A 72,089-nucleotide genomic window follows, 5' to 3' on the forward strand; every position below is an offset into this window, starting at 1 on the left:
AGGGAAAGAGTGGATTCCAGCTGGACACATCCGTTGGTTTCATTGATTTCTCATCCCATGGAGAGAAGCATGGACAGAGGGCCAGAGCAAGATTCTCTAAAATATACTGAGGGCAGTGATGCACTGCAACACTGTGTTTTTTCCCAGCAAAATTTTTTTTTCAGGAAGATTCAACCCCAAAGGCTAAGATAGATAGGTATCTTTATCTATATATGTAACATTTACTTCTACCATTCTTTTTTAAACACAAATAATGGAATATCATGTAGTGGTGGTGTAGTGTACCTTAGTTTGTTTAAACCTTCTATATATACCTATGTCATTTCCAGTACTTTGTAATTTCAAACAATAAATGGTTGTACAGAAGTAGTTTTATGTGTGTCAACACATGCGTAGGTTAAATTCCTAGAGCAGGGCTTAACAACTTTGGCACCACTGAAATTTTGGGCTGGATGATTCTATGTTGTGAGAGGCTGTCCTGTGCATCACAGGATGTTTAGCAGCATTCTTTGCTTCTACCCACCAGATGCTAGTAGTGTTGCACCTCATCCTCCTGTTGTGATCATCGGAATTATCTCTCATCCTTGCCAAATGTCTCGAGAGTACATTACACTTTTTAATTCTTAAGGATTAAAAACAGTTCTCTCTACAGAGTAAAACTGGGTTCTCAATCTTATTGCCTCATGTCCTTGAAATGTGAGGCTTTGTTTTCACCCTTCCTAATTGTTTGATAATTTTATGCTGTCTCCTGCTGCTGCTAAGTTGCTTCAGTCGTGTCCGACTCTGTGCGAACCCAGAGACGGCAGCCCACCAGGCTCCGCCATCCCTGGGATTCTCCAGGCAAGAACACTGGAGTGGGTTGCCATTTCCTTCTCCAGTGCATGAAGGTGAAAGTCATGTCCTTGAAATGTGAGGCTTTCTGTTTTCACCCTTCCTAATTGATATTTTTATGCTGCTGCGTCGCTTCAGTCATGTCTGACTCTTCACGACCCCATGGACTGCAGCCTACAAGGCTCCTCCGTCCATGGGATTTCCAGGCAAGAGTACTGGAGCGGGTTGCCATTGCCTTTTCTGGATATTTTTATGAAAAAACTTTTATGAGAGATTTTTTGCTGTATAATTAGTTTTTCCTCAAGGTGACTAATCTTTAAGGCTATCCCCATTTAAAAAGTCATCAAAACTGATAACCTGTATCTTCTTCACTGATACTCCGATTTCTTTGCTTCTTTTCAGCCAAACTCTTCAAGGGTTGAAGTTGTTTTATACTCAATTTCATTTCCTCACCTCACCATTCAGTCCTTAATTGAACTTACCTATTCTGGTTTCTGGGCTTCACCAGTGGCTCAGCAGTAGAAAATCTGCCTGCAATGCAGGAGACTCGGATTTGCTCCCTGGGTTGGGAAGATTCCCTGGAGGAGGGCACAGTAACCCACTCCAATATTTTTGCCTGGAAAATCCCATGGACAGAGGATCCTGGTGGGCTACAGTCCATAGGGTCACAAAAAGTCGGACACAACTGAAACGACTGAGCATGCACGCATGTGCATACACATGCGTATTCTGGTTTCCATCACTCAGTCCTCACCAAAAAGCTCTGTTAAACTCACTAAAGATCTCTATGTAGATAATGCCCACAAACATTTTTCAACCTGTTTTACTTGATTAAAATAGACATTTTTGTCTGAACTTCCTTCTTTTCAATCATCTCATGATGATTCCTGCTTTATCCTTCAGATGTCACTACAATTATCATTTATGTAGAGGAGCCTTCCTTGACTTCCTTCCATATCCCTTGGAATGTACCAGAAAACTTAATTCCCTTTAGTTTAAATGATAAGAGAACTCATTGGCTCATGTGAATAGAAAGTCTGAAGATAAGATGAACCTGTGTTGATTTGATTGACTTGAGTATCAATGAGAATTTGATTTCCTTCCTCTTGATTCTACTTTCTGCTCTGCCTCATCTATCCTCAGGCTGAATCCTTACCTTTATATTTATTTGTATGGGTTTTGATTAATAATTGTCTCCACATGAAGATAAAAAATTTTCATGAGTCTGAGGAGCTATGTTTTTCTCACCATTGCATCTCCGGTAGCTAGGATCTCATTCTTCTGAGATGGTCGTGGCACAAGAGCATGTATGGGTATGAGTGTGTTTGTGTAGGATAATGGTAGTCCTTTGGTTATGTGAAATTGGAAGGGAGTCAGGCATGTCTCTGTATAGACTTTTAACCCGCCCTCAAATTCTCAGCCCTGATCCTTTTCTTTTTTTTTGGTGGAGATGATTTGTGCTCTTCTGCCTCATCACCTCTGTGGGTCATCTAGATTGTGACTTCCTCTGTTTTGCTACATTTACCACTGCTTTTCTATTTGCTTGTCAAGCAACCAACATTTGTTAAAATCTCATCTCTGCTATTGTCTTTTGTTTGTCCTTTGGACTCTTTTAAAAAAATTACTTAACTGTGTTATTCATTTTTCATGTTTAACCAAGGTATTGTCATGCTTTTATGGTTTTTTAATTTTTTAATGTTTAACATTTTTTAATGTTTAGTTTTCTAATTCACTTGAAACCTTTTGTATATATCAAATAGGATGTTAATTTAAAATTTTCAAATGGGAGAGTCAACTGTCAACATCATTTACAGATGAAATTATTTGAAATGCTATTTAAATTATATTCTTTATTAAATTCACAGACATATATCTGGATTTGAGTCTGCATTCACTTTTTCCATTGTTTTATTTGGCCAACTCTAGTACGACAATTAATTGCTGTATGTAGGTTTAGTTTGTTTTGATTTTTGATTTGTGTGGTGGCCATATACATGCACCATTCTGATTTCCTTAAAGATACTGTACTCTGGAGAACAGTTATTCGATAGCAAGTGACCCCTTTGGGTGACTTGTCCTTTCTTGTCCACAGAACTCCTCTAATGGACAACTTTGGCTTGGGGTAAAATCTAGTTGTAATATGCCTGGGGACTGCTTTGCCTGATAAGGGAGGAGATTATACACCAAAGGAACTGAAATAGTAAACTAACATGTACTAACAGGAACCAGAGTACACTTGGGATTGAATTTTGAGGGTTCTTGATCAAGGGGACTGGAGGCTAAGACTGGATAATCAAGATTTCACTGACTTTGGGACAGAAGATTTAATCCTGGTCAGGACCCCAGGGGATGGGGCAAACTCACTGCTGGTGTAGCTCTTTGAAACCTGGAAAAATTGAGAGAAGTGGAAATGAGCTCATATCATAACAGCAGCGGACTGCTATTTATTTTGGCAGGTATTTGTGGCCTGTTTTATAACAATTTAAAGTGTGTTTTAGATAATCATCTGCAAATGTTTTTTCTCTTCCACCTGTTTTTAATCTTACCACACTGATTAGGACCTCAGAACACTGATGGTGTGTTATGTTCATCATTCATCGTTCAACACTGATGAGTCAAATAGTGGTGATTCTTGTTTTGTTCCTGACTTTAATGGCAACATCTTCAGTGTTTGTATACATGTTCTTCATTGCTGATAGATACCACTTACCAAGTTGAGGACAAATACTAATATTCTAAATTCTCTAGGAAATGTACATTGAATCTTATAAAATTGCCTCTGTTGCATCTGGTTATCATATGGTTTTTCTCTATAATTCACTATAGAGATTATATGCCTACCCATCCTTGCATTCCTGTAGACTATTTGGTCCTAATAGCTATTGCCAATATTTTATTAAAATAATTTATCTGTTTTCACAGATGATAATGGCCTACACATTTTAGTGTTTTTAAAAATATCGTCTCTTCTGAGTCCTTGGCAATTGCATTAAATTTTATGACCACAATATCAAAACTATAGCCGACTGTGTTTTGGTTTTCATGAAACAATGGGTATTCTTTAATGTTTCTCAGTATATGCAGAATCAAGTTCAGAGTCCTAAGTCTACTATCCTAAACCCCTCTACAATCTGGCCTCTACTTACTGCCTTCTTCATCCACTGATAAAACTGTTCCATTCCACAGGCAGGCTTTCCCTTTATAATCATTCTTAAAAGCCCAACTCAAATATCACCTTTCCCTAATGATGTCCTATTCAAATTCCACTTCTTAGAAATTTTCACTTTTTCTTCCGATTAGAATTAACCTATTTTTTCCCCTATCTTTTTATGACTTTTAAAAACCTTTACTAGACTGCTCATCAATCAGCTTTTCATAAATTACTGACTCTATATGTAAATCTCAGAAGGAAACAAACTATTCCATAACTTAGTACTGTGCTCATAATAGGTAGTTTTAATTACCTTTAATTTTGTAAATTTCAGAATTTAATTTGAAACCTGTTGCAGTGATTTGAGATATGCTTGAGATGGTAAAACTAAGATTGTTTTAAAACATTATCTCTGCAAAAGTCATTTATGCCTCAGTTGCTTTTTCGGATGTTCAGGTGAATATCCAACCAATATGTTGGTTGGTGATTTCATGCTCATTTTTAATAAATCAAACACTTTTTTCTTTAAAACTATTTACCCCTCCAGGTTTACTATTCATATCATAGATCTGCCTGTCTTCACAACCCTCAGCTGAAATCTGCCTTTTTTCTTTTCTCACCTGTATCCCCTACTATCTGAGTTAATCTAAGTCTATCCATTTTCTTTTTATTGTTTGTTCTGCAGTATCTTGGGTATAGGCTCAGTCCATTTTTTCTGTACGTTTTCCTCTCCCAGAAATGAGCCCTTAAGGATTCCTTGACTGACTTGCTTGCACCAGGTTTAGGGTTATCAGATTTAGCAAACAAAAATACATAAAACCCAGTAAAATGTGAATTTCAAATAGACGAGGAATAATTTTTTTTAAATGTAAGTATATCCCAAATATTGTAGAGGCCATACCATACTGAACATTTGTTTACCTGTAATTTCAGTTTCACTTGGCATTCTGTTATTTTATCTGGCAATCCTGATCAGGTTTGACACCTTTCTCAAGTTAAGCCTGTCCTTTTCTCCTCCAGAAGTTGAACTCAGAGACAAGTAACTTCCTGTGGACAGCCATCTTTTGCCCCATGCTATGAAAATATATTGACTTAGAAGAAAAAAGCTGTTCTATGGAAAGAAGCACAAATGAGAGGTCATGAGACTCCACAGGCAGTGGGGAGCTGTCTCAGTTCCTAATAATTACCTGACCGTCCTGATTCCACTCCACCATAGGGATTATGACTTACTTTCTGTGAAATAAACTCATGGCCCTGTGATAAAATTCCCTCTCAGTTTTAGCTTAATTTAGATTGGTTCTGACCCTTGATGCCAAGATAAGATTCTCTTTTTCATTTTTGCTGCCTACCACTCTAGTCTCTCATGAGCCTTAAATTTTGTAAAGGTCATTTAAACTTAAACGACCTTCGTATCTTTCCTCTTCTTACAAGTAAGCAAACATTCTTTCCAGATTAAATGCTTTGAAAATTATCACCTTGTGCTGATTATATCTCCTCCTGTTTTATATTCTTTTATAAAATTTGCTAATTTTGGTGAAGAACAGGCCCAAGACTAAGGAGTAAAAGGACTATGTGAAATTGGTTCCTAGAATAGAAAGGCTGCTGTGTATTCTACACATAGCACACTCATAAAGTTGTTAGTCCCTTTATCCAGAATCTTCTTTCCAAAATTGCTGTGTATCTTCCTCCACTTCATTTAGGTCTCTGCTCAAATGTTACCTATTCAGAGATGCTATTCTGGATCATTTTATCTACAATAGTACCATTTTCTTTTAATTAAAAAAAATCACCCTATCCCCCTTACCCAGTTTTTCTTTAAAGAACTTACCACTATCTGACTTGTATAGTTATTGTTTCCATCCACTAGAATGTGAGCATTGGAACTTTGTTTTGTTTACTGATATACCTCCTGTATACATTCTAGAACTTGGCACATAGTAAGTATTGAATAAATGAATGCTATGCTTGGCTGAACTGAAGTAAGAAAGATAATGATGTTAGATCCAGAAACTCAAGATATTCTATAAGAGAAGAAAAAAAATGACTGTATTTAAAAAACTGTGATTTATGGGCAGGGAAGTGTTAGTAACAAAGATTATAAAGGAACAAGTCTTGTGAGTACCTATACTGCATTACTACCAAAGATGGGTAGTCAGTTTGAGTCATTATAAATTAGAGATCTTAGTATATAATAGCCCCCCTATAAGAACTTAATGCAAAGCAGGGAAAACTACCAAGATATGAATGAAGACAAAAATAAAAAAAGTTCAGATATCACGTGTATGACCTTGGTTTAAGTGGAAATGGAACCCTTTGGTGGTTTGTAGTTAGTGACCTGTATTTTCACTTTGTGGCACTGCTGCTGCTACAGCTAAGTCACTTCAGTCATCCGACTCTGTGCGAGCCCATAGATGGCAGCCCACCAGGCTCCTCCGTCCCTGGGATTCTCCAGGCAAGAATACTGGAGTGGGGTGCCATTTCCTTCTGCAACACATGCATGCATGCTAGGTCGCTTCAGTCATGTCTGACTCTATGCGACCCTATGGACAGCGGCCCACCAGGCTCCTCTGTCCACAGGATTGTCTAGGCAAGAATACTGGAGTGGGTTGCCATTTCCTTCTCCATCAGTCTCTAGAGGTTAAGAACTAGTTTTATTTTTCCAAATTATTAGCAGCTGGGAGTCTTATATGTATAAATGATTTACTTTTAATAATAAATATGTATTGATTTATAATGTAAATAATAATACAGGTAACTAGGAATTTAAAAAATGGAACACGTAAAATGAGCATTTTCATACAAATCATTAGAATATATTTATATTATATATAAATCTACACATTAGAAGATGCTACTGAAATTTTGCTCTATAGAATATAGAATATCACTCTAGAATTCTTAAAAAAAAATCACCGGGAAGAATTAGATGATGACTGTGAAACAGATTCTCCCATTACAATACTACTTCTGTCATTTAAAGTTTTCACAACAGTTGTAGCTGGAGACTGGAGCACTTTACGAGAAAGCCTCATTCTTCCATCAGCTGGATCACGTCCAAAGTATTTCACCTGTTTTAAAGAAACAAATATACTTTAAATATACTGGCGTGCTGCAGTCCATGGGTTGCAAAGAGTTGGAGATGACTGAGTGACTGAACAACATACTTTATAAGTTATAGCACATTGACTGATACCCAAATTAAAAGATACTTGGTCCAAAAAGACAATGATTAAAGTTTTCACTTGTTCACTGAAACCATACCTCAGTGCTAATTGGAGGTATATGCTAATAAATACTTGGTTAAGTAGTGATTATATATATATATATATATTTTAAGTAGTGATTATAAAAAGAGAAAAGAGACGGATATTTAGTTGCCCAATTATAATCTTCTGTTAGACTTATCTGTGCCTTTTTGTTTGTCCCTATTATGGAAGAACAGTAAAAACCATGGTGAATGAATCTAGACAAGAGCTTCTTGACCCTAACTGTGCTACAATCTATTTAGGATTATGCTTAGGTCACTCAGACTAACACTCAAAGGACCACCTATCATGCTGAAGGTTACTCGGCTTGACCTTAGACACCGAAGGTCAGGGGGAGATGTGCTAAGTTTTAAGTTCCTTCTGATGCTAAAAAAAAAAAAATCTTATACAGAGAGATTATGTTGTAGTTTTTACTTTTCCCTGGAGGCTTTGTGGATAATGGAATGACAGATTGGGAATAAACTTATGTCTAGTTTTTACTCAGGTCATAGGTATTAGGTACTACTGGAACAGAATGTAGTGTAGCCAAAAAAAAACAAAAAAAAAACAAAACAAAAAAACCCGAAAAACAGACTGGCAACCACTTCTTTCATCTATTCATAAGGACTATTACAAAGGTCAATTTTGTTATCAAAATTCCAGAACTGACATCATGGCTTTCATCAAACTTAAAAACTTTCAGCCTCAACCAGTATACACCGAAGCAATTCAAGTCTTAACTCCTCAAAGTTACTTATCATGTTTCTCATGTCCTGTCTCTGAATCACTGATTCTACATATCCATCACTGAGTTGCTCATGTATTTTTAAAAGCTTTAAAGGGGGACTATTGTCCTAACTAACCTGTAAGCTCTTTGAGGGTAAGAATTGTATCTAAATCCCTAATGAGTCTGTTTTAAGGAAGAAGTTAAAAAAGAAGACAGCATATAAATAACATAAACCACAAATGTAGATTTGATTCTTTCAGCTTATTTGATTAAACAAATAATTGAAACTTAAAGTATAATTTACAACTTTAAGGCTAAAAGGATGAATACAAGTACCTGAATTTCTTGGCCAACTTCTAATCCTAAAGCACTGGGATGTTTAATCTGAAAGACAACATGTTAATCTATTAGTTGTCATGCATAACTACCTACTATCTATGGTAGTACACATTTTTTTCCAAGTGGAAAATAGCTTTATTGGTTTAATCTATGAATCTAGGGGCAAGGTATATAAATATTTGGTCTATTATTTTTTCAATTTTTCTCTAGGTTTAAAAATTTTCAAAATAAAATGCTGAGGAAAAATAAATTGCAGTCTTACAATGATTATATATTCATGTACTCTTATCTTTTCAGAACAATGTCCTATATGTGATGGGACTCGTAGGTCCAAAGGTACTTGTACCTTTACTAGACACTCCAAAAATTTGCCCTAATTTACATTCCTGTAAGTCCATTTTTATCTTTACACTCTGATGTACACTGGGAATTTTCAACTATCTGAAAAGCTGAAAAATGGGAACTTGGCTTTACTTGCATTTAAAAAAATTGCTATTGACACTGAATATCTTGGTCAGCTTAAAAAACAATTTTTCCATGTTCTTTGCTCATTTTTCCTATTGATACTCATCTTTCTTACTGGTCTATACAAACCCTCAATATATGAAGCCTCTGTCATATGTTAAAGTGTTTTTTTCCCCTTAAATTGTTGCTTGTCTTTCAAACTTACTATAATTTTGCCAAAATTTTAAAAAATGATGGGGTCAAATGTTATCACTTTATTTACATTTTTGGCTTTGATATCATGCTGAAAAAGACTCTTCCAGTTCCAAGATTAATAAAATATCTGTATTTTCATCTAGTGTTCTGCCTCAACCCTTACCCTTCCGGATGTCCAGATTTTCTTTTTCTGCCCTCACTGCCTTAAACATTTTTTTCTTTTTTTACATTTAACTCCTTGATCCAAATAGGACTTTGGTATAAAAAGAGGAAAGATCTTGTTTTATGAAAACAGGCTATTCCAATATGATTTATTGAATAATCTTTGTTTCTCAACTAAAAATGCAACTTTTAGTATGTATTATATTCTTATGCACATCACTGGGTTTATTTCTGATTTTTGATGTCCATTTCTGGGCCAGTAATCCATTGTTTTATCCTGTATTGCTTTATATAATATTTTAATATTTGGTAAAACACCTATTATTTCTCTGCCCCATAGTATTCTCGAGTGGTTTCATATTCTTAAGTCTTCCAAATATAGAACTATAATAAAGATTAAGGACATCCTAAGAATTATCTTTCCATGACTGGCTAGTCAGGAAAATTGGGAAAACAGGGCTATAGCTAGATGTTTTTAGAAATTGCTATGTGTTAACTCTAGAACTGTTCCACCTCAAAACATTCAAGAATGTTTCTATTCATAGCATCATCGAAGGAGAAACATTATCTGGTAAACAGTGTAAACCCTTTTGTCAAGCAGTATTTCTGTCTTGTTTGTTTTGTCTTTGTATTTAGTCTAGTAGTGGACAAAGTGTACAGTCCTTATCAACCTAGGTAATTTCACTATGGTTATTTTAAGGCAGTTAAAAAAATAATCAAATCTGCCTTTCTTGTTTTTACCTTTCGTTGATCAAGTTGTGTGTTGTGGAGTAGTACTGCAGTCATATTTGGATAGAGTTTAACCATTACTCCAGTGTCTCTATAGTAAGGAAATAAGCCTGATTAGAATAATAAGGAACTTTATTATCTACAGATAATTAAACTGTGGTTATGTTTTCACAGGAGAACAAAGTAAAAAAACACATAAAAACCACTCTCTAGTACATGTTTTTTATAACTATAAAAAGTATGATTATCTAAGTGGGATACTTATTTTTCTAACAGAAAATACATATTGTATTTAAATACTTACGGATCAAAGGACAGAGAAAAGATAAAGGAAAAATAGGTAGGGAAAAGCTTTTGGAATATATATTCTTTTATATTTCTCTTCATAATATTTTCCAAAAGCTTTTGAATGGCCTTAAATATTTTAAAGTAAGTGTAGAATTATCAGCAACCTGTTAAGTAGTGATTTAAGGAAGTGAAGTGAAGCGAGTCAAAGTTGCTCAGTCGTGTCTGACTCTTTCCGACCCCATGGACTATATAGTCCATGGAATTCTCCAGGCCAGAATACTGGAGTAGCCTTTCCCTTCTCCAGGGGATCTTCCCAATCCAGGGATTGAGCCCAGGTCTCCCACATTGCAGGCAAATTCTTTACCAGCTGAACCACAAGGGAAGCCCAAGAATACTGGAGTGGGTGGCCTATGCCTTCTCCAGTGGATCTTCCCAGCCCAGGAATTCAACTGGGGTCTCCTGCATTGCAGGTGGATTCTTTACCAACTGAGCTATCAGGGAAGCCCAAATTTAAGGAAGCGGGTTAGATAAAATGGGATACCTATTTTATTAAAAAAGATATCTTTTTTCCTTTACCCTACTAAAATAAGCCAGCAATTTCTTAGTTTTCACTTGTGATATTAAACAAACTATTCCACTGTCTTTTATAATTCATTTCAATTAGTTCAAACATTATGTTGTATTTGATAATTTCTTTTTTCTTTTTCTTATTAAGTAAATTTTCTTTCTTTTGGTGGGGAGGTGGGAGGGAGGGGATGTGGGATCATAGTTGCCTGACCAGGGATCGAACCCACACCCCCTGCAGTGAAAGCCTGTGGTCTTAACCACTGGACCACAAGGGAAGTCCCAAAAAGGTAATTTTCTGCTTCAGAAAATTCAGTCTTTTTAGCTTAAAAAAATGAGTTGAGGTTGAAACTGGCATTTAAAAAATTGTACTACTTAGGCATTTAATACTAACTTTAAAACAAGTCAACAAGAAACTACCAAAAAGAAAAAAAGTACAAAGAGAAAGGAAATATGTTTAATGGAAGATTAAAAGAGTGGGAACTTTGGTTAAAGAAAGCAATTCAGTCAGAAAAATCTATTAGTATAATAATCATCACAGAACCATGTTCATGAGAATCTACAAACTGGTGTAGAAAATAAATTTTATCTTAAGAATAATGATTATATGGTAATTGACACATAATCTAAACACCTTATACTTGCAAAATAAATAATGCAAATGTGAAGTTAATATGAGGTTATAATATAAAATCTTACACAAAAAGTAGCACAGCATTTTAGTTGATATTACCTGATTTCAGTTATTGTGGCGGTGTACACTGCTCCAAATTCTAATTGCTGCTCTTGCTGTAAGTACAAAATAAACCATAAGATTCATAAAGAAAACAGTAACAAAAGGTAGAAAAAAAAAGTAACTATCAAAAGCTCAATACTTACATCATCTTTGCAGATATCAGTAATGAAGTCTCTTGCTTCATGCATGGCACTAGGTGTTGGTGCAAAGATAGAAAATGTTTCTTCATCTACCTGGCTGATAGTGACTCCTTTTAAAAAGATAATTTATTACATATTGAAGTTAACTTGCTCATTCCAGTGGAGAAAAGACTTAACACTGTGCCAGGCCCTGGGGATACAATAGTGAACCAGTGTCCCTACTTTCTTGGTGGGAGAAAACATTTAAGTTCTAATTTTGGTTCTGTGCTTTTAATTCCTCACCATTTCTTCTTTTTCCCTCTTTTTAGAGTGGTCGTCGGATGGATGAGGGATGAAATCATGTCATTTCTCAATCTTGAGAACTGCCTAAGGTTACTTGACTTCTTATGCTCCTTCTATAACCTCAAAGCTGGTAAGTGACTAGGTATCCCAAAACATTGATTCCAGAAAAAAAAGCAAAGTAAAGCATACTACTTCTACACATATTCTCTAAAGAAATAAAAGAGTCTAAATAAATAAGACTAAGTGAAAAATAGAACTCATAATAAGAAAAATTAAAGAAAACTCTTCTAACGTAAAAAGTAGTTTTTCTAAATGTCTGATTTTTAAATGTTGAGGAACGGATTAATTCTAAGTCACCCTTCTTGAATATAATTAAAGATGATCGTTTACTAATTAAGAGGCATACACAGAAATAAAGACATGTCAATGTTACATCCTTTTCTCATCTCACTGAAATGTCAACGTTACATTTCTCAAACATATTTTTGGAGAAACACAGTAGAGATGTAATGGCAAACCTATATGACCTAAATAAAAAATCCCAAACATCATACAACTCTTACCTGTTTCAGCCTGAAGTTTTTTTAAATGATATCCACCTGGTCCAACAAATTTTGCTCGTTTTGATAACGGAACCTGAACAGTTTCTGAAACGCAGCATAGACAAAAATAGAAATAATTCACATTCATTCATTCATGAATATATATATATGTATGTATTTATGAACCTAGAAATGTACTGGTCAGTCAAGACTTGGATAAGACACACGTAGAAATATTTTAGTATGAAACAGAAAAACAGTTTACTATGTGACTAAAAAAGTTCTTATGTTTCAGATTATCCCCTCAAATTTAAAGTATTTTAACTATAAAAGCATTTAAATTGTTTTGTTTTGTGTATGAATTAAAAAAGTTTTACATAGTAGTGTACTTCCATATAATAATGTTTACCTTATCAAATCAATAATTTTAATGTATTACCTACAACAGGTCCATTTTCTTTTCTAGATGCTCGAGGTTTTGAAATAGTTTTGTTCATTATCTGTAATATCTCCTTTTTTGCCACTAGAAGAAATAAAAACATAATAATCAAAGTTCTTTGCATCTCAATTACCTTAAAAATTCTATTTGTATTCCCCTCTCCATAAATCCTATCTTGGGGAGTCAATTTGTAAAAATTGAATTTTCACTGGTCATCCACTTTGGTGATAGTCATGTACCTAGTAACTTAATACTTCTTGACTTAGGTTATTACGTTAAATTTCATTTTCTAAAGCAGTATTTTAGAATAAGCCTATTTTAAATAATACACCTAATGGGAATTATAATTCACATTTAACACATAGTGATGAAAGAAGAATCAGGCATACTGGCTTGGTGTACCTGAGGCTTGCTGAATGGCTTCCATTACAATTTTTATTGGTATTCCAGGTAATTTGATGTCAGCCTAATATGGAAAAGTCAAAAAATTATATAAATATTGATTTCTGATATAATTAAGTATTTAAAAATAAAATAGGTTCTAAAATACCTGCAATGCAGTTATTCCTTTAGAAGTGCCAGCTATTTTGAAATCCATGTCACCATGGTAATCTTCAATCCCCTTAAACAATTTAAAAAATTAAGATATAGTAATAGTTTTAAACAAAAGTGAAATTCACCCATAGTCACTGTAGAGGAATTTTTAAAAATAGCTTTATAAGTAAACTATGCCCTTTAGAACATATATATTTCATATATTAATAAAATAAACTCATGTATTAAATACAAAAAAATATGGTGTTTTAAGTTACATATATTTCATCAGAAAATCAGTTTATCTTTAGATAATGTCCCATAAATGTATAAGGACTAATTTATAATCATCCTAAAGTGAGCTAATATGAATACTCATACTGTAATATTTGTTTTTAACTCACATCCTATAAAATCCAAGGCAGATATGCAGGAGGAAAGAACGAACACAGACTTCTATTTTTCTAGCACTAGCATTCTTCTAAGCACTTTGTTTACAAAGTGTGTATAATCTTCACCATTAAACATTTGAAAATGTGAATATACTTGCCAGAATATCTGTCAGCAAACGATAGTCTTCTATTTCACCTTTGTCAGGATTGTTTTTGGTGACCAATCCTATTGCCACACCTGCCACAGCAGATGAAATTGGAACTCCTGTAATTGAGAAAAAGAACTTGTGTACAATGTGTATGTACCAGCCGAACATAGGTTATTCATCGTTCTGTTGACCTTTATTTTAATATAACTGGATGGTGTTCTATATTGACAATTGTCCGACTCTTTGCGACCCTATGGACTATACAGTTCATGGAATTCTTCAGGCCAGAATACTGAGTGGGTACCCTTTCCCTTCTCCAGGGGATCTTCCCAACCCAGGGATCAAACCCAGGTCTCCCACATTGCAGGCAGATCCTTTACCAGCTGAGCTGCCATGGAAGCCTTAGTAAATCATCTGCCTGCCTCATTTCTTCTTAAATATATAATAAAAGTCCTTTAACATAATTCTTTGTTCTCAACAAAAACTTCTCTAATAATGGCAAACTTAACTTTTAAACTAATCCATTTCTTTGTGCTTTGCTTTTGGAGCTTTCTTTTTCTTTTGGAAAAATAATCATGTATTTGATAAATCTTTTTAGCCTGAGTCCTTCAGTCCACTTCCCCATGACAGCACCATTAGGTTTTGTGGATCCTCCCAAAAATTATACCCAAGGAATCTAAATGTGAGTCTAATCTTTTCTTTATCTTATTCTTTCGAATAGCTGCAGAGCACTCCCTGTATGTGTTTATAAGAAGTGGGGTTACTGAGTTGAAGCGGGTGTGGATTTACATTTCTTACAATGTCAAACTGTCTTCCACAGTTTGTAGTAGTTTATACTTTTACCAGCAGTATATGATGCTCCCTGCTACTCTACATTCTTGTTAATTTTTGTTAAATCTTTTGACCTTTGCCATCTGAATGATAAAGATGGTAACTTACTCTTTTTAACTTGATTTCTGTTTTTATGAGTGAAGTTGAACTTTTAAAAAATGTTTTTAAACCATTTATATTTCTTTTTCTGTGAACTGGCTCTTCATGGCCTTCAGCCATTTTCTTACATGGTTAGTCTTTTGTTACTGATTTGTAAGAGTTTTTAATATGGACAGATCTTTGTTAAATATATAGTCTGTTACAGTAAATAAAATACAAATATGAAATACATGATAAAATATTATTTTCTAGTCTGTTGATTTTCTTGTGTTTTTTCCTGTATAGGATTTTCTATGTAATCATAGTTCCTGGATTTTGCTTAGAAAGGTTCTTTTTTTTTAAAATTTTTTTTGGCTTCACTTCATGGCTTGTGGGATCTTAGTTCCACAACCAGGGGTTGAATCCAGGCCACTGTAGTGAAAGCACTGAGTGGCCACTGGATGGCCAGGGAATTCCCTAGAAAGGCTTAATTTTTTTCTGTCCAAGAGTTTCATAAAATCTTAATTTTTTAAAAGGAAATTTAAAGTTTTGATCACTTGAAACTTATTTGGCATAAAGGAATGCGGTAGGGACCTCATTTCATATTCTTTATGCCCACAGTTTTAACTATCACCTATAATGTTGATGACTTAAAATCTATCCCTCCTACCTAGTTCTCTCTGATAAACCTAGATCTGTACAACCCATATGCCTGCTGGATATCGCCAGCTAAATGTCCCTAATATATCTTAAATATGTAAATAAATAGAAAAATTTAAATTTCAAAATTTAATCACCCTTGATAAATCCCTTTTCTCCTGCATTCCCTGTCTTGATTGAAAGCAATGACATATTAGAATCAACACTTCCTTTCTCTCTTCCTTCATCTTAATCAAGTCACAAAAATCTGATTAGAGGTTCATCCTCTAAATATTTTTTGTAGAAAATCTGTCCTTTCCTCCAAATACTGAAATATCCATTGCTACTTCTTTAGTCCAAGTCCACACTATTTCTTCCCCTGGCAAGAGTTTCCCTGTCCAGTTTTCAGATTTTTAGCGCCCCTACCCCTACCCCAGCTCCTATTCTCTCCCATGTCATCGCCTAGGTCTATCATGTAAGCTAGGAATAACTACCCCCCCAAAGAATAGCAGATTCACATCATGCTACTTTTCTCTATAAAATCCTTCAAGTTCCCCATTACTTGCTTTCAGGAATTTTTTATGTAAGTTCTGTGGTCAAAAAAATTTGGGAAATATCCTGTTCCTAGAGATTCAATATTCATATTAACCTATTTAAGCTTATTTAAACCATATTAAACAAACTTGTTTAATCCCATGTAAACATATTTTTTTCCATAGTATATAATAATCAACATCCTGTGGTACTCTTTTTCACGGAATACTAAGTTGGGAAAATTTCAAACTCCTTAGTATAATAATGATCTTTGAAATATGGTCCCAGTGTATTACATCATCACACCTTTCAAATATATTTCAGAAACACACTATACTGTTTCATAACTTTGCACATGCTCCTTTCACATGAAAGATGGGCCTTATTGCTAATATGCCTGGTCAACAACCATTCAACCTTTAAATTCAAATGAAATGTAGCTGTCTCTATGAAGCCAATTATGTTCAACCTAGTTCTTCATCCATATTGTACATATTTGTGCCTTGTACATATTTGTATTATCTCTTTGATTTGTTAGTATCTTTATGTTTTTGTTCCTGTAAACTTCTAAAAAACTGGGTACCCCTGTAGAGTCTGATGTAAGACACTGCAAGCACTCATATATTTGAATTGAATACCATTTGTTGGCTCTTCCCACAGAATCTGACATTCATTCTTGTCAATTTCTTTTTCTATTTGGCTCCTTATTTTTTAATGTTAACTTTTTTTTAAGAGATCAAAACTGTCATTTAACACATTAGTCACATACTACTTTTTATCAGTATCTTTTTTATTGGCAGACCAGTGTTCTTAGTCAATTCAATGACATTTTTAGTCAGTTTTTAAGGACAAGGTTTAGGATGGAGCATCTTCAAGCTCCACTTCAGAACTCTCTCCAACCTACTGATCAGATTCTAGTCCCGGCTGCTCACCCTTCAAGTAGTTATAAATGGTATACTTATCACCCATTATCAATTTCTGCATCCTTTTCTGCCAAGGTCACAAACTGCTGAGCTGAGCTCTAGATACACTGTACAAGCAGCATCCTCCCTCTGCTCTATGGCATGGCTTACCTGGAGTGACTCTCCTCTACCTCCTTGCTACAATACTTATACACTAGGGTCACTGTCAAGTTCACGGTTATTACACTTCACAGGAAATACATATATCTTTCAAAAGTAAGAATTCTTTGTTTCTTTGGTATACTAACCTCCATGATTTCTCTAATACTGCCAAACTGGTTCAGTTATCTTATCCTGAAATTCTCATTACTTAGGATGAGTTTCTGTCTAGACCTGAAGATCTGAATTCATTTAGAGCAGATAAAGACTCTCTTGTGATCTTTTATCTGTCAGTTCACCTTTTTCAGGATGTGTTCTGTGTTTTCCAATATGAGACTGTAAGAGTAATGAATGCAAGCTGCATGAGACAGAGAATTTCTTTTGTTCACCACCAAGTCCCAAGAGTTTAGATCAGTGCTTGGCACAGAGTTAGCATATAATAAAAATTTGTTGAATTAATATATGAAGGTGAAAACAGAAATGGTATTTTAACCAGCTACCTTAAATATCAGGTTATGTTTTCCTTCCACTGAACAGAACTAGAAAAGTGTCTTTAACTGCTTTTAGCTTTTTTTACTTTGCCTTGTTTTAAGGTTTTTAGATAATAGTATCATGGTGGGTCAGTGGTAAAGAATCTGCCTGTCAATGCAGGAGACGTGGGGTCAATCCCTGGGTCGGGAAGATCCCCTGAGAAGGAAATGGCAATCCACTCCAGTATTCTTGCTGGGAAAATTCCATGGACAGAGGAGCGTGGTGGGCTACATACGATTCATGGGGTTGCAGAGTCGGACATGACTGACTGATTGAACACACATTATACATTTCTACCATTCTTTCATTTCATTCTTCATTATATCATCCTTTCTTTCTTTCTCCTTTTCTGTACTGTAAATGTGAGAACTTATAGGGAACTCTGTGTGTGGCCTCTTTGATTTAGGTTCCTCTTCTCTTTCTTTTTAAATAGCATCACTGGTAACTGGCAGATACTGTTTTCAGAGTCTCTTAACATGCTACCTCTTTCCTTTTTGGTGTTTCAGATCCAGAGATTATACTGAACCACTTGCAGTCTTCCTTCCTAAAGTTCTGTGTACTCTTCTATGAGTGGCGTTCTTCCCAGGGTTTGCTTAAAACGACTGAAAGATTACATAAATCATTTTCCTTTATGGGTCCTAATACTTGTGCTTGCTAAGCCAACCTTCCTTAGTGAATGGTATCAAGTGCAGAGCTCTCAAAAGCCCAAGGGGTCACCAAATAAATAATTTCAATTTATTACTTTTAGCCAAGAATAAGAATTTCAGCAGATATCTGTAGTTGAAACTGTGCTTTTTAATTATCTTTATTCTGGCCTGCTTTGGTAATCTGACTTCTTCAAGTCTTGCTAAAATACAGTTTTAAAAAATCCTATATTTTATTACTGATTAAGTCTATTTATATAAATAAGCTTTGGTAGTTTTGAGACATAATTCTTTTACCTGCATCCATTAATGCTAAACTTCCACCACATGCAGATGCCATAGAAGATGATCCTATAAAAACAAAGGAAAATACTTGCTTTAATATGGATTTTTGTTAAATGTAGAAAATTGCTACTGTTAGTTATTTCCTTACAATTACTCATTTATAATTTAAATATTCAATATTCTTTCCTTCCTTCTTTTTAAAAGCACTTAAGGCAAGCTCTCCTAAACCACAGACTACAGAGCTGCACAGATAGTGTGACAGCCATTAACAACGTGTGGCTAAATTTAAATTATCTGAAATAAATTCAGTCCCTTAGCTGATTTTAGCACAGCACAGATAGAGAATTTCTGTCACCACAGAAAGTTCTATTGGACAGCAGTACTAGAGATTCTGTTTCTAGGAAACTACCAGAAAAACCAGCATGCCTCTTTTGTTGCTTAACTAGGAGGCAGTTAAAAATACAGGGCTCTAGCTCTCTCACTGGGCCATAAGCTATAGCCTAATCACACCCAGTAAAGAACTGGAAGTCCTAGTTTAAATTTTGAGCTTTGGTATTTTTTACAAAATATCTATAACCATCTGATCTAGGTAGGCTACATGTTTGAGAATCCTGTGCCCTTTCTGCCTTTAATGATTATGCTACCTTCCCTTCACCTGCGACCGAGTTTCAATTTAAATTTGACTGTTGGGAATTTCCAGGCAGTACTCAGTGGTTAGGACTCTGTGCTCTCACTGCCAAGGGCCTAGGTTAAATCCCTGGCTGGGGATCTAGAAGAACTAAAATCCCACAAGCTGCATGGCATGGCAAAAAAGAAAAAAAAAAAGATAATTTCTTTTGAAAAAATAAAAAAATAAATTTGGCTTTTTAAACCCAGCCTTTCTCTGTAATATATTCTTTTTTTTTGTAATATATTCTTATATCTGTGATACATGACAAGTGTCCCCTGCTTAACGGTTCACTATGTTTTCCTCCCTTCCTCTTTCCAAGCTGGCCTTGCTCTATGGTTTGTTTATAAAAATAAGGAAGCAAATAACCAAAACTGGATCAACTGTAAAAGAGATACAAAGATAAACATTTTTTTTTTATATTATATTGTTTTCAAAGCATATCATTAGGTAAGAACAGAGATTCAGACAAGTATATGATTAAACATATTTTTCTCTTGCAGTGGTTTTGGGTACTAATAAACATAATGAAACATTACTTATGAAAAGTTAAAACTCTAACAGGGAGTCCATTCTTTTTCAATAGGAAAAATATTTCAAAACCATACCATTTGACTCTAGTACTTCCGATGTGACTCTTATGGTGAAAGGAAAATCTTTAGGAATAACAGGATACAGAGCTCTCTCAGCAAGAGCACCTAAATCAGAACAGAAAATAATGAGCCAAAAAAAAAATAAGTTAAGTCTCTTTAGTAAAATCATGTACATACAGAGATTTGTACTTACCATGCCCAAGTTCTCTTCTATTTACACCAGTAACTTTGCCAATTTCATTAGTTGCATAGGGAGGAAACTTAAAAAAACAAACAAAAAGCACTTGACATGGAAAGATATCCCATATATATAAATAAGTTACAAATATAAATAGAATCCCATATTTGTTAAAAAAAAACGAAAAAAGTACACTCATACACACAGAAAATGTCTGGACCCTAAGACATATACCAAATTGCTAAAAGTAGCTATTTCTAGTGTTTATATGACCTGGGGTAGGAAATGGATGGTTATGAGGATTTACAACTCAAACTTCTGTAATATTTAAATTGTTAACAAAATACTATATTTTTATAATACAAGAAATATACATTAAAAAATGCACATTAAGGAAACAGATCTTTTCCAATAAGGGTATTACTTTAGCCAAGAGTTGCAAACTATTTTATTTGATTGATATACTGTCTTAAAAGAATGTAAACTAGATGTAGTTATTTAAAAAACTGAAAAATTCCTGTAAAAATCTGGAATTCCACTTACTTTAACTAAATATTTTTTAAAAAGAGAGATGGAACATGAATCTGATAAAGCCTCTAGATCTAGTGGTCAATTTGCAGGAGACAGACCACTGAACTGTATACCATGAGTGCCATCAGCCCCCAGGCTGTGGGGAATACTACAGGTCAGATGGCTCTGGGAGTTCAACAGAAAGACTGTAAAGAAAAGAATATGATGGAGGAGAGACCTATAGATTAAAAGAGACTTAAAGAATATCAAATTAAAAAAAAAAAGGATGAGACTACACTGTTGTATTTAGGGATGTGTGACAGAAACCCAAGGAAGTGATTACTATTAATATAAAACTTAGAATAGTAGTTACTTTTAGAGAAAGAAGGTTTTTAAGACTGGGATGAAAAACATGGAAGGACTGACTGGACACCTTCTATTCTATGACTTTGGTGGTAGTTACAAGGATGTCTGTCTTATGAAAACTCATTAAGTCATCCTTTGTTTTATATGGTTTTCAGTACCTGTATTTTATGATAAAAAGATTAAAAAAAGAAAATGAAATAAAATAGCAATACAGCCCCTATCTTTCTCCTGCCTCTGCCCTCACCTCTTTTCCCAATTATCAGCTAGAGCTGTATTTTATGCAGGTGCCCTTTTTAAAGACTTTATAAAGATTTTTTTTAAAGACTGCCATGTGCTCTTCAGTTCTTGACCTAAGATTTGCCTTATCAATTATAATTCCTCTCTGGCTTCTCTAGCATCTGTATATATTCCAAACAGGATATTAGGGATTTAAAACCTGTGAGAATCTCCAGGTTTAGATATTCTCTAGCATATATTTTCTACATGAAATATTCTCTATTAGCTATAGCAGATTCAACAAAATTGAATGCTGGGATTCTGGGCAGCCAGCAACAGCCACTCAGAAGGCCTGCTGCTGCACACTAGTCTCCCAAACTGTGTGCTTCAAATACTAGTATTAGAGTGCTATATGGTTGTGTCATGGCTGGTCCCTTAGAAAAGCTAATCAAAAACTCATTGCATGTACTGATGTCATACATAAAATAATTTAACATTAAATACCTCAGTTCTTTTGCTGCTAAGCAAATGAGTAAAAATATGAACATTTAAATGAACTAAAGGGAGATGGTGATTTGCCAGGTGAAGTATTTGAAAAGCCCCACTTGTTGGACATACATGTGAACAGTTACAACTCTTTCTTGACTAATACAATATTGTCTACTATACTTTAGCCTTTATGTATTGACTCAGAACAGGATGTTGTTGGTTGGAAAGGTATTACTTGTCTCTCTACTCTCTAAATCCCTCTATAAGCATTAAAATAAGTGCCCAAACCTTAACAGATATATGATAAAACTGGCATAGTAAAATGTTAATGGCAGGAACCTAGGTAGTGGATATAAAGGTTATCTACTGTAAAAATCTTTCAAAATAAAATACTGGGGAAAAATTCACCTTACCTCATAGTGCAGCATGAAATTTTTATCTTTTATCCCACTACAAACAAAAAGCATAATATTAAAGACATCATGCAGATATAAATTTATTCAATAAACAATGAAAAAAGATGTAAGTGAATTAAAAAAAACAACTGGTTATTAAGGAGAATTGGTCTGAAATTAAATACCAGAAGAATTAGAAGGATGAATGTCAGAGACAGTTGTGTTGCCCGCCCCCCCTCCCCCCCACCAGGGTCAGGGCTTTTGAATGAATTCTACACAGATTAAGAAAACAATTTTGCTTCAAATAAAGACTTAGATATCCAGACTTAAAATACTAAGACAACAGACACATTTTAAAGCATTAATAACTAGTGAGAATCCTAAATGTTATATATATATCATTTAAATCTCAGTTATGATCTTCTAAGACAAACGTGAAATGAAAATCAATAACTGAAATGACAGAACAATCAGAGGATCTGACAGGCAAAGATTTTTTTCAGGGTTTGAAAAGATTGCGAAGAGAACTGTTACTGAATGTACAACATTGGGGAGAATAAAGATGAGAAGAAAAAATTCCTGGAAGCAGGAAACCAAATTTTAATTGCGGGAAAGACAGGCATACACAGGTTCTTGGCACAAGCAGTGTTCCCTTTGAGTGGGATTACAAAAGGCACTTCTCTGTACAGAGGATTTAGAAAGTCTTAAGCCAGGGCTGGATCTGCACAACCATAAATTATAGCCTTTTGGAAAGAAACTTGAAAACAAGACACCTCCAGAAGATTAAAGGAATCATAGATTTAGGGGGCTATAGAGGAGCCTAGGGATCATTAGCCAAGTACCTGCACTTCATAAGGTGAGAAGACAAAAGACCAGCATAGATGTGTGATATGTACCACCTCACTTACAGAGGTTATAGACCTGGGACTAGAACGTAGAGAGGTACCCTGGCCAAACCCAGTACACACACTTATGAAGCTGTGTTGCCTCCTAGAAGAAGGGAGTCAGCATGAAGAACAGCAGGGCAACCAAGTTTTGGCCTAGGTGGGAATTTAAAATACAGAAGTTTAAGAGCTCCCCTGCCACAGAGAATCATGATTATGATGAACATTCAAGTCTTATACATACAGCTGCATTGTTATTTTTATTAGGTACATGAAAAATAATTAGTGAAGCTGTCTTAAAGATGAGCATCCCTGGTGGCTCAGTGGTAAAAAAAAAAATCTGCCTGCCAAGGCAGGAGACACAAAGACATATGTATTTGATCCCTGGGTCAAGAAGATCCCCTGGAGAAGGAAACAGCAACCTACTCCAATATTCTTGCCTGGGAAATCCCATGGACAAAGGAGCCTAGTGGGCTACAGTTCATGGGATCACCAAAGAGTTGGACACGACATGGTGACTAAGCAACAACAATCTTGAAGGTACTAGGGATTATCTTCATCAGTTGGGAAGCAGAAAATGGGAGGTAGTCCTTTGGTCATTTGAGACCCTTAACAAAGGAAAGGGAAGCAACCCTGTTAGGCACTGAGGAAAATTTGTGGCTGTGAGTTCAGAACTCTGCTGCAGAAATGTTGGTGAGGACTGTAATATAGATTCTGATCATATAAAATTGATCAACATGATTTTACTGCTGACTTTTTAGGAACAGAGGAGGAGAACCAAGTGTTTTTTAAAACATAAGTTCAAATGTACCTTAGAATTAGATAAGTTTTTTTAATTTAACAACTTCCAGATTCTTTTTGGGAACTGGGATTCTTACTTATTGTTAATAGAAAAATCTATCCAGAGTAATGATTCTGGAGATAAGAGAATAAACTAAATGTACCCATGCTAGAGAATTAAATATTTTGTTTGAATAAGTAAGTTAGGAGACAAATATAGCACAAAAAACCCCTTGCAATCACTTATGTAATAAACAGAAAAATTAAGTATAGAGATACGGTTTTAAGAAATAATGGTAATATGCCACATGAATTATATATTGTAACATCATAACCAGGAAACATAACTTACTTTATAGCTGTTATAATTCGGTCTGACTTAAAATTAGATTCTAATGAATCAAATGTAACAGTACAAAGCACCTAAAAAAGAAAAAATGAAATTCTTCAGGCTTTAATTTACTAACAACAAAGATGAAAACGAAAAACATGTGAAAAACTCATTTAGCTTTTAAAGAAATAAGTACATTCTAGTCAAAGCTTGCCAAGGTACAATAAACATTTATTCAAGGTACAGTAAACATCAGAAATTATATAATTTACATATAAACATTATATGTAAATCTAAAAAATCCAGATGTCTCATATCACACAGACTACATACGAAAGGTATTAGGAGTGCTGGGGGAGGAGGACAAGAAGAAGAGTATTTATAAACCTGCCCATAAAGGAATCCTCAAAAGTTCAGCCAATAAAACTAACTTCCTGCTTAAAACTGGAAAAAAGAAAAAAAAAGCCAATCTAAGAAGACTGAAGGGATATAATATAATCCAGAGACCCTACACTGTATCATTCACAACATCCAGGATACAATCTATAAGAAAAGAGAAAATAGGGGCCCATTCTTAAAAGAAAAGACAATGAATAGAGACAGATCCTGAGTGGATTCAGATGTTGGATTAAAAGACAAAAGATTTTCAATAGCTACTATAATTATATTCAAGGACATAAAAAAGAACCAATAGAAATTCTAGAACTGAAAAATAAGATAATGCAAGAGTCAGTGAATATGAACAAGGATTAGAAGAAACTGCCCAACTTATAGAACAAAAAGCGGGGAAAAAACAACACAACCTCCAGGACATATGGGACAATATCAAAAGGCCTAAACATATGTACTGGCAATCCCAGAATGAGAGAAAAGTGAGAATGAGATAGAAAAAATATTTGAAGAAATTACAGCTGAAATTTCTCAAGTTTGATGAAAGATTCAAATTTACAGGTTTAAAGCTCAGGAAACTCTTAGTAGGATAAATAAAAGAAAACCACACTTGTCCCAGTCATGCTGCTGAAAACCAAAGACAAGGAAAACCTTGAAAGCACCCAGACAAAACAATAAATTACAGGGACAATGATAAATGAATGAATCCTGACTTCTCATCAGAAAAAGGAAAACAAAGAGGAACAGGCCATTTCTTTGAGTGCTAAAAGATATCAACCCAGAATCTATATTCTGGCAAAAAGATTCTTTGTAAAAAGATAAAGACATTTTCAGATAAATGAAAAATAGGAATTTGTTATCATATGATCCAAAGGACAATACTAAAGGAAGTCTTGTCAGATTGAAGGAAAGTAACACCAAAAAGAAACCTGGGTCTTCAGGAAGAAATAAAACCCATCAGAAATGTCAAATATGTGGGTCAATATAAAAGTCTATCTTTTTTTTCTTTAAATACATAATTGTTTAACAATTGTTTAAATTGTTATTAACAATTGTTTAAAATAACAATTATGTATACATAATTGTTTAACAATTGTGTATATTTATTTAAAGAAAAAAAAAGATAGACTTTTATATTGACCCACATATTTGACATTTCTGATGGGTTTTATTTCTTCCTGAAGATCCAATGGGGGAAAAAAAACATAATTGTTTAAAATAAAGGTCATAATGTTGCCTTGTAGAGATGTAACACACGTAGATATAACTCCTGAAGTAAATACAGCATAAAGGATAGAATAAGGGGCAAATATACCTAAATGGTTGCACTTTACTCATTTTGTGTGAAGTGGGAAAAATAAACTGTAAAAAGACTATGAAAAGTTAAGGATGCATACCATATTCTCTAATAGTAACCATATAAAATAATATAGAAGTGTAGCTAAAAAGCAAATACACAAATTAAAATGGAGATCTTAAAAAATATTAAATTAATACAAAAAGAACGCAGAAGGAATAGAAAAAAAAAAGAGAGGCTTGACAAAAAACAAATAATAAAATGACAGACTAAATTCAATTAATAATTAAACTGAACATTAATGAACAAAACACTCCAGTTAAAAGGCAAAGATTGTCAGAATGGTTAACAAAAGTATACAAAATATCTTAATGGAGCTATTTATTTTAACTTTTGGGAATTCCCTAGTGGTCCAGTGGATAGGACACCACACTCTCATAGCGAGGGCTCAGGTTCAATCCGTGGTTGGGGAACTAAGATCCTGCAAGCGACTTTGCATGGCCAAAAAAATAAAAATAATAAACTTTTACTAAAAGGCATAAAAGAAAACACAAATCAAAGAAGACAGATTATATTTATTGAAAGACTGATTGAAATTGTAAAAATATCATTTTTTACTCATTCCATAAAGTCAGTGCAAAGCCAATCTAAATCACTGATTTAAATGAAGGAACAAAGGTACCAGAATAGCTAAGACGATTTTGGGAGGGAGGGAAGGAAGAATAAAAAGGGAAGTTTTGTCCCTCAGGTATTAAAATATATCTCCCAACTATAATAATTAAAGCAGTTTGACACTGGCCCAGGGAACTCACAAACAATGGAACAGAGTGTATAGTTCAAAAATGTACATTTTCAATATGATAAGGTGACTACAAATTAATGGGGAAAAATGAATTTTTAGTAAACACTGTTGCAAAACTGACTCATTCTGGAGGGTTTTTACCTCACCCCATGTATAGGAATAAACTCCAAGGCAGATATAGCTAAAACTAGAAAGTTAATAGTAGGTGCATAATTCTATGCCTTTGGAGTAAGGATTTCTTAAAGAAGATCTCAAAACTAAAGATTTTAGGCTCACTGTAGACATATATAGGCATGTCTCATTTTACTGTACTTCACTGTACTGTGTTTAACTTTTTAATTATTTGCCAATAATGATTTTTTTAAAAGCAGGCTGAAGGTTTGTGGCAAACCTGTGTCAAGCAGGTACATCAGCACCACTTTTCCTACAGCATTTACTCCCTTCTTATCTTGGTGTCACATTGTAGTTAATGCTTGAAATTTTCAAAACCTCCACCAGCAAAAAGATTATGACTTGTTGAAGGCTCAGATGATGGTTAGTGTTTTTTTAGCAGTATTTTTAAATTAAGGTTTGTACAGTTATTTAAGACATATGCTATCATACTATGTACTACAGACTACAGATAGTTTAAAATGTAAGTTTTATACGTGCTGGGAAACCAAAAAATTTGTGTGATTTGCTTTGCTGTGATATTTATCATGCTGGTTTGAAGCTGAACTTGCAGTATATCCAAGGTATGCCTCTAGTAGACTACCACAAATAAAGCTAGAAGGCTTATGGCAAAGAAGGAGATGATACATACAAATTGTGGTTGCTGAAAAGGATTCATATTTAAAACACATAAGAATTCACTAAAAAATAGCATGAAAAATAGCATGAAAAAGACAGTAAACCATATTAAAAAAAAAAAAGAAAAAAAAATTGGTCAAAGGATATAAGCAGATAATTCATGAAAGAGCAAACCTAAACTAGGGCTACCACTTTGTTGAACTCTATCTATAGTGTTGAGACAATATCTATAGGAGTGCCCTGGAGGTATGCACCCCACAGGGTATGGTTTATACAGTTACCATGTTAATTGGCTATCATATAAAGAGAGATTCATTCATTCCTCATTAGGAAATACAAATGAAAGCAATGACATACCACTTTGTACCCATTACGTGGGCAGAATTAGTGATTTACATAATTAAAGCATTTTACCATACATGAAACATGCATACAAATATATGTTAAATATAAGAGGACAGGTGCCTATGTAAAGGAAAAGAACAGGACTGAGGTTCAGGTTAAATGGAAAAAACAAGTGAGAGCCTCGAATAGACCAACAGTGACAGTATCATAAACTGAGGAGTATGAGTGACTTGGGACTTCCCTGGTGGTCCAGTGGTTAAGACTCCACACTGCCAATGAAGGGGACAGGGGCTCAATCCCTGGTCAGGGAATTAAGATCCTACATGCCACGTGGTACAGCCAAAAAAATGCTGGGCTTCCCTCTTAGCTCAGTTGGTAAAGAATCTGCCTGCAGTGCAAGAGACCTGGGTCGGGAAGATCCCCTGGAGAAGGAAATGGCAACCCACTCCAGTATTCTTGCCTGGAGAATCCCATGGACAGAGGAGCCTGGCAGACTACAGTCCATGGGGTCGCAAGAGTTTGACATGACTGAGCGACTAAAGAGAAAGAGAGATGAGTGACCGACTTAGTGACTAAAGAGAGAGATGAGTGACTTAATTTCGTATACCTAAGATTAAAAGAAAAATGTAATAAAACTACCAGATAATTCTAGAAATGCAACTAATTTGCAGTGATGAAAGTTGCCTAAGGAAAGGGAGGGGAGCAGGAACAAGAGACCAGACAGCAACAAGGAAATTCTTTGGGGCAACTGATATGTTCATTATCTTTAAACATATTTTTAAAAAATCAGATCTTATTCTGAATAGATAATATATTCCATATGATAAAAACCTACATAAATGTACTTCTATTAAGACTAACTAAACAATCATGTATTAGCAAATAATTGTAGCTTTTTACATACATTACCTGTGTCTGTCCCCTCTGAAATAATGACGATCCGTGAAGAATCTTAAACATATCTACCTCACAATTTATATTCCTAAGTGAAGTCAAATCTCGACCGTCACACCTATAGTAATAAAGGAAATACTTATTTACAGCAGTGTTGTAAGTCAGAAAAATCACATATTATCTCTTGATCACTACCACAACATTCTCTACTTGAACTGCATATCATAACCACCTGCATAAGTTTAAAAAGTAATATAGATAGCTGGCCCCATCCTAAGTCCCACTGAATTAGAATCTCAGGGGTTATGACCCATACCCTTGTTAAAAAGCTCTACAGGTAATTCTGACATGCAGTCATGGCTTTGAAGCAATGCTCTACACATGAAGCCTACAGAGAGACAGTCAAAACATATCGACAGAATCCACACACTTGTCCACAGCTATCTAATGACTTCCTGTTATTTGAAGGAAAAAATCCTAGTTTCTAGCTTTCAGCTAGTTGTCCCTTTCAAGGAAATTTGCAGAGAGTACGTGCTTCAATTCCATCAAAAAAGGATATGTTAAAAAAAAAAAAAAAGGATATGTTTACCTTTTGTACTCATTCAAAATAATACTTCTAAAAACATCCTTTGTAGCAACATTGAAGGATTCTATTATTTCATAGGAATCAACCTCTGGAAATTTTTCTGTAGAAGAAAGACAAACCAAAACAAAGATGTTCTCTTTTTGGAAGATAAAATTTCTCTTTAAGTTCACAGTGTCAAATCAATTAACTATGGAATAGAGCCAAAGGAGCTGACTGAACATTAGTCCTCTAAGCAAAAGTTTTTAAGTAGGAGAGACACAACTATTATACCTCAAATGTACCATTAATGGGAACCTAGTTTGCTCTTGAGAAACCTATATGCAGGTGAGGAAGCAACAGTTAGAACTGGACATGGAACAACAGACTGGTTCCAAATAGGAAAAGGAGTACGTCAAGGCTGTATATTGTCACCCTGCTTATTTAACTTATATGCAGAGTACATCATGAGAAACGCTGGGCTGGAAGAAGGACAAGCTGGAATCAAGATTGCCGGGAGAATATCAATAACCTCAGATATGCAGATGACACCACCCTTATGGCAGAAAGTGAAGAGGAACTAAAAAGCCTCTTGATGAAAGTGAAAGAGGAGAGTGAAAAAGTTGGCTTAAAGCTCAACATTCAGAAAACTAAGATCATGGCATCTGGTCCCATCACCTCATGGCAAATAGATGGGGAGACAGTGGAAACAGTGTCAGACTTTATTTTCTTGTGCTCCAAAATCACTGCAGATGGTGATTGCAGCCATGAAATTAAAAGACACTTACTCCTTGGAAGGAAAGTTATGACCAACCTAGACAGCATATTAAAAAGCAGAGACATTACTTTGCCAACAAAGGTCCATCTAGTCAAGGCTATGGTTTTTCCAGTGGTCATGTATGGATGTGAGAGTTGGACTGTGAAGAAAGCTGAGCACCGAAAAATTGATTTTTTTGAACCGTGGTGCTGGAGAAGACTCTTGAGAGTCCCTTGGACTGCAAGGAGATCCAACCAGTCTATCCTAAAGGAGATCAGTCCTGGGTGTTCACTGGAAGGACTGATGCTGAAGCTAAAACTCCAATACTTTGGCCACCTGATGAGAAGAGTTGACTCACTGGAAAAGACCCTGATGCTGGGAGGGACTGGGGGCAGGAGGGGAAGGGGATGACAGAAGATGAGATGGCTGGATGGCATCACTGACTCGATGGGCATGGGTTTGGGTAGACTCCGGGAGTTGGTGATGGACAGGGAGGCCTGGCATGCTGCGATTCATGGGGTCGCAAAGAGTTGGACATGACTTAGCGACTGAACTGAACTGAGTTTGCTTTCTACCAGAACAGTAGTGCTTTAAAATCAACTATTTCATTGTTATCTGACATATCCAGCCAACCATTTTATGAGAAGTTTTAAGTGATATTTTTAAGAGTAGTCTCCTTCACTGTTTTGCCTTAGGAACTTTTATTTTAGTCCACAAATAGAGGAATAATTTTCTTTATATATTACAAATCCTCACTGACTAGTTTTTGTTTTTTGTTTAATAGATTTTCGTTTATTTCTTTATTTTTGGCTGTGCTTGGTCTTTGTTGCTGCATGAGCTTTCCTCCAGTTGTGGCGAGCAGGACCTACTCTTTAGTTGCTACTCTTTAGTTGTGGTGGTTTCTCTTGTTGTGAAGCATGGGCTCTAGGGAGTGAGTGCTTCAGCAGTTGTGGCTCCTGAGCTCTAGAGCACAGGCTCAACAGTTGTGGTGCATGGGCCTAGTTGCTTCACAGTATGTGGGATCTTCCCCGATCAGGGGTCGAACCCATGTGCCCTGCACTGGCAGGCAGATTCTTTTATCAGTGAGGAAAGCCCCCTGCTGACTAGTTTTTAGTTACCATTTATCAAGTTCTTTCATAACCCAGGTATTTTACATGTTTTTATTTAAATACCTTTCATCTCTATAGGAATCTGTGAGATAAATGCTATTATTGTTATCTCTGTCTTACAGAAGAAAAAACAGGCCTGAAGAGAAGCAAGTTGCCAGAGATCACCCAGGTAGTAACTGACAGCTGTGACCTGAATAAAGATGTCTGCCTAGGCTTATGCTTTTAAATGTTAAGCTACTTTATCTATTATCTTAATAGTTAATTCATGCCAAGTTCTAAGCACTGTTCTCTTAAGCATTTGGTTTATTAAATATAACTTGAAAGTGGCCAGAACATAAGAAATGGCCACAGAGAGATATATATTGTGTCTTTTTCAGACAGGAATAATTTTTAATATTAATTTTTATACTTTAACTAGGTTGCATTTAGAAAAATTAGTAACAAAACATTTAAAATATTATCCTATGAACCCAGATAGTCATGAAGGTATTTGACTCTGTATTATTATTACTAATTTTCTTTTTTTAGTGGAGTGGGTTGCCATGCCCTCCTCCACGGGATCTTCCTGACCCAGGAATTGAACCCACATCTCTTATGTCTTCTACTTTGGCAGGCAGGTTCTTTACCACCAGCGCCACCTGGGAAGCCCCACGACTATATATTATTAAAATCACTTTCTTTTTAAATAAGGCAGCTGGTGTTATACAACTTCTACTCATTTTTTTTTGGCATCCCCCCCCTCCCCAACTTTTTATTTTGTATTGGGGTATAGCTGGATAGCAATGTTGTGATGGTTTCAGGTGAACAGTGAAGGGACTCAGCTATGTGTACATGTATCCATTCTCCCCCAAACTCCCCTCCAATCCAGGCTGCCACATAACACTGAGCTGAGTTCCATGTGCTATTCAGTAGGTCCTTGTTGGTTATCCATTTTAAATACAGCAGTGTGTACATGTCCAAACCAAACTTCCTAACTATCCTTTCCCTCCTTCCTTCCCCCCTGGCAACCATTCTCTAAGTCTGTGAGTCTCATTCTGTTTTACAAATAAGTTCATTTGTATCATTTCTTTTCAGATTCCACATATAAGGAATGTCATATGTTATTTCTCCTTCTCTATCTGACTGACTTCTAATCCTTAATAGGATGAAATACACTGAGAAAAAACCACTTTTTCAATGGCAATTACAGATATAGATAATGGATATAGGTAATTATAGAAATACATAATGGCCTTAATATTGATGCTAGCAGCAAAATTTTTGTCTTGAGATATGCAGGTAAGAGGATATTTGTCTATTAGAAAAATTAACAAGAACTATATGTCATGTGTGGTACACATCAGTTTGTGTGACTGCTATTAAGCAATAAAATCCTTTTGTTTAATAATTTTTAGAGAGAAAGATTCTTTAAAATCTAAATTTTATAATTCCACATGTTAATAACATCAGTTGTTTACTGAATACCTGCTATGTGCCAGGCATAGATGTAAATGGTTTATTCATTCAATCCTCACAAACCATGTTAGTATTGCAATTTTATAAATTAAACAAGAATTTTAAAGAGTATCTTTTAGGTTTTCATAGGACAGGATACAAGGGTACCCATTTTGGAGTGTAAGAATTTGATTTAGAAAAGATTAGGAACACCTCATATTCAGCATTTATTGGTGCTCACTTTGGGTCAGGTGCAGTTCTTACCCATTCATAGAAGTCAGTTTAATAGTAACTTCGGGATGTATCATTATCACAAGTTTACTAAAGATAAAACTAAGGAGTAACAAGAATAACTGATCTCTTAACAACTGAAATTTTAAAATCTATTATTTCCTTTATTTTTTTAAAGTAAAAAAAAAAGTAATATTTACCTTTTAGTTGTTCCTCTGTATCTAACCTAATCTTGTTAACAGCTTCATCTCTGGAAATCTAAAAGAAAGTTGAAGTTCAGTTGTTATATATGGCATTTGTATTAAACATTTCTATTTTTTAAATTACTACACAATTAACACATTGTAATAGTAATCAGATTTCCCTAATGGTAATAGTCTTTAAAAGATCGCAACTGGTTATTGATTTGTACAAAATATTCCCTGTTTAATTCATGTATTCATGTATTCACATACTCCCCTTGTCATAAAAATATGACAAATATTCATAAACAAAATTGTGTGAGCTATGACAAAAAAGAATTCCAGAACAATTATATAAACAAAATTCAGGTATACCTACTTTATCATGTTCATGATCTGTAAAAACTGCGTAGAGTTTTTCCATGGCGAGTCTATTTTAAGCAAAAAGTAAAGGTCAGCATAATATGTAGAAACATTAGGTAGTGTTTATTATAAACAAGACTGAAATATTTAACAGGATAAAATACTTAACATTTCATAATTAAAAATATGTATTTATTGCTCTCTAACACTGTTAATCTGTTTACTATTTATGATGAAGTGAAAGTCACTCAGTTGTGTCCGACTCTGCAACTCCATGGACTATACAGTCCATGGAATTCTCCAGGCCAGAATACTGGAGTGGGTAGCTGTTCCCTTCTCCAGGGGATCTTCCCAACCCAGGGATTGAACCCAGGTCTCCTGCATTGCAGGCTGATTCTTTACCAGCTGAGTCACAAGAGAAGGAGAACACAAATTTCTTTCTCCTCACATATTAGGGGAATCACTCACACATACCTTCCCTTAACTGTTCAATTAATTTCATCTTAGATTTTTCTCTCTTTGCTCACTGTCATGGAACCAGCTGCCTTTTATTTTTTCTATGCATTTTGGCTGTTATTGCAGGTAATCCTTTGATTGGGTAGTGTTAAAACTCTAATCTCTAAGTAATGGCTGTGAGACTCATACTAAGGGAAATATTAACTTTTTTAGTTTATTTCAAATGAAATAATTCTCTGGTCATTCATTCAAAATTTATTGAGTACTTTATGTACAGGCACTATTACAAGGACTGGGCATATAGTGGTGGTTGTATTTCTTTTTGAGAACCTCAACAGTTTCCTTAGATATTCAAATATCTTATGCTTTATACTCTTTTTCCTTGACAGAGAGAGAGGAGAATTATCTTACTTTAGACGAGGATACTCACTCTCCCCTTTCCTTTGAGATTTAAACTTAGGTCCTTGAAGAGATGTAGGTTTATCCTTTTAAAAGCATTAGACTGCTATTTATGGCAATGACTCTTAAAATAGAAAGCTGGTATTTAGGAAGTAATGCATGGACAGTGCTTCCATGAGACGTTATTTCTGAGAGGAAATTAAATCTGGTGATACTTTCATATTTTCTTTTGTACAGATGTTCTTACTTATGAGCGTGTCTGACAATCTCTGGCGAAGGGACAAATAACTTCTGAGGTGTCCTCTTGATAACACCATTTTCTTTTACCAACTGCTGGATGCCCTGAATTATTTGTTGTGTATGTTTTACTCCCACTTTGATAGCATGGCAAAAGTCCTGCTGTAAAATATTCTCTGCAGAGGCTTCCAACATGACTAAAAAGAAAAAAAAAAAAAAAAAAAAAGACTGCCATTGAACCTTTTACCAATTTTCAAATGTTTCAAATCTGAATTTTCAAATTTCAATTTTACCATTTTCAAAGACCATATCATGACAAATACTACAGATCAACGTTCTACCTTTTTGATTTCCTTCCTAAGAATTAACACAATTCCAAAGTATAGACAGTAGTAAATGAATAAAGAAACCTTGATATTTGAAGTTAAGTATATACTCTTCATAAATTTACTGAAGAATTTCTCATTAAAAAAATGAAACAGAAGATGAAGTATGCAATTTTTTGTAACAGCTCTATAAGATATAATTCAAATATAAAATTCCATTCTTTAACATATACAATTACATCTATTTTTAAAATGTATTTAAATTGAAAATTTAAAATATCAGCACAGTAGATGTCCAATAACGTTTCCTGTTTAACAATTATTTGATGTGACCTCTCACTTAATTTGGTCCTTGTCACATTTTCTAATTCTTGCTTGGGTCGGGAAATCTTTGCAGTGATACTGTTTCAAGTTAGCCAACTAGAGGACCCAAGCTACTACCATAAAATGGTTGTTTTTAGTTTTGTAAAGTATAATTCCTGTGGAAAGCAGGGAAGCTCCAAAGTAAGGCTTCTAGCATTTTAGCTCTGGTTTCTATAAGGCTGAATAGACTCTTGCCAACCTGTGTGCCATTTCTGGCATCTCTCAACTTGTCCAAAGTCTAAGATCATGTCATGCATAGCTACCATCAAACTAGTGTGTTTAACCACATCATGTTGTCATTAAGATTTATTATGGCTAAAAAGTCATAATGAATTACTTCTAAAAAGTCACTTCTAAGACTTCTAAGCATAATAAAGAATGGAAAAAAAAATCTTATATGCTTTATATGTTGGAATTCCATCAGTCAGCTGAAGCAGATCTGTGAAACTAACTGAAGATCTAACATTTGTGTCACTGCTGTCTTGGAAAGACAGGAGAAAGATGGCAGGGCTGAAAAGTACTGGGGGAAAAATAGCTGGAAATTTCCAAAATTTGGCGGAAACATAAACCTGCATATTCAAGAAGCTGAATAAATCCTACATAAGATAACCCAAAGAAAGACAAATCATAATTAAACTTCTGATAACCAAAGACAAAGGAAAAAAATCTTGAAACCAGCTAGAGAAAAATGACACCATACCCATATGGGAAAAGCAATTCAAACAATAGCAGATTTATCATCAGAAACCATGGAGGCCAGAAGAAGAGGCATAATATCTTTCAGGTGCTGAAAGAGAAGAACTGTCAACCCAGAATCCTATTCCCAGTGAAAATATTTAAGAGTGAAGGAGAAATCAAAATTCTTAGATGTAGGAGAACGAAGAAAATGTGTCACCCTGAAATGGCTAAAGGAAGGTCTCTAAACAGAAAGAAAACAATGAAGGAAGAAACCATGTTAGGAACATATTAAGCAGAAATATGGGTAAATACAACACACTGGAATACTTGTCTGGAATTTTCTAAACTGTTGGATGGTTGAAGCAAAAATTCTAACACTTCTCTGTTGTGGTTCTAAATGTAGAGAAATATTAAACAAATATACATGGGGCAGAATGAAGGGAGGTTAGGTTTCAATTGTTCACTTTAGGCACAAAGAAGCTTCCTCTGATACCATGATATGGAGATGGTTATATCCTTTGTCTTATCTGTGTTCCCATGACATCTCCTTTCCCTTTCACAGAACTGGAGATTTAAAAACATGCATTTAATGTATGTAAACTGTACCTCAGTAAATTAAATTAAAAAAGAGCATAGGAACAGGTCAGAACAACAGCTGGAAGGCTGCCTATTGGGTTTCTGTGGCATTCTGCAGATACAGTAAAGATCCTCAGTTCATTCCTCTAGTATCTCTTTAAAATTAAAGTGGTTCAGACATAAAGGCAGATAAAGGTATATGACCATTTAGGAGATTGTTTATTTTGCATCTGAACAGTAATATTAACCATTTGCTTACTAGGTTCTAGGTACTATGTTGGGTACTCTACAAACCTTGACTCTGATCTTCATAATGGCCCTATAAAGTAGCCAAATCAATTTACTAATTGATAAATCAGTAATTTTTTTTTTTTTACTAATTTTGCTGAAAGTTACTAACTTTCAGCAGAAAAATTTCAGATATAGACCAAGTGAACTTCAAATAGCAAACCAACACTCTACTCAGGGCCCTTTTTGAGATGCTCAAATATAATGTAGGGGTCATTCATTATTCACAGCCTCCCAAAATCTTTAGAATCTTCTCTATATTGTGATAGTTATCCACCTTCACCTTTAAAAGGGAGGGTGACTTACTTAGTGGGCACATATCTTTTTACTATTCTTCCTGGTCCCTTGCCCCCGCCTCTTTTTTCCCCTCCTGCCTGTAAGTAAGATAAGTTGGCCAGAGTTCTGTTAGCCAGAGCTCTGGAATCCCATGGTCAGAGAAGCCTGACAGGCTACAGTCCATGGGGTTGCAAGATTTGTACACGACTTGGCGATTACACCACCACTGGTAGCCAGTACGTAAGCATGAAGATGTGGGCAACACCCTGAGGACAGCAGAGTAGAAAGCTATAAAACAATCTAGATTTCTTAAGACATTAGGGATGCTGCTATAACTGTCCTGGACTCATTATCTCTGAATTTTTGTTACTTTAGAGAAAATAAGTTCTTATCTTGTTTAAGCCTTGTTATTTAGCTTAACCACACAATTCCTAACTAACATGTAGATAATACACAATTCCTCTTTCATGTATTTTGTCTATCATCTAGTTCTAAGTCATCATGAACATTCCAAAAGCAGCAGCTGGAAATGAGGTATTTCACATGTTAACTGAACAAAAAAGCACTAAAAGTTTAATAAGTTTACGTTTCATCAAAATGTTCCTACATCAGAAGATTCTGTGTCAAAAAGTTCCAGACAACAAATATCAGGTAGCAGGATAAACTAAGAGACCTTAATTTATTTGTCCAAGATTGCATCGTTAACTATGGCAGATGCTGGGTTTCAAACCCAAGTCATTTTGACTGTTAAAGGCTATTCCCCTTCAACAGAACCAGCCTCTGATTTTTGTTCATGTTGATTATGGCATTTTAGTTGGAAGGAGTAAAGGTGACCCATTGTCCAGTGCATATCTTTATCCCTAGTTTCCTATAAGGAAATATGATACTCTTTCTCAGAGGACAACAAACAGGCTTAGAATGACTACATTAGCTAAATTAAAGTATTTAAACTAATAAAACAATTTATTTACTACCAGATTTAAAACTTCAAATTTTAGACTAGCTTATCAGTCTAAAAATAATTACTAAAATTATCTTAATAAAAACTTTTGTATTTCAATTAGTTATGTAACATTCTATAATTCTAGGTATTGTTTGACATAAGCAAGAGCACTACCAAAATGGGGCAGCAATAAAATAAAACAAAAATGTTTATGGACAATTAATGAAACACACATACATTTTTAGAAGCCAAAGCCTATACATAAAATCCAGAACAAATCTACCACATAAACTACTTACCAATCTGACTTTTAGGTGCTCCAGTAACCACTAAATTTAAAGTACTGTTTGCCATTTCTTTTCGTGTTGGGTTAACTACACATTCTCCATCAATCATTCCTATTCGTACTGCCCCTAAAATATATTAAAATATTGGCAACTGTTTAATAAAAACTCAGTTTTCAAGACATTCCAGTAATGGCTTCAATCCCTATCTTCAATAGTGACCACAATAAAATCCGTATTTCTATCGTGGTATTTAAGGACCATTGATTATACTACCTCACCCTATCTTCTGGCCTCACTGGGAGACTCAAGTTCAGCATTCATCTCTGTGATTATGCTCGTAATCTTTTCCTAGTCTTGACTGTATTTTCTCTTAAGACAAGTGCTTACCTTCTGATCCTACTAAGGTACAGCATAAATGTCAGTGACTCTTGAGAAACCCTCTCTGGCACCCAACCACACAAATACAAACCTGCCTTCTCTATCATTTTCTTAACACTCTGAAGATACTTTTATAGTATTGTTTATATTGTTTCACTCATGCTGAAACCAAGAACTGTCTCATTCATCTCTGTACTGCTAATACCTAGTCTGCCTTAGTTCTTTCATTCAGTTCAGTTTAGTTCAGTCGCTCAGTCATGTCCGACTCTCTGCGACCCCATGAACTGCAGCACACCAGGCCTCCCTGTCCATCACAAACTCCTGGAGTCAACCCAAACCCATGTCCATCGAGTCGGTGATGCCATCCAACCATCTCATCCTCTGTCGTCCCCTTCTCCTCCTGCCTTCAATCTTTCCCAGTATCAGGGTCTTTTCCAGTGAGTCAGCTCTTCACATCAGGTGGCCAAAGTACTGGAGTTTCAGCTTCAACATCAGTCCTTCCAATGAACACCCAGGACTGATCTCCTTTACGATAGACTGGTTGGATCTCCTTGCAGTCCAAGGGACTTTCAACAGTCTTCTCCAACACCATAGTTCAAAGGCATCAATTCTTCTGCGGTCAGCTTTCTTTATAGTCCAACTCTCACATCCATACATGACCACTGGAAAAACCATAGCCTTGACTAGATGGACCTTTGTTGGCAAAGTAATGTCTCTGCTTTTTAATATGCTGTCTAGGTTGGTCATAACTTTCCTTCCAAGGAGTAAGTGTCTTTTAATTTCATGGCTGCAATCACCATCTGCAGTGATTCTGGAGCACAAGAAAATAAAAAGTCAGCCACTGTTTCCCCATCTATTTGCCATGAAGTGATGGGACCAGATGCCATGATCTTAGTTTTCTGAATGTTGAGCTTTAAGCCAGCTCTTTCACTCTCCTCTTTCACTTTCATCAAGAGGCTCTTTAGTTCTTCTTCACTTTCTGCCATAAGGGTGGTATCATCTGTATATCTGAGGTTACTGATATTTCTCCCAGCAATCTTGATTCCAGCTTGTGCTTCCGCCAGCCCAGCGTTTCTCATGATGTACTCTGCATATAAGTTAAATAAGCAGGGTGACAATATACAGCCTTGACGTACTCCTTTTCCTATTTGGAACCAGTCTGTTCCATGTCCAGTTCTAAGTGTTGCTTCCTGACCTACATACAGGTTTCTCAAGAGGCAGGTCACGTGGTCCCATCTCTTTCAGAATTTTCCACAGTTTATTGTGATCCACACAGTCAAAGGCTTTGGCATAGTCAATAAAGCAGAAATAGATGTTTTTCTGGAACTCTCTTTTTTGATGATCCAGTGGATGTTGGCAATATGATCTCTGGTTCCTCTGCCTTTTCTAAAACCAGCTTGAACATCTGGAAGTTCACAGTTCACGTATTGCTGAAGCCTGGCTTGGAGAATTTTAAGCATTACTTTGCTAGCGTGTGAGATGAATGCAATTGTATGGTAGTTTCAGCATTCTTTAACATTGCCTTTTATTGGGATTGGAATGAGAACTGTTCTTCATTGCTAAGTCCAGTATAGGGCATTTAGGACACTCACTAATTATTTATCTGAGAAATCATTTGTATATTGCATGAATACAACTTACATGAGCTGTAAGTTACAAACAAGTTTATATCTCAATAGTATCTTGAAAGAGTGTGTACACCCTGACAATTTCTCAGTCCAAAAATAGAGAACTTCTTCAAACAGAAGGGGCAACTAACTAAGAAGTCACAGTATCTGAGAACATAAAATAATCTCTAACACAAAACATATTGCTATAAGAAACAAAACCCAAAGCAAAGATTAAAGTGTCTTAAAGATCTGAAAGGACTCTTCTTAGAATGTCATCTAATCAGATTCCCCAAGAAATAGTAAATCAAAGCTAATAAATCTTATGCCCTTGCTATAGCATGCTCACTCCTATTTTCTGAAAGAAATATGTTTCTTCAATGATCTTAGCCAAAAAGGTGAGAAGTGATAGAAAAAATGTTTTATTTTCAAATCCTAACTTACCAATAGGTCCATTCCAAGGAATATCTGATAATGAGAGGGCTACAGAAGCTTTAAAAAAGAAAGAAAATAAGAGCTGAAATAAAAATATTTCATTGCTTAAAAAATAAAATCAACAGTAATAATTTTAATATTTATTTTTATACTTACCACCATTAATTGCTAGGACATCAGGTTCATTAACACCATCTACTGCCAACAGATTACAAAGGATCTGGTGCAAGGGAAAAAATGCAAAGCACTTTAAAAAAAATCTACTTGATTTGGGAGGATTATCATTTGGAATAACATCTTGGCCTAAAATATAGGAAAACTTTATGATATGGTTCAAAGCAAAAGCTTTGAAGTCAAACCCCTTACCTCTGGCTATCATTTAACTACATGCTTGACCATAGAAAAAAATTACTTAAATTAAGCCTCAAAAGTTTCCTCATCTTTAAAAGGGAAAAATAATGTTATCTTCCTAAAAAGTTCTTAGGAAAATTATAGGAAATACTGTGTGTAAATTATTTATAGTACTGAGCAGTTAATGTTAGCTAGCTATGTTAGTAAATGTTACATAAAAATATTGTTGTCTCAGGTTTGTTAAGCATAAACAAATTACATTGTAATAATATGCTTATGTCAGGCACTTAGGAAAATAACTTCTCGAGGCAGTGACATTCTGACAAAGAATATTTGCAAGGCAAATTTATTTTTTTCAAACACATAAAATAGTTAATTAAAGTATATATATGGGTCATTGTTACAAAAGAAGGTAATATTCAGAAAGTAACAAAATATAACAAAGCAGATGTTTAGAGAACCCAGTGATAAAAAATAGGTAATAAAGACTATGTTGACAGTCCTTGTCTATTACTAATATGACCTTCGAGGTCCAGTCTGAACTGTCCCCACTCACCTCAATTACTCTAACCTTTTTCAAATTTACCACTTTCTTTCCTGCCCAAGGATTTTCTGCCTCCTGTTCCATCTTCCTCTACTCCCACATTGGTTAATTCCTACTCATAATTCAGGTATCAGCTCATATTGATACCAAATAAATGTTAGATTTTAAAAATTAATGTAAACTGTAGCAGCATCACCAAAAATTCTTATTTTATACTGTTTATGTTTGGCCTAGGAAGTATTAAATAGAGATTACATCATTTTTTTTTTTTTTTACTGACCTGGAAACAAATAAACCTAAGACAGAACATACCTGTGTATCATAAAAGTAGCCAGCTGGAAAGAGAGGTCTAATTGAACGATCTGCCAAAAGAAAAGAAAAAAGAGATTAGTTACTAACAGAAGTTGCTTCACAATTCAAAACTTTCCCCCATGGGAGGGATTGGGGGTAGGAGGAGAAGGGGACGACAGAGGATGAGATGGCTAGATGGCATCACCGACTCCATGAATATGAGTTTGAGTAAACTCCGGGAGTTGGTGATGGACAGGGAGGCCTGGCATGCTGCGATTCATGGGGTCGCAAAGAGTCGGACACGACTGAGCGACTGACCTGAACTGAAGAGATGTTCTAGAAGGAAAGCTTTTTCATCTCCTCTTGTCTAGATACTATTCTTCTATTACAACTTTGTTACCAGTAGTATCACACTGCTGCTGCTGCTAAGTCATGTAAGTCGTGTCCGAGTCTGTGCCCCCCATAGATGGCAGCCCACCAGGCTCCTGTCCCTGGGATTCTTCAGGCAAGAACACTGGAGTGGGGTGCCACTGCCTTCTCCAGTGCATGAAAGTGAAAAGTGAAAGTGAAGTTGCTCAGTCGTGTCCACTCTTAGCGACCCCATGGACTGCAGCCCACCAGGCTCCTCCGTCCATGGGATTTTCCAGGCAAGAGTACTGGAGTGGGGTGCCATCATACTGCTAGTACACAACAATTGCAAGTTTAAGTTTCCTGAGTATTTTAATGTGAAAACAGACTCACAGGCCATTTCCTCACTATATTTTCTCCCACTTATCTCAACATTGATATGAGAGATGTACAGTTATGTAAATTTTGTTTCCCTGATGATTACCAAAGTTTCTACACTAAAACCCTAAAAGGAAAAAGGAGGTAGTATAGTTGAAGGATGAGTATTCTATAACAAATGTACAGAACACAGTTCATGTATCCAGTGCAGAATTTAAGTATTTTCCAACCATCATTTTACCAGTCTAGCGGCTCCACCTCCATTCTACCTTTAAAATCCTTAAACTAAACTTTACTTATCATCAATTTTTAATTCCTCTATTACCACATTCTCCCCCCTGAGAATTCATTCTAAGCCTCAAAGATTGAACAGCAGCTAAATTCATTAGGTATGATTTTGAATCCCCTCAAATAAATGTAGACATATTGCCATCTTAGCCACAAATTTCACATTGAGGAGAGAAATCATCACAAATATGCCACTTCTTAAAATGAAAATAAAATAAAAATCACGACTTTTTATTAAAAAAAAAACAAAAAACAAAAAAACAAACCAAGCTAAAAAATAATGTAACTAACCATTTAATAAAACAAAACAATAACAGCAAAAACAAAACCCCTGGACTAATGTACTCACAGGGACACAGATAAATATTAATATGCACCAGGTCCTAAAGATGAAAAACCAGGACAGGAGCACCCAAGTGTAAAATTAGGGAGCAACGTTTCATCCTGGTTCCACAGACACCAAAATTCATTGCTTAATTGTTATTTATTTATTTAAGCAGAGGAAAGAGGCTTAAGACCAACAGCACACCAAAATAAAACACTTCCTTGGAATTCTGTGTCTGACGAGTGCATATAAACATACATAAAGTAGGAATTTTGGTTAGAAGAACTGTAAACTACAAATGCTCCCACGATATTTAAGGATATCAAAGATCTGAAAAATCATAAACATTTTTCAGTAGTTGATGACTATAATACTTTTAGGAATTACTATGCTGAACATACAAATGAAAAATCCTTAGGACAGGTTCAACAGAGTAGAGATGTGGGGCCTAGAATTTATATGATTAATAGAGATTCATTCATTTGGTCAACAAATATTTGTTGAATGCCTGTTTTGTGCCAGGTAGTATGCTAGGTATAGGGGATTCAGTATTAAACAAAAAGTTTTTTCTCATGAAGCCCATATTTGAATCAGGGGATACAGAAAGTAAATAATCTTAGGTGGTGTTAATGTAATGAAGAAAATTTAAGAGCTATTATAGAACATAGATGAAAGAGAAGAGATACTAACACAGGTATATCAGAGACCTTAATATCTTACCTATTACTCGACTTGTAAGAATTTCTTTATCAGAAGATCCAATCTCTCTTCTGAGATAGTTTGTGGGAATTCTACCTGCTGCAGCAGCCTTCTGTCTATAGTCAACCTGAAGGAGTGATGAAAAAAAATGCTGTTCATTTGACTGCTTTTTGTAGTAGCAAATTTTCCCCAAGAAATTACTGTGGAGATACAATTGTCCTGAGGTTGCCAACAACATATTCCAGACTAAGAGTGAATATTTTGCTTACTTTTAGCGTTTTGTATCTCTTAGAGAAAGGAGAGTGACAGAAATAGTCAGTAAACTGATTTTTTAAAAAGCCTTCCACTACCCAGTTAGATGACTGTGTAGACTCAATACTTCCCACAGTAGCTTATCCTGGTCAAGTTCAACACTGCCTTTTTTTTGTGTTAACTCTTAGATATAACTGCATTCCCCTTATCATAATAAAAGAAGCCATAAAGTACTATTTTCACCAAAAATATACTTGTAGACTCATACAAAGGGAAATCTATGAAAACAATGAATTCATTGCTTACTAAATATCAAAGTACTTATGCACTTCCACTGTTTCTGTCAACTTGATAAACCTGGATCTTTAAAAAAGTATGATAACCACTGATATAAGAACTGGTTATGAAGCAATCAATTTAAATTCTTTTAATGACTCAATATCACACAATAAAGGAAAATCCTCTATTGTGCAAAGTTTACAATTTGTACTCACTAGACATTGGACAAAAATATTACAAATTCTATATTTATTCTATATTACAGTTCAGAAAAATCAGCAAATACTTACCACCAAAGGCATGAATTGGGAAGGTGAAGGTTTTGTTTTACTGACTGCTGTGACCATCACTGCAGTGTCACCTGACTTAAACATAAACAACAACACTGGTAAATTCCTTTAAAATTAGATATTAACATATAAGCAGTTATTCATATAAGACTGAATCCTCCCTTAGTTAAACCCAAGGAAAGAGAATTGTTATTCTGTGACACTATGACTATGAAAATAATTACTCACAAGCAGTCCAATCTTAATCCCTTCTGCACAACCATGATCTATATTAGAATAGTCACTAAGTTTTTCAAAAGTAACAGAACTAAAAGTGAAAAGGCTCACTCATAGCTTAGTCACATCCAATCATATTTTCTACTTCTTATTAGGAAATTTAGGCTATAAATAAAGAAAAAACTACTATTGAAGAAACCAGTAAAATTACTTTCTCTAGAAAAGCATTACAGAATTTATTAACAGAATGAAATAGAACCCCAAGTTTGGAAGAGACCTTAAAGGTCATTTAGTACACCTAGTCCTCTGACTCCCCTGTTGTCTGGAATGATTTTGACACTAGAAATGGTCTGAATTAATTTCCAGTACCAGAATTCTAAGAAGTTACATGATGTTATAAAGATACTCAGTACCAGTCTCCATAACCATTTTTAGGATGAAAATTTAACAATTTGGACTTTTTACCTGTACCACAGCAGAGCCATCTGCAAATCTGGCCAGTTTTCCAGAGGATATTTCTAATTTTCTGTTCAAAATAAGAATTCAATACAAAAGGACTTAGGTCATTAGTACAATTCCTAACTTAGAATAAATCAAAGATTCTAAAGAACTAAAGGTCCCTTTGGCCCCTAACTAGCAAAAAACAAATAAATAAACAAAATAGGGACAGAGCTCACTATCATTACCAAAGATTGAAGAGGAGTTTAAGATCTCCTTGAGGAAAAATACAGAAACCAAGGCACAGGAGTAATCTGAATGACAGAGTATTTCTGAAGAGAAGAAGCTCCTTTCTAAAGGTTAATTTCCCATTTATCACATCTTTTGTCTCTTGTCTTACCACCCTTGCCTTGTTGACTAAAGTAGCCTTTTAACACACAAACTTTATCATTTCTCTCCTTAATTCCTTTAAAATCTCCCTCATTGCCTTTAAAATATAAACTCCAAAATTGCCAACATACACTTTCATGTTCTACAACAGTGCCAAGATAAGTCAGTAGGGGAAAGAAACAGTCTTTTCAACCAATGGTGCTGGGACAATTGGATATCCACATGCAAAAAAGTTAATACAAGTTGGACCCTTTCCTCATATAAATAAAAATTAACTCAAAATGGATTATTGATATAAATGTAAAAATTAAAACTATAACACTCTAAGAAAAAAACACAGGAGTAAATCTTCATAAACCTGGGTTAGACAACATCTTGCTATAGATGACATCAAAAGCACGGATAACAAAAGAAAAAAAAACATAAATCTGACTTTATCAAAATTAAAAACTTTCATGCTACAAAGGATATCATCAACAAAGTGAAAGAAAACCTACAGAATAGCAGAAAGTATTTGGAAATCATATACCTGATAAGGGACTCGTATCTAGAATATGTAAAGGACTCTTACAACCCAAAAATAACAAGAAACCCAATTTTATAAACCGGCAAAGGATTTCAATCAATGTCTCTTCAAGGAAGATCAACAGTACTGCATGAAAATATGCTCAACATCATTAGCCGCTAGGGAAATGCAAATCGAAAACACAATGAGATACTATTCACATCTGCTAGGATGGTTAAGATGGGTATGTGTTGATGGTGTGTGTGGAGAAATTGGCAGTCTCATACACTGCTGACTGAAATGTAAAATGGTGCACCTGCTTTGGGAAATGATCTGGCAATTCCTCAAAAGGTAAAACACAGAAGTACCCCAGATGTTCTCAAACACAGGCCTGGATTAGTAGTCAAATACCAAATCCTCCCACTTCTTTGTTCTTTCTGTTGATCTACACAGTGTCTCCTTTAGGGGTCCCAGACCACCTACCAGATAGCTTTGCCTTCGTGACTGACCTAATTTAAACTTTTCTCCCCCTAGGTGATTACTTTCCATTATGTCTCATGATCTCAGCTGGTGTCTAACTGATACATGTAATTATTTCCTGTAAATGCACTTTTAGTTGTTTTTGATGCAAATATGTTAATAGTTTTGTATTTCATGGTGATTTTACCTCATCAATTTACTTGCCAATATTTTAATTTTAATGTATAAAATACCTCCAAATATATATAAAAGATTGTTAACAAATCAGTGGCTTCTGGAATTGGAACTGGGTGGCTATGGAACTGTATGAGATTTTTGAGCTTTTTAAATATTGAACAATGTGAGTGAATACCTAATCAAAATATACTTTTGAAAAAAATAATAAAAAGGATAAGATGAGCAGGGAGGTCCTATTGGTGGGCAAAAGAGTGGGAGGAGATAGCTTAGGAAGAGAGAAGGGAATAGAGGAGCTATCTGCCACAGGAAGTAGAACTCCAGGGAGAGAGAGATGCAAGTATTTTTGGAAACACTTGCAAAATGGTATGGAATGTAACCACCTTCCTCCAAGAAAAATTCAGTAGTTCAAAACTCATGCTACCCTACCCCTACTCCCGCAAAAATAAAACAAATACCCAGTTTTATGATTTGGCCTTGCGTTTGCTGCAAACTCATATTTCACTTTTCACTCCATCCACAGTGAGTTATTTGTAGCTAGTCAATACACTCTCTCACTTCTCTGCAATTGCACTGGCCATTTTCTCTGCTACTTTCTCCTTGCTCATTCCTTTTTGCATTTCAGGATTCACCTTCAACATCAAGCTTTACAGTGGGATAAACACCCCTTTGTGCTCCTTCAGCACCCTATTCATACCTTTCCCACACTGATTTTCTCAGCACTGAATCTGTGTTCTTCCTCATCAGACTATTTCTAGTTGCCTTGGAACTCAATATAGTAAATGCTCAATAACTTGCTGAAATGAAAATTACTACAAAGTTTATTGTGAGTAGTAAAGACATTTACCACAATAGTATACAACCTTCTAGAACATTGTAAAGAATACACATAACAAGTATCAAGTTGATGGTACAAATCAGTCACCCAAAAAAGTTTGTTGCAAACTTATGACAAAGAAAATAATTTACCCAGCAGGTATGATATTTATGAATCTCACTGCTACAACACATGACACAGGTTTAAAAAGAGGTTACAAAAAAAAAAAAAAAATCCCAGTTGACTAATAAATGAGATTCAAAGTAGATTATGAAAAATTTGGAGGGCAAACCTAACCTTGTTGTTTTGAGTCCCTAGTGCTTAACAAACAGTAGATGTCTGTGTAATGAAATGTTCTGGGGCATTTCTTCAGAGAAGAATAAATTTTCAGTCCTTGAAGAATGGAAGAGATATCTTTTCCCTCAAAAATCAGAATCAAAGAATGCAAGACGTGGAAAGAAAGACCTTAGAGATCATCTAGTCTAGCAGTCAACAAACTACAACTCTTCTTTTTATAGTCTTTAACCTAACAACTTTTTTTTTCTTTTTACATTTTTAGAGGGTATGTAAATGCATATGATTATGTGACTGACACGCAGTAGGCAAAACCGAAACACCCACCTTTATGATTTGGTCTAAAATATTTACTCTCTGACCCATTACAGAAAAAGTTTGCTGACTCTTGATCTAGTAACAGTCTCCTCATTCAGGGGAGTGGAAGGAGTGGTGACAACTTGTTCAAAGATCATTCAGTAAGTCAGGGAGGAAGTGCTGGATTCAAAGCCAGATTTTCTGACTTTTGTATGAACTAGGGTCAACGTTTTATAAAAAATACATGTGAAAAGTATATATAAAGTATTAGCAGTTTCATTTATTCTAAAAACGAATCCCATACTAGTTTTTTTTTTTATTTATTTTTATTAGTTGGAGGCTAATTACTTTACAATTATTGTCGTGGTTTTTGCCATACACTGACATGAATCAGCCATGGATTTACATGTGTTCCCCATCCTGAACCTCCCCTCCCACCTCCGTCCCCATCCCATCCCTCTGGGTCATCCCAGTGTACCAGCCCTGAGCACTTGTCTCATGCATCCAACTTGGACTGGCGATCTGTTTCACACTTGATAATATATATGTTTCAATGCTATTCTCTCAGATCATCCCACCCTCGATAACCCTATATGCAAGACAGAAACACAGATGTATAGAACAGACTTTTGGACTCCATACTAGTTTTATAAAAGTGATTTAAGACATGAATTCTGGCAAACAGACCCCAAGAGAAAGTATCAATTTGAAACACAAGTTCAAAATCCACCTAGTCTCATAGGAGTAGCTTTGACTGACCCTGATAAAGTTACCTAAACTTCTCTGAGCCCCTGTTGCTTTAACTATAAAATGAGAGTAATAGTACATTTACTACAGGCTTCCCAAGGTGGCTAAACCGTAAAGAATTTGCCTGCAATTCAGGTGACCTGGGTTCCATCCCTGGGTTAGGAAGATCCCTTGCAGAAGGGAATGGCAATCCACTCCAGTAATTTGCCTGGAGAATTCCATGGACAGAAGAGCCTGGCTGGGGTCGCAAAGAGTCGGACAGGACTTAGTGACTAACACTTCCACAGGCTTTAACAGAGTATCATATAACCAGTATCAAGAAACTGACTTTGTCCTTCCCCTCCTACCCAGAGTCATACGGGCCGAGCTTTATATGCAATAAACTGGACTGAAGGACGTAAGCATCAATTGTTAACGGGTTATCTTTTCATTTCATAGCCGAGGAATCACCAAAAGTAAAGAGAACGGAAATCAGGTGGGCAGACTCAGCTGGGGAAAAGAAGCTCGGAACAGGGAGGGAGCGAGGAAGAAGCAGCAAAGGACACTGAGACAGCAAGAGAAGTAGGGGGATGGGGGTGGGGGTGCCAAGAAACAGATTCCAAACACGGAAAGGGCAATTTGTAACTTAGATTTAGGGTAAAGAGACCTGGGTTGCGGATTCGTACTCTAGAAAGTGAATGTACTCAGACCCGCCTTGTGAAAGAACAGAGAACACACACGGTTCCTTACCTGCTGCCTAAATCCACGGCCACGGATCGCTGTCCGGTGCCACCCCATAGTGCTCGCACCTGTAACTGGGTGAGTGTCCTATCCCGCCCTGGCAGACGGAGGGGACCATCGCCCAGAGGCCGCAGCCGGAGGCACGAGCAGCAGTGCCTGCAGGCCGCCATGACACCTGGCACGCGATCAGCCCGGGCCGCGCCCTGATTGGCTTACTCAGCAGATAGTGGGGCGGAGCCTGATGCAGTTTCGTTTCCGCGGTACCGGGGGGAACGCCGGGGAAGCGGATACCTGGCTGCTTTCTACGAAGCGTAGAGAGGGTCAAAACTATCTGAACGCAATTGAGCCAACTCGTCCTTTATGTATTAGCCAATCAACAACAATTGGAAAAAATAATGTGAGTTTTTTGGTTTGTTTTTCGTTTTTCTATCGTAGTTTAAAAGAGAATCTAAAATAGCACAAGTATTTAAAGGAGTACTGCAGTAATAGAAATAATCAGAAAACACATTGTTGTTATCTGGCTTCTGTCAGCTGAGAATTAGGAGAATTTGCGTAGTGGGCCATGGAAAGAGACCTTTCTCTCTTCCATCCTCCCCCCCTGGCTTTTATTTTATAAATTTCAAGCAACAAATATATTACTACTTTACCAAGGGAGTACCAAGGGCCACCATAGGAGCCCAATTTATTTCTAGTAAGTTAATTTCACCTCTGGTTGACCTATGTTATCATTTTATATATCATTATGATCATTTGGGGTTCATTTCCGTTTTAGTATTTAGCAGTTAATTTCTCTTCCTATTTTGGTCGAGTGTTCAGTTCAGTTCAGTCGCTCAGTCGTGTCCGTCTCTTTGCCACCCTATGAATCGCAGCACGCCAGGCCTCCCTGTCCATCACCAACTCCCGGAGTTTACTCTCTTGTTCATGGAGTCGGTGATGCCAGCTAACCATCTCATCCTCTGTAGTCCCCTTCTCCTCCTGCCCTCAATCCCTCCAGCATCAGGGTCTTTTCCAATGAGTCAACTCTTCGCATGAGGTGGCCAAAGTATTGGAGTTTCAGCTTCAGCATCAGTCCTTCCGATGAACACCCAAGGTTGATCTCATTTAGGATGGACGTGAAGAGTTAATACTTTCTAAACCAAGTCTTAAATGCAAAAACCTTGCCACTATCTTTTAAAAGTTTTGGAAAATGAAAAAAAAAAAGTTTTTGGAATTTGATTTGATAAATTTCTAGGGGGTGGATTAATTTCTCCCATCCCTCTTAATCCAGTCTGTTGGAGAAATCTTTATATGGTTCCTGGAATGAATCAAATAATTATTCTTCTGAGGATCATATTTCTCTTTTAAGGTCATAACCTTGTCCCCCAAAGAAATCCAAACAACAAATTGCTCTCAAGAGCAATTCCAACCACTTATTTGGAATTTCCATGTCAATAGAAGGGATCACAGATAACTCTGTTTATAGGTATTTAATGTTAAAGTAGTTTTTGCCTCTTTTCTACCTTTTTCTTTACCTTGTGTCACCAGTGTTTTCTTTTTTTTTTTTAATTAATTAATTTATTTATTTTTTCCAGTGGGTTTTGTCATACATTGATATGAATCAGCCATGGATTTACATGTATTCCCAATCCCGATCCCCCCTCCCACCTCCCTCTCCACCCGATTCCTCTGGGTCTTCCCAGTGCACCAGGCCGGAGCACTTGTCTCATGCATCCCACCTGGGCTGGTGATCTGTTTCACCATAGATAGTATACATGCTGTTCTTTTGAAATATCCCACCCTCACATTCTCCCACAGAGTTCAAAAGTCTGTTCTGTATTTCTGTGTCTCTTTTTCTGTTTTGCATATAGGGTTATCGTTATCACCTTTCTAAATTCCATATATATGTGTTAGTATGCTGTAATGTTCTTTATCTTTCTGGCTTACTTCACTCTGTATAATGGGCTCCAGCTTCATCATCTCATTAGGACTGATTCAAATGAATTCTTTTTAACGGCTGAGTAATATTCCATGGTGTATATGTACCACAGCTTCCTTATCCATTCATCTGCTGATGGGCATCTAGGTTGCTTCCATGTCCTGGCTATTATAAACAGTGCTGCGATGAACATTGGGGTGCACGTGTCTCTTTCAGATCTGGTTTCCTCAGTGTGTATGCCCAGAAGTGGGATTGCTGGGTCATATGGCAGTTCTATTTCCAGTTTTTTAAGAAATCTCCACACTGTTTTCCATAACCAGTGTTTTCAAGACCAACCCACTGAAACCTGTCATAAGGACAAATCTATCAGAATCTACCTGCCACAATTCAACATGATTTTAGTTTTATAAATTAAGAATATTAAATCACCTTTTGGTAAAGGACCTAAGTACTGTGTAATCCTTTTCATTTAGGCCTAATAGTTTAGAGCATAGAGTTGAAATTGTTACCAATCCCCAAAGAGTCAGTGACCCCTCAATTGGGCCTTTGCCTGGAGTTGCAAATGCCACTCAAATGAAGCCAAGTTTGATATAGTACAGCAGAAGCTTTATTTATAGATCAAGGAATGGAAAAAGGAGAACTCATACTTCAAAAACACCTTCCCCCCAAAGGGAGGGGGAAATAAAGGAATTTTAAGAGGTAGGAGGCAGATAAGTCATCAGGGCTCTAGGAAAGGAGTGGAGATTGCCAGTGGCTGGGGCATATGTAGTCTTTCATGCTCCTTTGCAGAAGGCAGGAAGTATGCCTAGTATGCCTAGCATAGTACAAATCACCCCTTCCCCCCCTGCCTTGGGCAGAGATGGTAGCACAATAAATGAAGCAAAGGTAACTTTTGAATACTTCTAGGTCTTGTCTGTGTTGATGATTTCCTGTGGTAAAGTCAGAACAAGTTCAGGGCAGTTGACCACTACATATCTATTAGCACAGCAGCAAAACAACTCTGTCAAATACCAGATGATTTTGAAACCAATAGAGATAAATCAAGGCAAGGATCCATTAGTTCTCAGGGGCTGGTATGGGTGACAAAATATCTCCTTTCTCCATTCCTTGATGAATGAATAAAGTTTCTGCTGTACTACACAGAACCTGGTTTCATTTGATTGACATTTTCAACTCCAAGCAAAAGACCCATTGACCCATTGAAAGATCTCCAACCCATTGGAGATCAGTAACAAAGTTAGTCTTGAGTGGTCCTAGTCTTGGCTTTGCCATTTTCTAGCTGTCTGACCCTATCTCTCCGAGCCTTAGTTTTCTCATCTATAGAAGTGGATAATAATACAAATCTCATAGGACTTTTTTTTAAATTTAAGATTAAATGTGGTGGAGGGTGGAGGGTGTTTACAGTACCTGGAACAATGTCAGTTCAGTTCAATTCAGTCTCTCAGTTGTGTCCAACTCTTTGTGACTCCATGGACTGCAGCATGCCAGGCTTCCCTGTCCATCACCGACTCCAGGAGCTTGCTCAAACTCATGTCCGTTGAGTAGGTGATGCTGTCCAACCATCTCATCCTCTGTCGTCCCCTTCTCCTCCTGCCTTCAGTCATTCCCAGCATCAGGGTTGTTTCCAAAGGGTAAGTTCTTCGCATCAGGTGGCCAAAGTATTAGAGTTCAGCTTTAGCATCAGTCCGTCCAATGAATATTCAGGACTGATCTCCTTTAGGATTGTCTGGTTTGATCTTTCTGCCCAAGGGACTCTCAAGAGCCTTCTCCCCAGTACCACAGTTCAAAAGCATCAGTTCTTCGAGTCAGCCTTCTTTATAGTCCAACTCTCTGTCACATCCATACATGACTACTGGAAAAACCATAGCTTTGACCAGATGGACCTGTGTTGGCAAAGTAACGTCTCTACTGTTTAATATGCTGTCTAGGTTTGTCATAGATTTTCTTCCAAGGAGTAAGCATCTTTTAATTTCATGGCTGCAGTCACCATCTGCAGTGATTTTGGAGCCCAAGAATATAAAGTCTCTGTTTTGTCTCCCCATCTGTTTGCCATGAAGTGATGGGACTGGATGCCATGATCTTCGTTTTTTGAATGTTGAGTTTTAAGCCAACTTTTTCTCTCTCCGCTTTCACCTTCATCAAGAGGCTCTTTAGTTCCTCTTCACTTTCTGCCATAAGGGTGGTGTCATCTGCATATCTGAGGTTATTGATATTTCTCCCGGCAACCTTGATTTCAGTTTGTGCTTCATCCAGACTGTCATTTCGCATGGTGTACTCTGCACACAGCAACTCAATAAATGATAGATTCAGCTTTGATTCAGTCTTTTCTTAATTTTCCCTCTAGTTTTCTCTGTTTGAAATACCGAACAACCTTCTTTTCTTCAGAAATCATGGTTCAGTTAGTTTTCATACAGTTGGAAATGCTAGAAAATTCGCACATTGAACCCATCTATTTCCTCCCACCAATGCAAAATAATTGAAATGGTAGTAATTGGATCATAAACTGAAAGGCAAATGTGGATGCTGAGATCTTGTGGCAGAGCTTTGTTATGAAGTAGTCATCCAGATGATCCAGACTGTGTTCATATTAAGCATTTTAAGATTGACTTAAAAACATATGAGGTTTACATTCTTGTGGTTGCAGCTACCGAAGCTGTGATCCATGAGGTTCAATCTGAAATGTCACATTCTGGAAGTACAGTTCTGCCAAGTCTAGTTCAACAGCCAAAATATAATTTGAACTCAACTTCTTTACCTTGAAGCACATTAAAAGTGATCCAGTTTAAATCCACAAGCAATGTTTCTCAATGTTTCTCTGTTCCTTCTCTCTTTTCTTCAAACTCCAGTGAACCTGCATCAAAACAGTTAAGACCACTGCACCCTCTGAGCAGCAATTTCATTTAAGTAAAACACCATTGCATTAAATGATTGCTAATTGAAATTTAATTTGGTTTGTAGCTTGGTTTAAACCATATATATATACATATATATACACACACACACATATAAATATTTGTTGTTGTTTAGTTTCTAAGTTGTGTCCTACTCTTTGTGACCCCGTGGACTGTGGCCTGCCAGGCTCCTCTGTTCATAGGATTTCCCAGGCAAGAATACTGGAGTGGGTTGCCATTTCCTTTTCCACAGGATTCTCCCAAGCCAGGGATCAAACCCATGTCTGCTGCATTGGCAGGTGGATTCTTTGCCACAAAGCCACCAGGGAAATCAATATGTAAATATATGTGTGTATATATACATATTTATGTATTTATTTAGTGTAGTTTATGACTAAGATACCAGAATAAGGCGCTCATGGTTTGTGTGTGTACATATATGCCTATTTAAGCAACATAATAAAAAGTTTTAAGATACTGAAGGAATTGATGAAAAAATATTTTTTTCTTGAAAGAATGTAGCCTATTCAACTTTAAGAAAGTCTGCTCAATACCATTGCCAGAGGAATCTTTCTAAATCACAAATCTAACTGTGTCTGCACCTTGATTAAACTTCTTCAATGCCTTTCTAAATCCTTAATCTACACAATAAAATTTAACTGCTTTGTGTGGACTGTGAATTTTTCCTATTCAGCCTTATCAATTTTGACTTACTATCCTTCCTTATCTCCCTCTCCTTGTTTTATTTTTATATTTTTGGACATGAAACACTTGTGTTCTTAGCTTCCTGACCAGGGACTGAACCCGTGGCCCCTGCAGTGGAAGTGTGGAGTCTTAGTAACTGGACCACCATGCAAGTGCCCCTCTCATTTTATATTCCATGTAAACTGAGCTACTTCTTGTTCTTTAACATACCACTCTCTCTTCTGCCTCTGTTCCTTTGCATGTATGATCCTTTGTGCTTCACATACATCCCCTCGTGTGTGTCAGTCTTGCAAACTTAGTCTTCTGGTATTAGCTTCAATACTATCTACTCTGACTCCCCCCCACAAGCTGACTTATGGGTACATCTATGTCTGTCCTCACACTTTATTAATTCATATAGTCATTATTTGATTCATAGAAGTGAATGTGGGAATAAGTATTGCATAGTGGAGAAGGAAATGGCAACCCACTCCAGTGTTCTTGACTGGAGAATCCCAGGGATGGGGGAGCCTGGTGGGCTACCGTCTATGGGGTCACACAGAGTTGGACACGACTGAAGTGACTTAGCAGCAGCAGCAGTGAATAAAAGCACTGACTCTGGCCTCAGATTGTCTAGGTTTGAGTCTCACCTCTGTCACCTCTTAAACATATGACTCTTGGTAAGTCACTTACCCTTTCTATTCTTCAGTTACCTTGTTTGTAAAATGAGAATGAAAATAATATCTACCTCTTAGGATTGTTATGTGATTTAAATGCAGTCTTATTTTTATGGAGCTAATCATAGACCCTAGCACATGGAAAATGTAATAGGGTGCTGTAATACTTGCTGAATACCTGCTTCATGTCAGGTGCTATATGCTAGGCTCAGAGGATATAAGGTGGCAAGATAGTCATTAGGGCATAAAAATCACTGCTTTATGGAGATTCCAGTATGGAGATTCAACAAAGACACAGCCAAACAAACAGAAAAACTAGAGTGTGAGGTGCTTCCCAGGTGGCGCTAGTGGCAAAGAACTCGCCTGCCAATGCAGGAGACAGAAGACACTTGAGTTTGATCCCTGGGTTGGGAAGATCCCCTGGAGAAGGGCATGGCAACCCACTCTAGTATTCTTGAGTGTCCATAGAGAATTCCATGGACAGAGGACCCTGGTGGACTGCAGTCCATAGGGTTGCAAAAAGTTGGACACAACTGAAGCAACTTAGCATGCAATGCTAAGAAAGAAATAAACTAGGTATGAAGGTAGAAAATAGTGAGATGAAGGCATAACTTGCATCTAATAAGGTGGCCAGGAAAGGACTTCCTGAGGAAGAGACATTTAAGCCAGCCTGAACGATAAGAAGGAGACAGTTTCTGAGACATGGGGCCAGGTGGGAGAAGCTACTTGCAGGGGGATGGTTACCCTGAAGTCATGAAAGGGTTTGACTTCTATAAGGACATACAGAAAAGCCAATGTGGCTAGAGCGTGGTAAAGAAGAGTGTGGTGGAGATGAGGAAGGAGAGAAAGGAATGGGAAAGTTTTAAAAGTCATGGTCTAATCTACATTTTAAGATGGTCTCTCTGGTTGCTGAGTTCAAAATGGATTGGAGGTGGATGAGAGAGTAGTATAGAGATCAGGAGTAATATGGTGACAAGTGCGACAAGAAGAAAGGATGGATGGATTTGGAATATATTTTAGTGTTGAGATTGGTAGGATTTGTTGATGAATTGGATTCAGGAAGGGGAGAATTACAACTATCAATAGTCTTAGATGGATTAGGAATGGAGTGTCTGAGACACCTGAGATGCTGTCACAATGTGGACCTGACTCAAGGAGAGGACTAGAGTAATATAAATATAAGATTAATAAGCATACCAACAATGTCACAAGCCACCAAAATGCATGATATCTCCTAGAGAGAGGTTAGAAAGAAAAGAGAAGGCCTGGATCTGAGCCCTAAGGTGGGAGAAGCTGCTAAGTCTATGGAGATGGAACCAACCTTAATGCAGGAGGAATGCTAGGATATATTAGGCTAGGTATTTTCCATCTGCATCTGCTCCTTCCACTTTCTACTCTTCTTAGCTCTGCCCTGTACCCCAGGGGGCTGATTTACGAGTTGTAACACTCTACCTCCCTGGCCCTCTGACTTATGGTTGGGTCAGCCAGTGGGAGACACCAGCAGGAGATCAGAGGGTTGGAGGAGAGAGAATTTAAAAACACAGAACCTGAATTTGTCATGGTGTGGCAATGACTGCTTCCACCTGTGGCCCTGCTGACTTAACTCTGGCTATCACTCCAATTACACTGTTTCTTCTCCTTGCTACATCGGGCCTTAAAGGTTTCCTATTGCTGCCCATCTTTCAGTACCTCAGCATTCCTCACTGTTAGTTCCAGAATCACTTTCCCCTCTGTAAATAGTCCTTTCATTAAATTCTCTTCAGAACTCCTCTGAGTATCCCCTCTGTTTCCTGCTTCCTTGGAGGGGCTTTCTTCACTCTTTGCATCTCATCAGTAGAACACTGTTACTTGTAGGTGGGAGATGAGAGGTATGCTGTTCTGATTAATCCTCAGTCTTAGGAAGGATTATCTCCCTGGATCTTGGGTGCGAGAAGCATTCTCAGTGCTAAAGTTCCTCTTCCAGCTGTAATTCTATAATTCCCAACATGTATTCTGTCCCTTCCCCAGAGGTAAAGGGTTATGTTCTGTTACTTCTCCCACCTGCAGTGGATTTTTCACAGTGCCTTAGGTGACAGCATTTACCTTCCTGTAATGGGTAAGGTACCTCCCCCTTCCTAGGGGAGGTAGGGGAGAAGGATCCAGTGGGACTTCTGCCTTTCCTGCAGCGACTGCTGTGCTCCTTCCCAGGCCTGCACTAGGAAGGACACTTCTCAGGACTTTTGCTCTGTGCTCCATTGTGTCCAACTCTTTGTGACCCCTGTGGACCGTAGCACACCAGGCTCCTCTGTCCTTGGGATTTTTTAGGCAGGAATACTGGAATGGGCTACCATTTCCTCCCCTAGAGGATCTTCCCAATCCAGGGATCAAACCTGTGTCTCCTGCATTGCAGTCAGATTCTTTACCCCTGAGCTACCAGGGAAGCCCACTCTTACTCTTATCCAGGCTTTTTTTCTTGAGTGCCCAAGTGAGGTCCTGGAGAAGGCAATGGCACCCCACTCCAGTACTCTCGCCTGGAAAATCCCATGGATGGAGGAGCCTGGTAGGCTGCAGTCCATGGGGTCGCTAAGAGTTGGACACGACTGAGAAACTTCACTTTCACTTTTCCTTTCATGCATTGGAGAAGGAAATGGTAACCCACTCCAGTGTTCTTGCCTGGAGAATCCCAGGGATGGGGGAGCCTGGTGGGCTGCCATCTATGGGGTTGCACAGAGTCGGACACGACTCAAGTGACTTAGCAGCAGCAGCAGCAGCAAGTGAGGTCTGCAGAGAAGAGGCTGTGAGTGGTTGTGAATTCCTCTTGTATCTGCAGCCTCCAGGGGTTCTATAGTCTCTAGGTAGCCTACAATTGGCCTCTAGTAATTATTTAAAAATTATAGTTGAATTCTCCTTGCCAGTGGCTTTTGATGACTGTGCCAGGTAAGCAAGGGTTCATGTCCTGTCTCTCTTTGGAGGCTCTTATCTTTCTTTAGGTTTCAGATTATTTGGTTACTCTTTCATTTTAGCACTCTAATGGGTTCTAGGAGAGTTGTAAATCTCCAGATTGTCTGATGTTATTGTTACTGTTATAAGGATGGGATGTTCTTTCCAGATGTCCACCATTACTGCAGACATCCAAAAACTGGCTATGATATAGGGTGTATGTGTGGGACCACCTCTGTTGAGACCACCAAATTGCATAGTTTCCTAATGTGGATACTCTCTGGGTGACATTTTGTGACCTTCCCAGTTTCTGCTCCTGGTCTTCTATCGCACAGCTTCTTACTGCTGAGACCCTCTTGTCTTGGCTTTTAGCCCTCTTGGGTAAAGTACTATTGAAATAGCTTCCTTGGGTTCTCTTGGCCCATAAAGTCACACATCCTTGCCCCCTAAACTGGCAGCACTGCCTTATTTCAGCCACTGACCTCTTTTCTTACCCTCCTTTGCAGGTGACTCCAGTCAGTCTCTGGCCTCCAGATTCTCTCACCTGAAAAGCAGGCACTAGAGTCTGTGTTCTTTCTTCCTTGGCATCATCGGGTCTTAGTTGCATCATGCAGGAGCTTTGTTGAGTCACGTGGGATCTTTCATTGCGGCCCATGGACTCTCTAGTTGTGGTACATGGCTAAGTAGTTGCAGCACTCGGGCTTTGTTGCTCTGTGGCATATAGGATCTTAGTTTCCTGACCAGAGGTCAAACCTGTGTCCGCTGCATCCCAAGGCAGATTCTTAACCTCTGGACCCACCAGGGAGGTCCCTAGAGTCTATATTCTCAAATGTCCCTGTATGACTGCTTTGTAGTATTAAGATGGGCTCTGAGAAATTGGTTGGATGTCAGACTGATGTCACACCCGCACCTCTCCACCTACATACCAAATTGAGTATGAAAAAGTGTATTAGTTACCTAATGAGGCTTTTGAGAGGAGCGAGACAGACTTCACAAGCTGACATATTTTTTCAAAAAAATGTTATTTATTTATTTATTTTCTTTTTGGCTGTGTTGGGTCTTCATTGCTACATGCCAGCTTTCTCTAGTTGCAGCAAGCAGGGGCTACTCTCTAGTTGTGGTACGTGGGCTTCTCATTGTGGTGGCTTCTCTTGCTACAGAGCACAGGCTCCAGAGCGTGCAGGCTCATTAGTTGTGGCTCACAGGTTTAGTTGCCCCGAGGCATGTGGGATCTTTCTAGACCAGGGATCGAACCCATGTCCCCTGCATCGGCAGGCAGATTCTTAACCACGGGACCACCAGGGAAGTTCTACAAGCTGACTTGACTTTGAAAATGGCTTGAGAGAGCAGGGAAAGGAGACTGGCTTAGAGTTTTCTTTGTGGCTGTGAGGTGGTGCTGGGGTGAGTGTCCTTATGTGTGGGTGGCCAGAGGCTTGTGTGCTTTGAATTTCCCACTGGTGCAAAAAGAAGGAGTGCTCAAACTTTCTTATCAGTGTGCCCAGATGTAAGGCACAAGAAGAGGGATAAAATGATGGATTCAAATTCTTTATTCCAGTCCTCCAGCTGTAGGTGACATCTATCAAGCCTTCCTGAGAACTCTCTTACTGTATTTGCTCCTATTTCATGGCATCACACAGCTATTCTATGGCTTAATAAATGTTTAGTTGTGGAAGAAAATAATATTTTTCTTGTCCTCGTTCAGTGATTCTCCTGAGTTCCCATTGCTTAGTTTGATCGAGGTGGAAAGGGTGGGGAAGACTCTGTCTTCCTCCATGGAAAGGGCAGGAAAATGCCATATCATTCCTCATTAGGCTGGCAAACCTTTACCTACATGGCTCTTCTTAATTCAAGTTCCAAGTTGTTAGTGTCCTCTGTTTTGGCTGGAATGGACATTGGGAGTTGACAGTTATGGACTGGTTCTGCTGTCTTGTATCTTGTAGAGTGTTGGGGTAATTACCACTAAATATTTTTATTTTTGGAGTGTTAACCCAAAGTCTGGTACAGTAGGAAAAGTCCTCATTTAATACCCTGTTTTACACATACTTGGAGGAAATTTTCCTTCACTGAAATAAGGGAGAAGGTAGAGATAGGAGCAAATGCAGGTGAGTTTGAAGGCTTGCCTAAAGGAGAATTAAGGAAATTTGTTTTACTTCAGTACCTTTAATGAAGTTTTCGATAAAGTCAGTAGCTGAGAGCTGAGGGAAGAGGGTTGTGGGGGAGAGAAGAAGTTTAGGAAGTTTAGGAAGTTTAAGAAGTTTATGAAGTTTAGGAAGAAGTTATTTTGGGGGATAGAAAATTGAATTTTCTCAGGAAGTATGATGGGATTGCCAGACACTGGGGTTGCATGGCTATGTGCCCTTCGAGATTTGTGATCATGTATTTCAAGGGAAACCAATCTATTCATTTGGGTGAATTTTTTTTCTAGCAAAGTCAGCTGTTTGGGGAATAAGGTTTATTTTGAGCTGAAGGAAATTAAGAACCAACAAACATAAGAAAGATTTTCTGCTCTCCCCTTATCTGCCCAGAAATAGGGCATAGATTTCCCTTTGCGAAGGTGGCATAAATTCCCCTCTACCCCTTGTGGTGTATCAGGATGAGGAGAATGGATTTTATCACTGGAAATGGAAAGCTGGAGCTGAGATGAATCTGAATAAATAAAACCTTACTAAAATAGCTCTCATTTTCCACTGGTTTCCCTCAATTGATCACTATAGAAGCTTAAACCTCCCTTTCCTTTGTCTAGTTGCTTTTCTGCAATTTATCACACTTTGTTAAAATGGTACAGCCCCTGGGTCTAAATGCTTTGGGTTTTCACTTGTTTCCTTTGAAGCCTCTGTGTATGTGTAAATATTAGCATGAGTAAAATTTATATACATTTTCTTTTATGAATACGGGGCTTCCCTGGTAGCTCAGATGGTAAAGCGTCTGCCTACAATGTGGGAGACCTGGGTTCGATCTCTGGGTTGGGAAGATCCCCTCGAGAAGGAAATGGCAACCCACTCCAGTATTCTTGCCTGGAAAATCCCATGGACTGAGGTTTCTGGTAGGCTACAGTCCATGGGGTCGTAAAAAGAGTCGGACACAACTGAGCAACTTCACTTTCACTTTCTTTTATGAATACATCTTTTGTCAGTTTAATTTATGGACCTCACTTAACCTAAGAGGGTAGAGGAAAAGTTTAAAAAGCATCTGTTCCTCCTTGTCATGGATTATTAAGAAAGCTGTGACTGGATATCACCACTGTCCCACATTTTCTGCTGTGAGGAAAGCAATAATGGGGATTAGGAAATTTTCCTCCTTTGGAATAGTCACTCAGCCTTGTTGATACATAAGGTAGCAGGTATCTCTTCGGAATCTTCCCCAGGAACCAAGTGAACTGAGCAGTTTTAGGGCTTTGAATCATTATAGATAACTAAAAATTCCCACCTTATGGCAGAGGGTAGGAGCTAGTAAGGTAACACAGAGATAATACTTGCTGCTATTTTTGGGAGGAGAATGCGTGCTAAATCACGTCAGTCATGCCCAACTCAATCGTGCGATCCTATGGACTGTATCCTGCCAAGCGTCTCTGTCCACGGGATTCTCCAGGCTAGAATAATCGAGTGGGTTGCCATGCCCTCAGCCAGGCAATCTTCCAAACCCAGGGATCAAACTCAAGTCATTGGCAGGTGGGTCATTGGCAAGGATCAAACTCAAGTCATTGGCAGGTGGGTTCTTTACCACTAGCGCCACATGGGAGGAGAATGAGGGATAGTAAAAATCCTTTCCACTTCTCTGTCTTGGTGTACTGAAATTTCCCTCCATCCCAATAAAAGAAGAATCAGAAGGAGGTCTGCCCCAATGAAGGTATCACCTTAATTTTTCCATACCTTAAAACAGCTAAGGTTCTACATCCAGATCCTCAGTCTCAGGGGTGTTCCTGTGTCCCGATACCGTCAATCACCATTATGGTTATTTGTTACTTATCCTACCACTTGTCATTGTAACTTTTCCTATTGGATGGATTTTCCTATACTGATTACACTCCTGATGCATTCACTCATTGTTACTGTCTAGGAAAAAGTTTTATAGAATTTTAATGAATAAAATCAATTTACAAATAGGTTTTTGCATATGTTTGTGTGTCTTTTGAATTCTAACTAATTGCAACCTCCACTGGATTGTTATTTAAATTTTATGTTAGTTATTCTTTGGATAGTGGAATCATTGTTCCTTCTGACAAAACAGTTTCTTTGAAGTCTGCATGAAGGACCAATAATTGAGCACAAAAGCCTGACCTTGCCAACACTGCATTGCATGCACAAATTAGTTCAGGCCACGATGGCTTATAGTAACTGTGTTTGTCATTTTTAATTAACATAGATTAAAATTTGGAGAGTTTTGGAGCTATTTTTTGGTAGTGCTAGTGGAAATTTCAGACCATATTAAAATTTTCTCTTGCTTCTTAAATTTTTTCTGTGTCTTCTTAACAGAATAACTATATCTTTGATCTGATTTTGGAATAGGCTGACATTAATGTTTAGTCAGGAACAACACAGAGCCATCTTTTGCACACTTTTCTCCTTTTCCCTTTGACAGTTCACACAGAAGTCTGATCAGGAGAGAAGCAATCCACACATTGGAGTTTTGGCTGATTGGGTAAGATGATAATGTTGATACAAATTTGGAATGTCTTGGAGAAACTTAAGGTTTTGCATTAAAATACACTTAATGTGTCTTGGATGTGAAATAGGTGGCTCTGCAAACAGCTATGAACTGTTGCTAATAAGTGGACTGTAGTGTGCAAAGTAGCTTTATATTATCATTGTTAACCCACATTAAAATCACAAGCCTTTAGCTTCTCACAACTTGTTCTTTTTTAAAGAGATGATGTCTAAGGTCACACACTATTCCTTGAAATGCTTACATTTAAAATAAAGCTTCTCTTGTGGTTGTACACATGCATCAGTCTTATGAGAGAAGAAGCTTTGAAGTTGAGTAGCAATATTAGTTTTCATATTTTGTTGTCCTTTTCAGTCTTTCATATAGCTTTCAAAAATCAATAGGCATATAAGAATTCCATTTGTGCATCTTTATTTTCTCTTCCTTTAAACAATTGGTATGTCTTTTTTCCTATTTCTAATCTTCATCATTCTTATTTCCACTAAACATTTATGGACCCCACACCATTGCATGAGAAACCAGAGCAATTTCTGTAGCAAATCCCTGCACATTTTTGTTTCTTAAATACAGACTCTCATGGACTCCCAACAAGGCAGTTCCAGGGTGAAGAGGGCAAATGAGATTTCTTTCAGGCCGCTGCTTTGTTCTCATTAAGCCTCCTGTAATTTGGTTTTGGCATTAGATACATAGCTTAGTTTAATTATCCACGGCTGGTATGTTTCACTCTTCCCATACAAGTTTCATTCCTCCCCCCCTCCAATATTTTCTTATGGAAAACTTTAATTTTTATCTTTCATAAAATTTGATAGCTTTGACTGTTAAGAAAGTATACTTCATTCAAGCCTTGATTTCAGTATGCTGCTGCTGCTGCTAAGTCGCTTCAGTCGTGTCCGACTCTGTGCGACCCCATAGACGGCAGCCCACCAGGCTTCCCCGTCCCTGGGATTCTCCAGGTAAGAACACTGGAGTGGGTTGCCATTTCATTCTCCAATGCATGAAAGTGAAAAGTGAAAGCGAAGCCGCTCAGTCGTGTCCGACTCTCAGCGACCCCAAGGACTGCAGCCTACCAGGCTCCTCCGTCCATGGGATTTTCCAGGCAAGAGTACTGGAGTGGGTTGCCATTGCCTTCTCCGTGATTTCAGTATATATTTCAATTATTTTTCCTTTTTATGAAGAGGTAAATTTGGAAAAGGTACTTAAAGTATTAGGGATTCCCAGGTGGCTCAGTGTTAAAGAATCTTCCTGCCAATGCAGGAGATGCAGTAAACCTGGGCATGATCCTTGAGTTAAGAAGATCCCATAGAGTAGAAATGGCAACCCACTCCAGTATTCTTGCTGGGAAAACCCCATTGACAGAGGAGTCTGTGAGGGAGGAAAGAGTCAAATGTGACTGAGCGACTGAGCATGTACACGCACACACCCACACAATATTAGAGTTCAGTTTCAACAATAATTTATTGAGTATGTTGGATATAGGCACTATACTGTTTTCACATTTATTATTTTACTTAAATTTGGAAAAGGTACTTAAAGTATGAGGGTTGTTTCAACAGTCATTTATTATTTTATCTAATTTTAGAGAATAGGGGAGCATAGCCATGCAGACTTGGATTAGTATAAATTCACGAGCTACAGGGAATTCAAATGATACAGAAGATTGTCCTTCTTGAGACATTTGCAAGGAGACATACAAATTTAGGGAAATTATATTTTTCAGATACTTATTCGTCTTTTCTAGTATTTTCTGTCTTACAATTTTCCCTCACTCAGGAAGTAACTTGGGTATAATATTCTCACTGTCTCTGGGAAAGGTTATACAAAAGAGAGAAGATGATAGATACTTAGTTTATGAGTTTGAAAATGTATGCAAACAATACTTTGAAATAAATTATCTGTGAGAGTTTGGGCATAAGTTTCCGCATACCATTAAACATAGATTAGAAAGAATACAATATGGTATAGTAATCATTTTTCCAGTTTGTGAAAAGATCTCTAGTGAGTAGATAAATACAGGTGGGAAAAGAGTGGCAATAGAAACATCATGGAAGCTTGAGGATCTGTGAGTAGAGGTGACATCATCCATGAGAACTACTTTCATTCCCTTAAAGAGCCGTGCTCACATATGCCTTGATGATTTTGCTCATACTTCTACGTTTGCTTTCTCATCTGTATTTCTGGCTGATTCTTCTCTTTTAATATGCAGCTCAAATGTTGTATATATTAACAGGTCCTCCTTAGCCCACTTCAGTCTATTGAGTTTCTGTAAACTGAGAGGGATTAACTCAGCAGGCCTGGGTTGCCCAAACCCTGCACATTGTAAAGGTCTTGAGGATGGGCCCTTGATGAACGACCTCCTGGCATACAACCTCTGAGCCCTTGAAATAATCCTTATTGACCAGAGTATCTTTATATAACTGAGACTTTGTACTGTGCCAGATACAGTTTTCCCAGGACTTTTCAAAGTTCTCTTTACACCACTTCGCGTTCACAAAAGACCTGTGTTAGTTCTCAACCAAAAGAAATCTGAAGAGGATTTTCACTTTTATGAAAAAAGAGAAAATAGTGTTCAGCGTTTGCTCTATAGTGAGCAGTTATAGAGGTAGGGGCACTCCCAGCAGCAGGAGTGGCACCACAAAGCTCCTTTCCCAGAGAACTACACTCAGCCTCTCAGTATCCAGCTGCCATAGTTTTGAACTGGCTTTATTTTGATTTATTTTGTACATCTGTTAGCAAGGTGTTTCCTAAGGTGATTGCTTCTTCACTTTATACCATTTGGCTTATGAAAGTTTTCTTAGACATACTTTAGTTTTGCCTATCTGGGGAAAACAATGGTTTATACTCACAGTGTGATTTGTGGTGAATGCCTGTTTCTTCATTAATTGGGCTTTGGGTTATCCTGTATCAGTTTTATCTTTAGGTTGGAAACAGGATACTGAGTAACTAGACTCAGTCATGCAGGTACTTTATGCCTTTGTGACTGACTGCCCCAGTAAAAATTCTGGAATCAAAGCTCAGGTGGGTTTCCCTGGTTAGCAACACTTTGCATGTGTTCTCACACATCTTTGTTGGGAGAATTAAGTGCTGTCAGTGAGACTCCTCTGAGAGAAGATACTTGGAAGCTTGTATTTAGTTTCTCCTGGACTCTGTTTTATGCACTTTTTCCTTGCTGATTTTAATCTTTATTTTTCTGTAACAAATCATAACACACATTCTGTGAGTATATTCTGTGAGTATAACACACATTATGTCTTTTGAGTCCTTCTAGTGAATCATGGAACCTGAAGGTGGTCTTAATACCTATGATAATTTTATGATAAATACATCACACTTATCATATAGCGTATTCATTAGTTCATTTATTTTTCCATCCATCCATTTGACCAATTAACTACTGAATTGTACTATCATGTACTGAGCATTGTGTTAAGCCCAGAGATTTGGGAGTGAACGTTATAGGCAAAATCTCTACCTTCAGTCAGTTTATAGTCTGATGGGAAAAATAGACAATTAAATAGATAAGCACAATTTAGTAAGGTAGCATCAATCATGGGCATAGTAGAGAAAGATTAGAATCTAACATAAACTGGTTATGGAGGAGGAGGTATCAAATAAGCTTCTAGATAGGTAGAAAAGTGGTCAAGAGATAGAAAAAGTGGTTAATGCAAATGCAACATACATTTGGAAGCCAGAAATGAGAGAGGAATGAAATAAATTCATTGTGTCTGGATAAGGATGTCTGAGGGAGAAAGTGGCAAGAGATGAGGCTGGAGAAGGGGCCAGAAAATGCAGCATTCTTTCAGTTATCTTAATGGGTGTGCCCTTTAGTCTACTGTAAATGGGGAGCCATTGAAAAGTTATAAACAGGAGAATGAACTTATTAGATTTGTTTTTTAGAAAAACTGGTTGTGGTTTGTAAGAATGAATTGGAAAAGCATAAGGAAGCACAGAGGGATTCCCATGACAAAGCTATTTCACAAGTCCAGATATGAGATGATAGAGGTCTAAATTGGGATGTTGGAAGTTCACTGGAGAAAAGTGGACAGATTCACAAGATACTTAGGAGGTAGCATCTATAAAACTAGGTGATACATTGGGTGTTGGGGAGAGGGCATGAAGAGAGTCAAATGTGTCAGGTATGCCCGTCTTAGAGCGGAATGAGAACACACGTCTCTCTTAGAGAAGTGGGAAGAAGGCCAGATTTGGGGAAAAATATGAGTTCTGGTTTTGTCATGTTGATGTTTAATGATTTTTTTTCTTCTTTAGTCTGTAAGCTCCATTTGATCAGCCAGTTGTCCCAATGCCATTTTTAATATAATTCTTTCTGCTATTACTGAATAGTATCATTCCTGAGATACTTCTCACTATGTAAGTATGTTATCAAAACAATTGTTTCAGTAGAAAAAGGAAATTAGGGGTTAGAGAGTTTTAGATTGGCAATAACCAAGTTATTTTTTGCTGCAGGGATTTCAATAATACAGGAATTTTAAATATAAATGTATTGAGTTATTAAACACTAAAAATAATAACATATTAAAATAGGCAAAACAAAGCAATCTGCTTCATTTTCTTTACATTCCACTCACTCCAGAGCCTCATCCCACTTTAATCTTAAGCCTTGACCTGGCAATTTTTCTTGTAGCATAACTCACAAACACCAAAAGTAAATATAGTAGCAAATGTTATGCCCAGGTAAATAAATATTGGACATACCAACAGAGAGGTTAGTCTTCCTAGCAAGGTGGTTCTGTGTCCTGTGCTTTATACACATTTTCTCTACTTACTCAGCATTATCTCCCTATCACAATCAAATGATTAAACTATTGAGCACAGAATATCTTCTGGATATGATAAAAAGTAGCACTACTGGAGAAATAATTGCTATCCTTCCCCTCACCGCCTGGTACTATGGAAGGTCACCTTTGTAATATACCCATTTCTCGGAAACTGTACTTAAAACTCCTCAGATTCTGATAGTCAGCTTTGTGTATGATGAGTATAGAGAATGGAAATATATGTACTAGAAGCCAGAATTCCTCCTCTCCAGCAGACCACAATCCTGACAGCAAGATGGCATGAATATAACATTTCAGTTTAACCAGTATTTATTGAATGTATGAAGCACTGGGTTGGAGCTACAAAGATGAGTAAATCATGGTCTTCACCTTCAAGTCTGTTAATGGGAGAGGCAAACACATAACCAGATGATTAAAAAAAAATATGGCAACATGCTATACTAGAAGCCATGTGCATAGACTACTGAAGAATTCCAGAGAAACTTTCTGGGAAAGATGAATTTCAAACTGAACCAGAATAACAGATATGACTTCATCAGGTGCAGAAGTGGGGCTGGGGATGCCAGAGGCTACTGCTGGCACAGCTAATTGTTGTTCAGTTGCCGAGTCATGTCCGATTCCTCGTGACCCCATGAACTGCTGCACACCAGGCTTCCTTGTTCTTTACTTTCCCTCAGAGTTTGCTCAGATTCATATCCGTTAAGCTGGTGATGCTATCTAACCATCTCATCCTCTGTCATTCCCTTCTCCTTTTGCCTTCAGTCATTCCCAGGTTCAGAGTCTTTTCCAGTGAGTTAGCTCTTCACATAAGATGGCCAAAGTATTGGAGTTCAGCTTCAGCATCAGTCCTTCCAATGAATTTTCAGAGTTTATTTCATTTAGGATTGACTGATTTGATCTCCTTGCAGTCCAAGAGACTCTCAAGAGTCTTCTCCAGAACCACAATTTGAAAGCACTAATTCTTCCCTTCTTCATGGTCCAACTTTCATATCTGTACATGACTACTGGAAAAACCATAGCTTTGACTATATGCAGCTTTGTTGGCAAAGTGATCTCTGCTTTTTTATATGCTGCCTAGGTTGGTCATAGCTTTCCTTCCAAGGAGCAAGCATCTGTTATTTTATGGCTGCAGTCGCTGTTTGTAGTGATTTTGAAGCCCAATAAATTCAAATCTGTCACTGCTTCCACTTTTTCCTCTTCTGTTTGCCATGAAGTTTTTTGAATGTTGGGACTAGGTGCCATGATCTTACTTTTTTGAATGTTGAGTTTTAAGCCAGCTTTTTCACTCTCCTCCTTTACCCTTATCAGAGGCTCTTTAGTTCTTCTTCACTTTCTGCCACTAGAGTGATATCATCTGCATACCTGAGGTTGTTGATATTTCTCCTGGCAATCTTGAGTCCAGCATGTGATTCACCCAGTCCAGCATTTTTCATGATGTACTCTGCATAGAAGTTAAATAAACAGGGTGACAATATACAGCTTTGTTGTTCTCATTTCCAAATTTTGAGCCAGTCTGTTGTTCCATGTCCAATTCTAACTGTTGCTTCTTGACTTGCATACAGGTTTCTCAGGAGACAAGTAAGGTTGTCTGGTATTCCCATCTCTTTAAGAATTTTCCATGGTTTGTTGTGATCCACTTAAAGGTTTTAGCATAGTCAATGAAATAGAAGTAGATGTTTTTCTTGAATTCCTTTGTTTTCTCCATGATCCAACAAATATTGACGATTTGATCTCTGGTTCCTCTGCCTTTTCTAAATCCAGCTTGTACGTCTGGAAGTTCTCAGTTCATGTACTGCTGAAGCCTAGCTTGAAGGATTTTGAACATAACCTTGCTAGCGCAATTGTATGGTAGTCCCACTGCAGCACGCCAGGCCTCCCTGTCCATCACCAACTCCCGGAGTCCACCCAAACCCATGTCCCTCGAGTCGGTGATGCCATCCAACCATCTCATTCTCTGTCGTCCCCTTCTCCTCCTGCCCTCAATCTTTCCCAGTATCAGGGTCTTTTCCAGTGAGTCAGCTCTTGGCATCAGGTGGTCAAAGTATTGGAGTTTCAGCTTCAGCATCCGTCCTTCCAATGAACACCCAGGACTGATCTCCTTTAGGATGGACCGGTTAGATCTCCTTGCAGTCCAAGGGACTCTCAAGCGTCTTCTCCAACACCACAGTTCAAAAGCATTGATGCTATAGAAAGAAAGGAATCTAATAGAGAAACAGGTTTATAGAGGTAATATGTGCTAGAAGTACCAGGGGCACCTTCAAATAGAAGACTACCTGTGTCCTCACTTGTCTTTTTCTTTCTTAAAAGCAAAGAGATAAAAAGAAAACAATAAAAAGGGAGATAGTGTGCCATACTGTTAAGAGTATAGTTAAGGCTTCTTGGGTTTAAATCTCTATTCTGCTCTTAATGAGCTGTACTTGGGTGAGTGCTCCAACCACTGTAAATCTGAGTTTCCTGATCTGTAACATGGCAACAGCAAGAGTGCTCATCACATAAGGTTGCAGTGAATAGCTATAGCAGTTATTAAGTGCTAAGTGTTATTATTAAAATCCTAAAAGGAAGGAAATACTGCTAAATATGTCAGTTACTATGTTAAAATATAGTTCATTCAAAATTTTCATCAGCTCCTCTAGACGGATTGAAGGTTGGTAAGAAGATATCGGTATCATGTAATAATATTCCACCTGGTGGTTACTAGCAACTGAGCAAGTGCAAGAGATTACCTCTTAGACTTAATTACTAATTTAAAGATGTTCTGAGCTGAATCCCTTAGTCCTGATTCCGAACCTGTAGGTGTGTGCTGTGGATTCAAAGAGATATATACAGCCAGTCAGTATACTTTGCAAAACACAAAAGAGGGCTTTACAAAATGTCAAGTAAATGGAAGCAAGCCTGGTGACTTAAACAAAAGACATGGGCGTTTTCAAGTGAGACCAGCAGAATATTTATAACTTGAGATAATTTCGAGAGCTTACTAGAATCCTAGGTTTGTAAATTAACTATTGTTCAAGTGCTTTGGAATCTATAATATAAATAAAAATATTTGTCTGTCATCATCATAGTAATTGATTCAGGCAAGAATCATCAGTGACTGACTAGCTGACTCCGGGGAGGCGGCGGCGGCGAGACAGCGGGGGTGCGGCCGGGCCGGAGCCCTGCTCCGGCCCCGGCGGCGTGGCGGACAGGAGAGAGGCAGGCGAGGCCGCGTCTACCTGTGCGGCGCAGCCCCGGCATAGCCCGGGTCTGCCGGTGCCCGCCGCTCCATTGTTGGGGGAGGGGGCGGTCTCTGAGCTTGGCGGAGTCCGGGGCCGAGCGGAGGCGCCCCATGGGGAACACGTTGAGCTGTTGCGTGTGCCTCAGTGCCAACCGGCGCGTGGGGCCTGCGCCAGACTCCGAGTCTGAGGTCTACGAGGCGGCGGCCGGAGACCCGGTGGCCGTAGCACCGGCGCCGGCTGCCGTGGAACCCACCGAGTTGGATTTCCGAGCGGGTGAAGGCCACCACCTGCAGCACATCAGCGACCGGGAGATGCCCGAAGACTTAGCTTTGGAATCAAACCCTTTTGACCACCCAAGGGCAAGCACAATTTTCCGGAGCAAATCTGAAACGGACGGTATCTCCAAGGAAGCTTACTAAAAGGTATAGCTCATGCCCAACCATATTTCCAGATGACAGCACAGTCAGCGAGCCTAATCTTAGAACCACAATAAAATGCAGAGAACAAAAAAAGAGATGAAGTTTCAGAAACAAGGCTGTGGCCAGGCTTATACTTAAGAAGACACGAACAGTGTTACAATGACGAAAACTATTCCTCAACTTCTGGAAGCCCCTCATAGTCCACAATTGGAGATGCACAGTTCAAAACGCCCTAATTATGGGAATGTTCAAGTTTATTTAAGAGAGAGAATTAAAAACGAAACAGGATGCAGACCTTCCTACCTCCCTTGGGGTTGTCCATGGAACATTAAATAATGTCTTCTTAGCATATGAATGTTGACTTTCCAGAACAGTTTGGGAAATGCTACTTGAAAATATTAGTATCCTAGTTTCATTCATTTACAAGTGGTTGACCAGCTTTCCCAGCACCACTTGTTAAAGAGG

At 37.3% G+C, this 72,089-nt stretch overlaps 1 protein-coding gene across 2 annotated transcripts; it reads right to left on the reverse strand.

The window, feature by feature from the left end:
- Positions 1-6,670: 6,670 nt before the first annotated feature.
- PNPT1 (polyribonucleotide nucleotidyltransferase 1) lies at positions 6,671-49,639 on the reverse strand. 2 transcript variants are annotated; one of them, XM_043468601.1, is made up of 28 exons: positions 49,459-49,639; positions 45,053-45,113; positions 44,372-44,442; positions 43,572-43,677; positions 41,534-41,583; positions 40,483-40,546; positions 40,336-40,383; positions 37,919-38,032; positions 34,180-34,366; positions 33,094-33,145; positions 32,733-32,790; positions 29,029-29,125; positions 28,455-28,557; positions 23,944-24,014; positions 21,946-21,982; positions 19,967-20,033; positions 19,789-19,878; positions 18,526-18,579; positions 13,920-14,026; positions 13,386-13,457; positions 13,238-13,301; positions 12,836-12,919; positions 12,418-12,501; positions 11,576-11,682; positions 11,430-11,485; positions 9,857-9,935; positions 8,291-8,338; positions 6,671-7,050 (listed from the first exon to the last, which is right to left on the reverse strand). In XM_043468601.1, the coding sequence occupies exons 1-28, from the start codon at positions 49,504-49,506 to the stop codon at positions 6,892-6,894; spliced, it is 2,238 nt and encodes a 745-aa protein (XP_043324536.1). In that variant the 5' UTR covers positions 49,507-49,639; the 3' UTR covers positions 6,671-6,891. The 2 variants fall into 2 exon arrangements, with proteins under 2 accessions (XP_043324536.1, XP_043324535.1); XM_043468600.1 differs by having other exon boundaries at positions 44,372-44,446.
- Positions 49,640-72,089: the final 22,450 nt, after the last annotated feature.

Source organism: Cervus canadensis, chromosome 5 (genome assembly GCF_019320065.1).
Source record: "Cervus canadensis isolate Bull #8, Minnesota chromosome 5, ASM1932006v1, whole genome shotgun sequence".
NCBI classification, from domain to species: Eukaryota; Metazoa; Chordata; class Mammalia; order Artiodactyla; family Cervidae; genus Cervus; species Cervus canadensis.

Bases quoted from the DNA above. Each gene is read 5' to 3' on its own strand.
- PNPT1 (XM_043468600.1), bottom strand. From the start codon at position 49,619: ATGGCGGCCTGCAGGCACTGCTGCTCGTGCCTCCGGCTGCGGCCTCTG. The intron at 45,114-49,458 runs GTAAGGAACCGT...TATTTTGAACAG, and splicing joins GCCGTGGATTTAGGCAGCAG to AAAATTAGAAATATCCTCTG. The intron at 43,678-44,371 runs GTAAGTATTTGC...TCACTCCTTCAG, and splicing joins CCCAATTCATGCCTTTGGTG to GTTGACTATAGACAGAAGGC.